Below are 72,089 nucleotides of genomic sequence, written 5' to 3'. Positions count from 1 at the left end.
TGTTCGACTGTGTATGTGGTTTAGATCTGTAAAACTGATAATGAATTCCCCAAACTATACTTATTATAGTTTGACTGGTAGGTTATGTTCATGTACTGTTCCGCAAAAACTATGCAATTATGTTTAGAAAACGTCCCTAATGCTCTGGAAATTACAAAAGGGATAAAGAATCTAAATGTTTGACGTAAAACTTGTTGTAATTGCGTCAATTTTTAACTTGTGAAAACCTTTATGTTTGGCTTGTATCCCCCTGAAAACGTTATAAAAACTTATAAAAGAGTAGGGGTATGAACTCACTGTTGGTTGGATGCAAAGGATTGAACTGGACGATCCTTGAGTTGGTGTACATTGCACTTAACGAAATCCTAATATCAAATAAATACAAATATGTATCCAAATTAGCGATTTCGTTAGATAAAGTGTTAGATAAACACTTGTTTTTGGTTAACGAACGTTACCAGGACTTGGTTCAATTGAGAAAACAGGCTTTTCCTCACGAAAGAGCTGTTTACGGATGTGAATGGAGTTTACGGTTGACAGACTGTGAATAGGGTTTACGGACGACAAGCAGTTTACTGTCTATGAAGATTTGCTGAGTTTACGGTCGCAACGGGTTTACGGTCAATGAAGAGTGACCGTAAACTCAAGAACAAGGGTGCTTGTTTTTCGACGAAAAAGTGTTCCAGAGGCTCCCAAACGGCCCCAAATGACGATTTCTGGCTTTTTTCGGGTGAAAGGAGGGATTTACGGTGTTTACGGTTAAGAGGTTTAGAGAGAGAAAGTGGGTGTTTTCGATCAAGAAGGTTCAAATGAGGGTGGGGGTCCAGTATTTATATGATGGGGGTTTGGTCGGTGATGGGGTCCACCTGGCACTGATGGTAAACGGGTTTACGGTCTACACGAGTTTACGGTCGTAAACTCTTCCTGACCGTGAACTCGGTGATTTTCGAGGTAGTTTCAAGTTTTTCGCGTGATTCCCGGTTTATTCCGAATCATATAAAATACATATTATTTATTTAAAATGTAAAGTCCTTCCCAAACTTAGAAATTTGACGGAATTTAATAAACCCCAAATTTTATTAACGGAAACTGGGTAAGGATAGCGGAAAAAGTTTCGGGTTGTCACACTTTCCAACTTTATCCATTAAGACACTTCAATAAGACAAGATCTTCAAACCAAGGTCTAATAAGAGCCTAAATCATGACATGGTTAACCATTATGCACTTTTCCTCAAAGTTAATAACCAAACCAACTCCGGAAGGGTTTTAAATACTAGATCTAGCATAAAGTTGAGTGCTTTATAAACATGCATGTCCAATGTATGTCTAGATTTCATTTTAGGTCAAAGTGAGCAAAAAGGTGACCAAAATTCATGCAAGGCTAAATATCTCAACCAAAATCTAGATCCACAAGATATATTGCTCTTGGGACTCAGGAGAGTCATAAAGTTGCAACCTTTATCACATCAAACCAACCAAACATCACTTATGGACCAAAATAAGCTAATAAAGCTATATATACAAACAAAGAATCTTCAAAATGGAGACTTGAGGACTTAAAAATGGTCCACAGAGTTATTCTAAAGATGGGGAGGAGTTTTTGGTTGATCTTTGGGCTAGCAACTTCTTCTCCTTCCTTTAAAATGAAACCAAACACCACAAAAACTCAATATCACACAAGGGGGGCTAGGGTTCCGATTTTAGGTCTTTAAAGGGTGATGGAGGCTGAAACACTAGCCAAAAAGTCATTTAAATAGGGACCAAATCCCAGGGATTAGGGTTTCTTTAAAATCGACTACCATGCCGTGGCGAGTCAATCAAAGATGCGGTCAAGAAAATAACGCCACATCGTGGTGAAGCCGCAGTACGTCGTGGTAGCCCAAAAATATATTTATGAAATTTTAATGACTTGACTCATACCTGAAACGGGTGTTACACACTGTGACACTTACTAAAAACATGCGTTCCTTTTAATCATTACCACATCGTGGGCATCCTGGCACAACGTCATGACACAGAGTTGTCTCCATAACTCCATCTTTGGTCCTTGTAAAAGTAAGCTTAACCAAATCTGGAACATGTACAGGTGTTACAGGGAGACTATTGAGTTAAGGTGTGTAAGCGAATAACTCAAGAGGTTTAGAGAGAGAAAGTGGGTGTTTCCGGTCAAGAAGGTTAAAATGAGGGTGGGGGTCCAGTATTTATGGGTTGGGCGTTTGGTTGGTGGTGGGGTCCACCTGGCACTGACTATCAACGGGTTTACGGTCTACACGAGTTTACGGTCAGAAACTCGTCCTGACCGTGAACTCGGTGATTTTCGAGGAAGTTTCAAGTTTTTCGCATGATTCTCGGTTTATTCCGAATCATATAAAATACATATTATTTATTTAAAACATAAAGTCCTTCCCAAACTAAGAAATTTGACGGAATTTAATAAAAACCCTAATTTTATTAACGAAAACTGGGTAAGGATAACGGAAAAAGTTTCAGGTTGTCACATCATCCCCACGTTAGAGGGAATTTCGTCCCGAAATTCGAACATGGAATACAAATCATGGATTAGAAAAGAGATACAGATACTTCTGTTTCATCTGATCTTCGCGCTCCCAAGTGAATTCAGGTCCCCGCTTGGCATTTTAGTGAACCTTCACTATCGGGATGCGACTTTGTTTCGTTCGTTTGATCTATTTGTCCATGATTTCGATCGATTCTTCCACAAAGTTGAGATTCTCGTTGATTTCAATCTCATCAAGAGGGATCATAAGGGTCTCGTCGGATAAACACTTTTTAAGGTTCGAGACGTGGAAGACGGGATGAATGTTGCTAAGTTCTTGAGGTAAACGAAGTTTGTAGGCTACTGGACCGATCCTAGCGAGGATCTCGAAGGGTCCTATGTATCTTGGATTTAGCTTTCCACGCTTTCCAAAGTGTATCATGCCTTTCCAGGGTGAGACTTTTAGTAGGACACGGTCGCCAACCTGGAACTCCAAGGGTTTTCGTTGTTTATCGGCGTAGCTCTTTTGTCTATCTCGTGAGGCCTTTAGTCGTTCTCGGATTTGTATGATCTTTTCAGTGGTTTCACGGATGATTTCTGGACCAGTGAGAGTGCTGTCAGGGACTTGCCCCTTGGCTAGCTGCGTGTCGCCCACCTCAGCCCAGCACAGAGGGGATCTGCACTTGCGGCCATAGAGGGCTTCGAAAGGCGCAACCTTGATGCTGGTATGGTAACTGTTGTTGTAGAAAAATTCGACCAAGGGCAAATGGGTGTCCCATGACTTACCGAAGTCAATGACACATGCTCTCAACATGTCTTCCAAGTTCTGGATGGTTCTCTCACTCTGCCCAGAAGATGGTAAGCTATGCTCATATCTAGCTTAGTTCTAAGAGCCTTCTGCAAGGACTGCCAAAATCTCGAGGTGAACCTGCTATCTTGATCGGAGATAATGGATACAGGCACACCGTGTAGTCAGACTATCTCTTGAATGTAGATTCGCGTGAGAGTCTCCATTTTGAAAGTTTCTTTGATTGGTAAAAAGTGAGCGGATTTTGTCAATCGATTGACTATTACCCAGATGGTGTTGTACCTACTCGGAGATTTGGGTAATTTGGTCAGTGAAGATAGTGCACTTGGTTCCGTAGAGATAATGTCTCCATATCTTCAATGTGAAGACCACTGCTCCCAATTCCAGGTCGTGCGTTGTGTAGTTGACTTAGTGTGCTTTCAGCTGTCTTGAGGCATAAGCAATGACTTTTCCCCACTGCATGAGCACACAACCTAGGCCCTGATTGGATGCATCACAGTAGACAACGAAGTCCTCCGTCCCTTCGGGCAGAGACAAGATAGGTGCGCTGCATAGGGCCTGCTTCAACATTTAGAACGCAATGTCTTGCTTTTCACTCCAACAAAAGGGTACGCCTTTCTGAGTCAGAGTGGTTAAGGGTTTGGCAATTCTGGAAAAATTCTGGATAAATTTGCGATAATAGCCAGCGAGACCCAAGAATTGACGAATTTCTGTGGGTGTCTTCGGTGTTGACCAGTTCTTTATTGCTTTGATTTTAGAGGGGTCCACGTGTATGCCTTCCTCGCTTACCATGTGACCTAGGAAGGTTACTTTTAGAATCCAGAATTCACACTTGGAGAATTTCGCGTCTAACTTCTTCACCCTTAGAGTTTCCAACACCAATCTCAAGTGTTGTCGGTGATCTTCCTCACTTCTGGAATAGACAAGTATATCGTCAATGAACATGATTACGAACTTGTCCAAGAAAGATGGCATAGCCGATTCATCAGGTCCATGAATACCGCCGGTGCGTTGGTTAGACCGAAGGGCATTACTACAAATTCCTTTTAATCATTGCCACGTCGTGGGCATCCTGGCACAACGTCATGACACGGAGTTGTCTTCATAACTCCATCTTTGGTCCTTGATAAAAGTAAGCTTAACCAAATCTGGAACATGTACGGGTGTTATAGGGAGACTATTGAGTTAAGGTGTCTAAGCGAATAACTCATGAGGTATATACTTACATTAAAATTAGAGTCCTTTTGGGTTGCCTCAAAACTAGTAATTAAGTAGAATGACTTTTGGAAAGAGAGGAATTGATTTATTAATTTATTATGTGATTAATAAATAGTAATAAATAATTTGTTAATATATTATAAGATTAATATATTAATTATAAACAGTATTATTTAACTAATAATTAATCAAAAATTAATTGAAATTAATTGGATCAATTAAGATGTATGGACTTAAGAAGTAATTATTCAATCGTTGAACAAGACAGGTTCCAGAACCTTCCCAAGAGCGGACAATTTTGGGACATTAATTAAAGAGTTTGATAATTACCTAATTTAAAATATTAATATTATATTCAAATTAGGGTTTCCAAGGCTGTTTGTATCAGCTATAAATAGGACCCTTTGGGGCATTGTTTTCATCTACTCCTTTGCACAAGCTAAGAGCTAGAAATTCTGTCTCCCTCTCCTCTCTCCTCAAGTCTTCTAATTGCTAGGGTTCAGATACAAACCATTAGAGACATCAAGATTTTGTTGCTTGCATTCCAAGGTTTTTGAAGAGAGAATTTGATTTGATTATTTGTTATAATAATTAAAAGATATGTAAACCCTAACTCTATATGAATTTCGATTATTGTAGTCTTACCTTAGGGTTCTTGATTATTACTATCAGTAGAGAAAACTTAGATCCAAATAGGTTACATGTGAACTTAAGGGTTAAGTTATTTCACCTCGTGCATTGAATTATAACTTATAAAACCTATCATAAGGAACTCGCGAGATAATATTTTCCACTTTGAGAATAAATCAAAATATTCACTTCTATACATTAACAATTTCCAAAGTTATTTCATCCTTACATTATGCAAAAACAAGATGTAAAACCTGATGGAAATTATGCTTTTAAGGTGATAAGTGCTTGTCTCAATAATGATGAAAATGATTAATCGACAATTAGGTTTACCTCGATCAAGAGTTAAGCAGTTACATGGAAGAATAAAATATCATGTTTAGAAGTGAATATTTGGTTAACATATAAAACTAGTTGAATTTTTTTAGATACATATACCCGCACCTAATCAATATTGGTTAAGTGCCAAAATGGGTGTCATGATTTCTTCCAAATACAATGTTATATTACTTAAGTTAAACATAACATATATTATGACATACTTACCATTTCATTTATATCAGCGATTTAGACATCAATACACCTATATTGCAATAGATTGTTAATAGTTGTCATTACGTACAAGTATCATTGAATGAAGGGTACCTGATGCCCTATAATGACTCCAAAGATGTATTATTTCAAATATAACATTAGATATTTGAAAATCTAAAAAATATGTACATGAATAATTTCCGTTATTAATCTAAAAATTAATGATATAGTTGTATTGGGTATATATATATATATATATATATATATATATATATATATATATATATATATATATATATGGTTTTATCAAAATCTATGTATTTGATAAAAGATAATAAAACAACATTAAATAATGTAGATGAATAAATTATTATTTGTATTGTGCATGTGCGGCTTGTTTATTGTGCCTATGCGATTTGTGGTGGAGTGTAACGCCGAAAATTTCAAAATAATTTTTCGCAATATAAAAACATTTCTCATTTAATTTCATAAAAACATAAGTTTCAAATTCCAATCTGTATCATACAAATCCCAAGATCTCATAAGTGTATCAAAAAGTCCCCTGCGTGTGTACAGATCAAGCCGGCGCCTTCCCACGGTCATCGCTAGTACCTGAAACAACAACACTAACACTGTAAGCACGAAGCTTAGTGAGTTCCCCAAAATACCACACATAAATCACATATTGCCACTCGAGGCTATAACTCTATGGGTCCGTGCACCCAACTCTGTGAACCCTCAGGTTCTAACTCTAGGAACCTTCCGATTCCAACTCTGAAGTCATGCACAGCATAAATCACATAGAAATAATGCAGTACAACACATAGCATACACATAACATACATACACTGACACATAGCTCTGATTACCTACTCAAGGTAAAGTATAATGAGAGGACTCACCTCGCGTGTCTCGGTATCTCACGAATCCTGGAAATCCCTCGCGCTCGATCCTCCGAGCTCTATTCCTCCTATAACATCACAGGACTCTAATTACACTTTTTATCTCTAAGGTTGACTATCCCTAAGAAGCCAACACAGGTCAACGGTCAACGGTCAATCGGTCAACGGTCACCGGTCAACTTTGACCGGACTCGGCGAGTGCACACGGCAACTCGGCGAGTCTAGACGTTCTCACCAACTCTCTAGGATTCCCTTTCTACACGTCGAGTGCTCCCCTGACTCGACGAGTTTCACCTGGCTGAGATCGCGGGGCCACCACGACTCAACTCGCCGAGTCTCAAGAACGACTCGGCGAGTTCCAGCTCGACTCGACCCACTGACAACCCTCTTTAACTCGCCCTGACTCACTGAATCGACCCATGACTCGACTGGACCACTCACTGGCCGGTCCAAGGCAATCTTCAAGCTACTCGCCGAGTCTGCTCATCGGACTCGGCGAGTCCATGCCATGCAATCACTCAAACTTGCTTCTAAGGTCAGATCTATTCCAACAATTCATAGATCTGGCCTTCCCAGACTGATTTACCACGTAAAGCCCCAGACTTGGTGCATAAACAACCTCTATATGACCATATATGAAGAATTATCAACAAATCTCACTACTCAAGGTCATAACCTCCATTGTTCTCTATAAAGCTTGATGAATGAGGCTCTCTGGACCTCTATGGATCCAGATCCGAAGTCTCATCACTAGCAAGGGACTATTTGGCCATCCAATCAACTCAACAAGGTCACAAGAAACCTTAAAATCAATTATACTACACAAAACAGGAGATGAGCCGAAATCATACCTTTAGATTGAAGGGCTAAGCTTCAAATCCCCCGAATAGTAGTCTCCTTTGCCTCCTCTTGGCTAGAACCTCCCTCTTCTTTGCTAAACAACACACAAATGTCAAGAAATGCTTCCTCTCTCTCTCAAATCGCTAAAGCACTCTAGGGTTTCTCTCTATGGACTGTTGGGTGCAAATGACGGCCATAAGGCCCTTTAAATAGGTCCCAAACCCGAGAAATTAGGGTTTCCTTAAACAGCGTAGACTCGCCGAGTCCATATCCTGGACTCGCCGAGTCCAGACGAATCCCGCGTCCAGAATTGCGACCCTACTCGGCGAGTCTGAGCTCCAACTCGCCGAGTCCCCTCTCAAAACACCAAAAAAATCAAAACAATAAAATACCTGGAAATCCGGGCTGTTACAACTCTCCCCTACTAGAACTAGACTTCGCCCTCGAAGTCTCGCTCCGGATGCTGCTCCCGCATCACGCGCTCCGGCTCCCAGGTCATCTCTGATCCCTTCCGGTGTTGCCACTGAACCAACACCAGAGGTACCTCCTTGTTCCTCAGAACCTTGATCTTCCTATCTCTGATGGCTACTGGTCTCTCGGCATAATTCAGGCTCGCATCCACCTGAATATCCTCTAATGGAACCACTGCCGACTCATCGGCAATACATTTCCTCAATTGCGACACATGAAAAGTGTCGTGGATTTGCCCCAACTCTGCTGGCAATTCCAAACGATAGGCTACCCGGCCTACCCTCGCAATCACACGAAATGGCCCAATATACCGGGGCCCCAACTTGCCCCTCTTCCTGAATCGAATCACTCCTTTCCAAGGAGAGACCTTCAGGAGAACGAAGTCGCCGACCCGAAACTCAAGCTCGGACCGGCGTCTGTCTGCATAACTCTTCTGTCAGCTCTGGGCGGTCAATAACCTCTGTCTGACCTGATGAATCTGCTCTGTCGTCTGAAGCACGATCTCTGTACTGCCCATCACTCTCTGCCCAACCTCTCCCCAGCAAATGGGGGTCCGACACCTCCTACCATACAACAGCTCAAAGGGTGGCATACCAATGCTTGAATGATGGCTGTTGTTGTAGGAAAACTCTGCCAAGGGTAAATACGCATCCCAGCTACCTCCGAAATCCAACACACATGCTCGAAGCCTTTTGTTGGCTCTATAGTAGCCTTTTGTCTCTTTTATGTTGTAAGAAATTGAAATCTGCGTATAACGCTTTTGGACTATTAATCAGTGTGTTTTGTCATATTCATACTTTGGATGAATGTAATGTCGAATAAATTCTGTTATTGTTTCATTATATGTTGTTGACTATGATCCAAATGTTTAAGTCGCAACCCCAACGTTTCCGGCGTTGGTCGGGGGTGTGACAGATTGGTATCAGAGCTAACGACTATAGCGAATTAGTACTTTCCTTAAAAGAGAGCAACTATAGTCTACGGGCTTACTCTAATAGGTTTAAGTATTCCTAAAACCTATATCATACCACTAATAGACTTATTCCTATAAGTCTAATAATTAGTACGCGTAGGTTTCCCCCCTTAGGTCGACGATCCTATGATCAAATACTTGTTCATATAAACTACGCGTGATAAAATAAAATCAAAAGGCTAAGGAAATGTAATCATACAAGCGACATCTATAAGTTATAAATAAATTAAAATTTTTGAATAAGTTAAGTTAACAAGAGTTTAAAAGTCAAATAATCAATTAGGTTCTCTAGTACATAGGTCGTACCACAACTAAACCTAGTTGCGCGCCTACGTTTTATTTTGGTAAGATTCTACGCACTATTGAAACTAAGCGAATTAGTTGATCTATTAAACGCAAAAAAATCTATAAAATAAAAATGTACTCATGAATAATTAAAATTATGTAGAACTGTGAATATGTAAACACTGACGACAAATAAATTTATTTATAGGAAAAATCGCCAAGAGTGGGACGAAATGATCAAGAGGTGGACTCGCTTTACCACCTACCAGGGGATCCGTATTTCCCTGCTCCACCGGCCGCTGGGATGCCGATACTGATAAGGGATAACAAGCTCGAGGAGGATCCTACCGAGGAACCGGGGGATATGGAGTAAGAGCCCGAGGTGGATCCTAACGAGGATTCTGAGGATATTGGATTGGAGGCCAAAGAAGAGATGGAGTACGAGGCATCCGAGTCCAAGGGAGAAGCAACCCCTATTGAGGAGGAAGAACCTGTTGCATCGCCACCTCCTACCTCTTACTACCTGGGCTCGGGTATACCTCGTAATCGGAAACATGCACAGAAGACAATTCCCACATGCGGAGGTGTTAAGAAGAAGAAGCCTAGGATGCGAGTCCACAGATTCCCGAGTCTCACCGGAAACTTCCACCCGTACCACGCTGCCCCCGTTGAGCCTGCACCAAACCCTGTATCTGAAGCCCCTCGTGCGATTCAAGAGATGAGGATGCATGATCCTGCTTGGATAACCGATGTTGTGAATGAATGGGTCCGAGACCAGGGAGGAACCCATCGATTTGAGGTAGGGCAATGCTCGAAGTCGAAACCCCCAACCACTACTGAGGAGGATAGACTGTCATACTTGTTTGACCGCACCCTGCGACTTGGCCATAGAGTTGAGGCCATAGGTGGTGAGGTACATACCTTGGGTGCCAACGATGATCTGCGAGCCAGACAAATTGAGGAGCTGAGAGCCCAGAGGAGACGAGACCAGGAGGACATGAAGAAAGATCGGAACAGGACTCAGTTCATTTACGATTTTATGATCACATAGGAGATTCGCAGGCTAGAGACTGAGGGGCAGATCCGAGAGGCATTGCAGCGGGCCGTCGAGGCAGATGTTGTAGCTAGAGGAGTGTCAGAGAGAGTGGGGAGTGTGGAGGAACATATCCAAGAGATCTTGGATGCACTATCTCGCAACTTTGGATCGGGTTAGTTTGGGGTCGAGTGAATATTGATTAGTGAAGGTTTTAGGGCAAGTCATAAGGTGATTGCCAATTTTGGTATAAAATTTCGGATATGTAATAGGGTATGGGTCGTAGGTGACCCTCGGATAATATAATTATGGTGTAAAAGGAAGGGATGCAAGAACTCGTTGTGTTCTTGCAAATTTTGATGCGGTCGATTCTTTTTGTAAACATGTAAATTTATCGACCCTAGCATGTAGTAGTTTTATGATAATGTAAGTGAATGTAAAACTTGGAAATGACTATGTGAAATATATGAAGCATATATTATTATTATTATTATTATTATGTGTCGTTATGTGATGGTTGTTGTGTTAGTTGATTAAATTCATTCGGAAATACTTGCAAAACATTATAAATCATTAAAAACATGGTTGATTAAACTTTTACAATTAAAATGATTAAATAGATCAAAATCATGCCGCCAAGAAAGAGGAGTGAACGACTGAGAAATAGACCCCAAACCGAAAGATTGGAAACGGAAGTCCCCCCCACAACATCTCGACCCAAGAAGGGCCGACCCAACTCTCGGCCAACGGAAATTCCGATTGTGGATACGCCGACTGTTGCTGCACAAACCCCTGAGACGGGACTCCCACAAACAACAACAGAGATGGAACGAATAATTGCAGACCGACTTGCGATCGCTATGACAAACACGGGAAGCGCAAATGCAAGAAACCCCATCATTGAAATTGAAGAACTCGAGGCTAGGCATGGAAGTAGTTCAAACATTAATCCTACCGAGACTCGAAGGGTTTGCACCTATAAGGACTTTATGAACTGCAAGCCCAAGTACTTCTTTGGAAACGAAGGTGTGATCGGTCTTACCCGGTGGTGTGAAAGGATAGAGTCTGTATTTCAGATCAGTTACTGTGCTGAAGATAGCAAGGTGCGCTTTGCTGCCTGTACTTTCATGGATGCGACACTAACTTGGTGGAACGACCAAGTTAAGTCACTAGGCATTATCCCTGCCAACTCTTTGACCTGGTGTGAACTAAAAACCATGTTGATAGAAGAGTATTGTCCCAGAGACGAAGTTCAAAATCTGGAAAACGAGTTGTGGAACCTTAAGATGAAAGGTTCAGACATTAAAGCCTACACAACCAGATTTAATGACCTCTCCTTGCTATGTCCAACTCTAGTAACCCCTGAGCATGTGAAGGTGGAACGTTATATTTGGGTTCTGTCTCCTAAGATCAAGGGTATGGTCATGTCTTCGAGACATACAACCTTTGAAAGCGCCAAGAATATGGCTAAACGACTGACCAACAATGAGGTTAGTCAGGGAAACATGGAGGCTAGAGTTGAAACCCCTGTGTCTGAATCAAACAAGAAAAGGAAATTTCCTGAAAGAAAATCAAACCCACCTAAGAAGCAAGAAACTAAGAAGGTCTATGCGGCAACTCCAGCCGTAACAACAACACCTGCACCATAAAAGAACTACACAAACAATTACCCAAAGTGTAACGTCTGCCATCGAAACCACCTGGGAGATTGTTACCATTGCACCCAGTGCAACAAGAAGGGACATACTGCAAATTACTGTAAGAAAGTTATGAATATAGGAGGAAATCAAAATTTCGATACTAGTGATGGCAGTGGGGAAGAAAGGACATGGTACGACTGTAAGGAGAAAGGGCATATCTCAAGAAACTGCCCAAAATGGAAGAATAAAGGTGGGAACGCCCGTGGGAGAGCTTTTGTGATAGGAAACAGGGATGCCAATTTAGGATCCGCCAGTGGTCACTGGTACGTTCCTTGTTAATAACTTGTATGCTAGAATACTTTTTGACTTCGGTGCCGATAAAATTTTTATAACTCCATCTTTTCAAAAACTTTTAAATCACGAGTCTAACAAATCAGAAACAGCATATGAAGTAGAAGTAGCAAATGGCCAGATAGAAAGCACAACCGAAATCCTAAGAGATTGCTTGTTAACTCTAAACAACCACACTTTCCACATAAATCTCTTGACTATTCCCATAGGTAGTTTTGACATTATCATAGGAATGGATTGGATTTCTCCTCACCACGCCGAGATTTTGTGTTATGAGAAGGCCGTACGATTAACCCTACCAAGCAGAGAGATCCTAACCATTTATGGGGATAAGTATGGGAAAAACCTTAAGCTCATTTCTTGCACGAAGGCGCAGAAATATCTACATAAGAAATGTTATACCTTTCTGTCTCACATAGTGGATAAGAAGAGTGGAACAAAGGAATTGAAAGACATACCTCAGGTATGTGAATTTCCTGATGTCTTTCCCAAGGATCTACCTGGATTACCCCCGAACCGACAAGTTGAGTTTAGAATCGACCTAACCCCATACGACGTACCAGTAGCTAAGTCACCTTATAGATTGGCTCCTTCCGAGATGCAAGAGCTTGCAAGCCAATTACAAGAACTTCTGGACAAGGGTTTCATAAGACCAAGTTTCTCTCCTTGGGGAGCCCTGGTCCTGTTTGTCAAGAAGAAGGATGGATCATTTCGGATGTGTATTGATTACATAGAACTAAATAAGTTAACGATAAAGAATCGATACCCACTCCCTAGAATCGATGATTCGTTCGATCAACTGCAAGGGTCTAGCTACTACTCCAAGATTGACCTAAGGTCCGGATACCACCAACTCAAGGTATTGGAAACCGACATACCAAAGACAGCATTCAGAACTCGGTATGGTCATTACGAGTTTCTTGTCATGCCTTTCGGCCTAACGAATGCCCCAACAGTATTCATGGATCTAATGAACCGTGTTTGTAAACCTTACCTGGATAAGTTTGTGATTGTATTCATTGACGACATCTTGATATACTCACAAACAAAGGAGGAACACGGCCAACATCTACGATTGATATTGGAACTGTTGAGAAAGGAAAAATTATATGCAAAATTTTCCAAATGTGAATTTTGGATAAGAGAAGTGCATTTCTTAGGGCATGTTGTTAGCAATAGAGGGATACATGTGGATCCCGCAAAAATTAAAGCAATCAAGAATTGGGAGGCACCGAGAACGCCGACAGAAGTTCGCCAATTTTTAGGACTCGCTGGTTACTATCGAAGGTTTATCGAAAATTTCTCCAAAATGGCCAAGCCTCTCACCGCACTAACACAGAAAGATGTGAAATTCAACTAGGAAGATAAGCAGGAAGCTGCATTCCAAAAGTTAAAACACATATTGGGCAGTGCACCAATCCTATCACTCCCTGATGGGACAAAAGACTTTGTCATTTACTGTGACGTATCTCGTCAAGGGATGGGTTGTGTATTAATGCAGAGAGGAAAGGTGATTGCTTATGCTTCGCGACAACTAAAAGTGCACGAGGTCAACTACACTACTCGTGATCTTGAGCTTGGAGCGGTAGTTTTTGCATTAAAGATTTGGAGGCACTACTTGTATGGTACTAAATGCACAATCTTTACAGATCACAAGAGTCTCCAGCATATCTTCGACCAAAAAGAACTCAACATGAGACAACGAAGATGGGTAGAACTGCTAAATGATTACGACTGTGAAATTCGTTATCACCCTGGCGAGGCTAATGTAGTGGCTGACACTCTGAGTCGGAAAGAGCATGTGAAGCCAAGACGTGTGCGTGCACTGACCATGACCATTCATTCCAATCTAAGTACACAAATTCGGGAAGCCCAACTCGAAGCTATAAAAGAAGAAGACATTGCGGAAGAAGCCCTACGACGAATGGAAAAGCAATTCAAGCTTAGGGATGATTGGACACGACATTTCATGAACCGAATTTGGACGCCCAAATTCGGAGAAATTAGGAGTCTAGTCAAGGATGAAGCTCACAAAACGAGATATTCTATCCATCTCGGATCCGACAAGATGTACCAAGACCTAAAGAGGTTGTACTGGTGACCAAACATGAAAGCAGAAATTGCTACGTATGTAAGCAAGTGCTTGACCTGCTCAAAAGGTAAAGCCGAGCATCAAAAGCCCTTAGGATTACTTCAACAACCAGAGATTCCGGAATGGAAATGTGAAATGATCACTATGGACTTTATCACTAAGCTACCCCGAACGCCGAGTGGTTACGACACCATTTGGGTGGTAGTGGATAGGTTGACTAAGTCCGCTCACTTCCTACCAATCAAAGAGATAGACAAGCCTGAAAAACTGACCCGAACCTACCTTAAGGAAATCGTCAAACTTCATGGGGTGCCAATCTCTATCATTTCTGACAAAGACAGTAGATTTACCTCACGATTTTGGCAGTCCCTCCAAAAGTCCTTAGGAACACGTTTGGACATGAGCACAACTTCTCACCCATAAACAGAAGGCCAGAGTGAACGAACCATCCAAACCTTAGAGGATATGCTCCGATCTTGCATATTAGTTTTCCGAAACTCGTGGGATATTCATTTACCCTTAATTGAGTTTTCGTACAACAACAGTGTGACATCCCCAAAATCACGGCCAGAAAAGACCGGTTGTTTATGCTTTGTTTAAAAATCAGAGTAACATTTTAAATAAAAGTGTTGCGGAATTTGTCCCAAAACAAAATATGATAAAGATTTATCAAAAGCATTTCCATAGAAATGTATTTCATTAAAAGACTTGGGATGTCATGTTCGTACAGATCAAAAGCATAAACAGTACAATATAAGCCTTACTACATTATTTTATATCTACAGGCCTATATCCGTAATCCCTCGTCCAAACATCATAACTATGCTCAAGCGCCACTACCTTTAATATATAAAACTGAGTGGGTCAGGCTTGGGAGCCTGGTGAGCACATAGGGTTTTCAACCCACAATAAATAAGTTTATTAACTTCATTAAATTAAACAAACCCGATTACCCGTTCCTGTTATCCTCACATTTCGTCCCTAAGCATCTATCATAAGGGACCTATCCTAAGGATTATCATCGGGACGGACACTACTGCTAAGGGGATTCCTCAGCAATAAATGTCCTTAAGGCAACCATGTGGGGGATGGAGTACATCTGGTGAGCACACAGTTCAAATAAACACACAGTTCGAATAAACACCTACAGGTTGCGAGCCTGCTAGTTTTCCACTGGACTGTCTAGAATAGTCCGTGGTCGTCATCTATACTCTGCTAGATGACTGGATCATCAATAACATCTATAAGGAGGCCTCTCATCGTTTTATCTTGTCACACAGCAACTATTAAATCTACCCATGTTTTACCCAACACATTTTGTAGATATAAAATACATATACAGTTTAAATCATTGAAAACATGTATAAAACGTTCATCCAGCATAGATAGCAAGTATTCATATAATATGCACACATAGCACATAATTTATATAAAATACTTCATATCTATGTGTAAGCTGAAAGTAACTATGCACTCACATGTTAAAGTGATGATTCCAAAATCGGGCAGCGCTTGCTTCTAACGATTCTATTTTCCTTCGACGAAACCTAGCATTATTATCGCTAAATTTTAGTCTAATATTTACCGTGACCAACTATTAGTCTTAGTATCATTATTATTATTATATAAGCGTTCAACAATATTTTCCAACCACTATGTACAGACAGGGGCCAGACATAAAACACCGGAGGGCAGGACCATTTTGGCATATAGCACTTCTGAAATCCAACAACCCTATGCGGCCCTTTAAACCAGATTCCCCGTACCACGAGTAGTTAAAAAAAAATATTATAACGACACTTATATAAGTTATAATAATAGCTCAAATATTTATTATAATTTCATAATAACAATACTAATTTTAAATATAAGCTATATTAAAATAAGGTAAGCATAACTTACTTACAAGGGGGTTTTAGCTAGGAGTCGGGCTCTGCAGGGGCAGAACTTCGTCGCTGAATCTTTCTAAGAAAGATTCGTGCAGCGCTTCAGCGCTCACCTTACTATACTAAACTACAGAAAGAGAAGTCGAATCACGAGGGACCGAAATGCTCGGGGGATAAGGAGAGAAAGACTCTTGAATCAAGAGAATGGTGCAAGAAATATGAGAGCCCAAGGCTCTTATTTATACTAATTGAATTTTCAAAAACTACCCTCCATAATTACTTAATGACCTTTTAGTTATATAAACAACTAAATACCCCTCTATAATACTATTTTAAATGGATTTAATGATATGTGTACTAAACTAATGTCGAAAGAACTCAACATTAGTCTTATAATGACCGCATCGTCGATACCTTTCTAATGATATATACATATGTATATATGTGTGTACGTATACATGATTTATACTTTATTTTAATACGTAAATATGCTATTATAATTTGTAACTCGTTCATACGAAATCCGTTTTTGACGTTCTTTATATCCACGCGTAGGTGGAGACATACTCTACAACTTCCGTTTAGACTCTATCGGCTAATTTTGACTTTATTTTTAAAGTTATATTTTTAACAGGCCGGGACAGGATTGGTCCATTAAAATCTCATAACTTCTTTATCCGATGTCCATTTTCGTCTGTCTTTTTATCGTTACGCTACTAATAACGAGTTCTTCGATTCTCGTTTAGGTTGTGTCGGCTAAAAATCACTCGATCTAATATTCGAATTTCGGGTTGTACGCTTCTATTCCGAAACTTCGAAAAATCATAACTTCTTCATACGAAGTCAAATTTGGGTGTTCTTTTTATCGATGTTCTTATTTTAACATATTCTATGACTTTCATTTAGATCTCTAAGGCTAAATCTCGCTCTATCGTAAATTCACTATTTACGCTTCCCGGTATCGTGTCGGTTCTGTCGCAAAACTTCGACGGGTCATAACTTCTTCGTTATAACTCGGATTTCGGCGTTCCTTATATGTACGGAAACCTTGAGACATATTCTACAACTTTATGTAGAGATATCGGACTAATCTCACACTTTAATTTTGACGTTTATTTTTATTCTCTATTAATTATAAATTTATAATTAAATAATAAACACATAACACACATAATTCACATAATACTCAAATATTTCATTTTTATTACTTCAAAAGAGTTACAATAGTTGACCTAGACTATTACATTGACAAAAATGCTTAGCCCTGAAACCCGGGCGTTACAATTCTCTCCCCCTTAGGATGATTCCGTCCCGGAATCATGCATCAGCAAACAGATGTGGATAGCGACTCCTCATGTCATCCTCTGTTTCCCAAGTGAGATTCGGCCCATTCGAATGTTTCCATCGGACTAGCACTAAGTCGATCATCTTGCGTCGTAACTTCTTAGTCTTACGGTCAACAATTGCCTCAGGCTCTTCGATCAGCCTTTTGTTCTCATCCATCCTTAACTCTGAGATTGGAATTATGTCGGGAACATCTCCTATGAATTTCCTCAAATAACACACATGGAAGGTGTTATGAATACCATTGAGTTCTTCGGGCAATTCCAGCTTGTAAGCTTGGTTCCCAATCTTCTGAAGAACTTTGAACGGTCCAATAAACCTTGGACTCAACTTTCCTCATTTCCCAAATTATATAAGTCCCTTCCACGGTGAGACTTTAAGCAAAACGGAATCCCCAACTTCGAAGGTTATCGGTCGTCTTTTCTTGTCAGCATAGCTCTTCTGACGATCCTGGGCTGCTAACATCCTTTCCCTAATCACCTTCAACTTCTCAGCAGTCTCATGGACTATCTCGGGGCCCATAAACTGCTTCTCTCCGGCTTCAAGCCAACAAGACGGCGTATGACACTTCTGTCCATATAAGGCTTGGTAAGGTGTCATCTTGATGCTCGAGTGAAAACTATTGTTGTAGGAGAATTCTACCAGAGGTAAGTGCTCGTCCCAATTCCCTTGGAATTCGAGGGTACATGCTTTCATCATATCTTCCAATGTCTGAATCGTTCTTTCGCTCTAACCATCAGTTTGCGATTGGTAAGCAGTACTCAAAACATAACTTTGTATCTAACTCCTCTTGCAGACTCCTCCAAAACCTCGACGTGAAACGACTATCACGATCTGACACAATCGTAAGAGGGACACCGTGAAGTCTTACAATTTCCTTCACGTAAGCATTTACGAGCTTATCCATAGACCACTTCTCGTTGGCTGCTATGAAGTGTGCACTCTTGGTGAAACGATCCACGACCACCCAAATCATGTCGTCTCCGTTCTTCGTCCTGGGCAGTTTAGTCACAAAATCCATGGTGATGTCTTCCCATTTACCCATGGGTACAGGTAAAGGTTCTAAACTCCCATACGGTTTTTGATGTTGTGCCTTGACTCTCGCACATGTCACACACTCGGCCACATACTTCGCAACATCGAGCTTCATTGTCGGCCACCAGTAGTAGGGTTTTAGGTCCCTATACATTTTAGTGCTACCGGGATGAATTGAGTACATGGTCTTATGTGCTTCCTACATCAGAAGGTCTCTTATTCCTCCCGTCTTAGGTACCCAAATTCGATCTTGGAATACCTTCAGTCCTCGACTGTTTGTACCGAACACTAACGTTTTGCTCAAACGTTCTTCCTTTCGATCATTCTTCTCTAAAGCTTCTTCTTGAGCTTTTCTGATACTTTCCACAATCGTCGAGATGACTTCAATTCTTAACGCTCTTGGCCTTTTCCTTTCAAGATTGACTTTCCGACTGAGAGCATCAGCAACAATATTTGCTTTACCTGGGTGGTAAAGTATCTCACGGTCATAGTCCTTGAGTAGTTCTAGCCAGCGTCGTTGCCTCATGTTCAACTCCTTCTGATTAAAGAGATACTAGAGAATCTTATGATCAGTGAAGAGCTTGCACTTCGTGCCGTATAGGTAATGTCTCCATAACTTTAAGGCAAATACTACCGCTGCCAACTCCAGATCATGAGTGGGGTAGTTCTTTTCGTGCTCTTTCAACTGTCGAGATGCGTATGCTATCACCTTTTCTCTTTGGGTCAGAACACAACCCAACCCGACTCCAGATGCATCACTATAAACCGCAAAGTCCTCAACTCCATCGGGTAGAGAAAGTATCGGTGCTTCACATAACTTCTTCTTTAGCTTCTCGAATGCCTCATCATGCTTCTTAATCCACGTATATGTAGCTCCTTTGTGGGTCAACGCTGTTAATGGAGCAACTATCGAAGAAAAGCCTTGGATAAATCGTCGATTATATCCGGCTAATCCTAGAAAGCTTCGGATCTCCGTGGGACTCTTTGGACGTTCCCACTTCATTACAGCCTCGATCTTTGCGGGGTCAACCATTATTCCCTCCTGGTTAATAACATGACCCAAGAATTGGACTTCCCGTATCCAAAAGTCGCATTTGGAGAACTTAGCGTAAAGCTTCTCCTTCTTTAATACTTCCAACACTTCTCGTAGATGCTTGCCATGCTCCTCCTGGCTTTTCGAGTAGATGAGAATGTCGTCGATGAATACTATCACGGATTTATCGAGGAATGGTTTACAAACCCTATTCATCAAATCCATGAATGCTGCTGGAGCAATGGTTAGTCCAAACGACATAACCAAAAACTCGTAGTGTCCATATCTTGTTCTGAATGCAGTCTTCTCAATATACTGCTCTCTCACCTTCAGCTGATGATATCCTGACCTAAGATCGATCTTTGAGAAGTAGCTCGAACCTTGCAGCTGATCGAATAGGTCGTCAATCCTCGGCAATGGATACTTGTTCTTCACCGTTGCCTTGTTCAGCTCTCGGTAGTCTATACACATTCTCATGCTTCCGTCCTTCTTCTTCACGAATAACACCGGAGCTCCCCAAGGTGATGAACTAGGTCGAATGAAACCGCTGTCCAATAGCTCCTGAAGTTGCGTCATAAGCTCCTTCATCTCCGTCGGTGCTAATCGGTATGGTGCCTTTGCTATCGGTATCGTTCCTGGTAACAAGTCTATACGAAACTCCACTTGTCTATTAGGTGGTAATCCGGAAAGATCTTCGGGAAAGACTTTCGGATAATCGCATACAACCGGTATATTTTGCACCTCTTTCTTTTCCTTTTGAGCATCGATTATGAATGCCAAGTACGATGCACATCCTTTGGACAAACATTTCCTGGCTTTCATCAGGGAGATGATTCCAGAATTCACTCTGTGTTTATCCCCGTACACCATAAATGATTCCTTTCTGGGTGGGTTTATCCTAACTATCTTCTTTCGGCATAATATCTCGACATCGTTGGCGCTAAGCCAATCCATACCCAAAACGATGTCGAAACCGTTTAACTCTATGGGTAATAGCTCCTCATGGAATTTGTTTCCGTTCAAGTCAATGACGATGTTCCTAATACGATTACTAATAGGTACGAATTTGCCGCTGGCAACTTCTACAATCAGGGCATTATCAAGTTTTTCTACAGGTAATGCTAATTTCCCACCAAATTTATGCGACACAAAGGAGTAGTTGGCTCCGGAATCAAATAGTATATTTGCAGGCAAACCATTTACAAGAAAGGTACCTGAAGCGACGTCTGCTGCCTCCTTTGCAGCCTCAAGCGTCATCTGGAAGGCTCTCGCCTTCGGCTTTGGTGGAATGTTGGGCCTTCCCGCATCTTTCTTCTTTGGGCAATCCTTGGCAATATGCCCTTCTTCACGGCACTCGTAGCACACCCTCTTGTTGGTGGTGCACTCATTGGCATAGTGCCCCGTTTTCCCACACTTGTAGCAGGTTACTTCCTCACCACATTTTCCCGAGTGCTTCTTCTTGCACTTCTCGCACCATTTAACCATTTAAATTCATTTCCTCCCCCGAACTTCTTTGAACCGAACTTGCTCTTCTTTTTGTTGGGTTTAGCAGACCCTTCAAATTTCCGCTTCTCGCCAACCTCGACTTTGCTGGCAGCTCTTCCCTTAATCATATCCTCCACAGACTTGGCAGCCCAGATAGCTGCCTCCAAAGTAGGTGTCTGACGTACTGGCACCGCATACTCCCAGGGTAATCCCTTTGCGTACTTATCAATTTTCGTCAACTCATCCGGAACAAGACGCAAGGCAAATTCCATCTTTTCTGTGAAGTTGTTCGTGTATTCATCGATTGACATGCTCCCCTTCTTCAGGGTTAGAAACTGGTTCTCTAGCTCGAGCAGGTTTTGAGCTGAGCAGTACTTTCGTTTGAATTGCACCAGAAATTCTGCCCATGTCAGTTGCAGGGGCTTGTTGGGGCTTAAAGTCTTCCCCAAGGTATTCCACCAAGGTACATCACCTCCCCGAAACTGACGTACTGCAAACGTGGTCTGTAGCTTCCCTCTGCAACCGCATGTCATGAAAGCTAACTCCATCTCCGAGATCCAATCCATGACTCCGATTGGATCTTCCTTTCCCATGAAAGTCGATGGCTTGCAAGTCTGAAAATCCTTGTACTTGCATCCATTTCTCTCGAATCCGTCATCTTGGTTATTTTGTTGAACTATTGGCGGGTTGACTTGACCAACAGTTCCAATGTAGTCTCCTTCCTCAGTCTTCCCTTCATTCAACTCGGGCTGTTCGATCTGAATAGTGGCTTCCTCTTGATTTTGCTGGAGCAAACGTCTAGTTTCCTCCATTTGACGATCCAACATCGCTTGGATCATTTCTTGCACTCCGGCCATTGTGATTGGCTCAGCAGCGGCTTCCATCACCGGTATTTGCTCAATCACTGGGGGTTGGTTTCTGTTCCCATTTGCATTCACGTTTCCGCTACGGGTCCTTGCCATCTTGATCTATACACCGAATAAGGTGAATTTATATCTTTATTTAGGACTGATGTTCAAATCGTCCTCACCCCGAAATGTTTACATGCTAGTTCTACTATCGTAGTCGTACGTTTAGAATCCTAAACACATAAGGTTTCCAGATCCGGTCGGCAACAGTCCATAGATCCGAACAAATAATAGCATATCAGGCACAAAGCATTAAGCACATAAAAGCATTTTAGGCATAATTCCTAAAATAATCTAGTGCTCACACCTCACAATCATCGCTTAGCATTCTAAGTTTAAGTCTAGAAATAAATCCATATTCCTAATTCGCTTAAACTAATGCTCTGATACCAACTGTGACATCCCCAAAATCACGGCCAGAAAAGACCGGTTTGTTTATGCTTTGTTTAAAAATCAGAGTAACATTTTAAATAAAAGTGTTGCGGAATTTGTCCCAAAACAAAATATGATAAAGATTTATCAAAAGCATTTCCACAGAAATGTATTTCATTAAAAGACTTGGGATGTCATGTTCGTACAAATCAAAAGCATAAACAGTACAATATAAGCCTTACTACATTATTTCATATCTACAGGCCTATATCCGTAATCCCTCGTCCAAACATCATAACTATGCTCAAGCGCCACTACCTGTAATACATAAAATTGAGTGGGTTAGGCTTGGGAGCCTGGTGAGCACATAGGGTTTTCAACCCACAATAAATAAGTTTATTAACTTCATTAAATTAAACAAACCCGATTACCCGTTCCTGTTATCCTCACATTACGTCCCTAAGCATCTATCATAAGGGACCTATCCTAAGGATTATCATCGGGACGGACACTACTGCTAAGGGGATTCCTCAGCAATAAATGTCCTTAAGGCAACCATGTGGGGGATGGAGTACATCTGGTGAGCACACAGTTCAAATAAACACACAGTTCGAATAAACACCTACAGGTTGCGAGCCTGCTAGTGTTCCACTGGACTGTCTAGAATAGTCCGTGGTCGTCATCTATACTCTGCTAGATGACTGGATCATCAATAACATCTATAACGAGGTCTCTCATCGTTTTATCTTGTCACACAGCAACTATTACATCTACCCATGTTTTACCCAACACATTTTGTAGATATAAAATACATATACAGTTTAAATCATTGAAAACATGTATAAAACGTTCATCCAGCATAGATAGCAAGTATTCAGATAATATGCACACATAGCACGTAATTTATATAAAATACTTCATATCTATGTGTAAGCTGAAAGTAACTATGCACTCACATGTTAAAGTGATGATTCCAAAATCGGGCAGCGCTTGCTTCTAACGATTCTATTTTCCTTCGACGAAACCTAGCATTATTATCGCTAAATTTTAGTCTAATATTTACCGTGACCAACTATTAGTCTTAGTATCATTATTATTATTATATAAGCGTTAAACAATATTTTCCAACCACTATGTACAGACAGGGGCCAGACATAAAACACCGGAGGGCAGGACCATTTTGGCATATAGCACTTCTGAAATCCAACAACCCTATGCGGCCCTTTAAACCAGATTCCCCGTACCACGAGTAGTTAAAAAAAATATTATAACGACACTTATATAAGTTATAATAATAGCTCAAATATTTATTATAATTTCATAATAACAATACTAATTTTAAATATAAGCTATATTAAAATAAGGTAAGCATAACTTACTTACAAGGGGGTTTTAGCTAGGAGTCGGGCTCTGCAGGGGCAGAACTTCGTCGCTGAATCTTTCTAAGAAAGATTCGTGCAGCGCTTCAGCGCTCACCTTACTATACTAAACTACAGAAAGAGAAGTCGAATCACGAGGGACCGAAATGCTCGGGGGATAAGGAGAGAAAGACTCTTGAATCAAGAGAATGGTGCAAGAAATATGAGAGCCCAAGGCTCTTATTTATACTAACTGAATTTTCAAAAACTACCCTCCATAATTACTTAATGACCTTTTAGTTATATAAACAACTAAATACCCCTCTATAATACTATTTTAAATGGATTTAATGATATGTGTACTAAACTAATGTCGAAAGAACTCAACATTAGTCTTATAATGACCGCATCGTCGATACCTTTCTAATGATATATACATATGTATATATGTGTGTACGTATACATGATTTATACTTTATTTTAATACGTAAATATGCTATTATAATTTGTAACTCGTTCATACGAAATCCGTTTTTGACGTTCTTTATATCCACGCGTAGGTGGAGACATACTCTACAACTTCCGTTTAGACTCTATCGGCTAATTTTGACTTTATTTTTAAAGTTATATTTTTAACAGGCCGGGACAGGATTGGTCCATTAAAATCTCATAACTTCTTTATCCGATGTCCATTTTCGTCTGTCTTTTTATCGTTACGCTACTAATAACGAGTTCTTCGATTCTCGTTTAGGTTGTGTCGGCTAAAAATCACTCGATCTAATATTCGAATTTCGGGTTGTACGCTTCTATTCCGAAACTTCGAAAAATCATAACTTCTTCATACGAAGTCAAATTTGGGTGTTCTTTTTATCGATGTTCTTATTTTAACATATTCTATGACTTTCATTTAGATCTCTAAGGCTAAATCTCGCTCTATCGTAAATTCACTATTTACGCTTCCCGGTATCGTGTCGGTTCTGTCGCAAAACTTCGACGGGTCATAACTTCTTCGTTATAACTCGGATTTCGGCGTTCCTTATATGTACGGAAACCTTGAGACATATTCTACAACTTTATGTAGAGATATCGGACTAATCTCACACTTTAATTTTGACGCTTATTTTTATTCTCTATTAATTATACATTTATAATTAAATAATAAACACATAACACACATAATTCACATAATACTCAAATATTTCATTTTTATTACTTCAAAAAGAGTTACAATAGTTGACCTAGACTATTACATTGACAAAAATGCTTAGCCCTGAAACCCGGGCGTTACAAACAGCTACCACTCCAGCATAAAAGCTGCACCATTTGAGGCGCTATACGGAAGAAAATGTTGTTCACTGCTATGTTGGGCAGAAGTTGGAGATACACAACTAGCCAGGAGGCATTCTGGAGATACTCTATGGACCGGACCCGAAATAATCCACGAGACGACCGAGAAAATCATGAAAATCAAAGAGCGATTGAAAGGTGCACGTAGTCGTCAGAAAAATTATGCGGACGTAAGACGTAAACCCTTGGAATTCCAGGTGGGCGATAGAGTTATGCTAAAAGTATCACCCTGGAAAGGGATGATTAGATTCGAAAAGAGGGGAAAACTAAACCCACGGTACATTGGACCCTTCGAAATTCTTGAAAGAATTGGGCCTGTTGCTTATCGCCTCCAATTACCTCAAGAATTAGATAAAGTACACAATGTTTTCCATGTCTCAAATTTGAAAAAGTGTTTGTCCGATGACACTCTTGTCATCCCTCTCGACGAAATCGAGTTAAACACTGATCTACACTTTATTGAAGAACCAGTTGAGATTATGGACCGTGAAATCAAGAAATTGAGACAAAGTCGCATTCTTATTGTGAAAGTGTGTTGGAATTCAAAAAGGGGACCAGAGTTCACGTGGGAACGAGAGGACCAAATGCAGAAGAAATACCCCCAATTGTTCGACAATGATACACCTATCAATTGAATTTCGAGACGAAATTCTTTTAACAGGGGGAGAATGTAACAATCGTAAAAATTAGGTTGAGGTCCACCGTATAACGACCATAACTAATTGTGATGGAGGACTTAATATACGATGTTCTTATAAAAATAAGTATATATTTATAACAATAAGAATCGTTTAATATATATTATTATTGGAATGCGACTAGTTATATGCTAAAAAAAATCAATAAGATACATCCAAATATGTATATGTAGTGAAATACGTTTTATCTTGAAAAATATCCAAGTCCTATTAAGTATTATACGTAATAATAAACTACAAGTAAACCTTATCATAATATATGACAAGGGTGTAACAAATTAAAATAAAGTATAGGATACATGTTTGTGTATGAATGGGTATAGTCTCGAAATTTAGACATCATGAATACACAAATCCTACCTTTTGATATACAATAATCCATTTAAAGACTAGTACCTATAATACTACTAGAACTAGGGACTAAAGCCAAAGTCAACACCTATGTGTATCATTCCTCACTCCTTGTTCGATATGGGTTGTCCATGCATTAATTTCCCCCACAAAAATCATGCTTCATAGTACAAATATAGGTAAGGTGGAGCAAAGTAACTTTTATCAGTAAACAAAGAAGTACCATTAATTATGGAGGGAATGGCAAGAGAGTACTTTGAGAAGGCTGCACACTCCTTATACAATCAAAGTCACGTGCTCTCTCTCATTCTCTCTCTCTCTCACACACACAACTCTCTCATCCATGCAAACCCATGCCTTTATTTAAGAATAGAATTACTTCTAAAAATGGCCAAAGGTACACCCTGGAGGATAGAAGATAGCTTTTAAGAGAGTATAAAAGGGGAACTACTATAGACCTTTTACCCATAAAAGATCAACCTCAAACCTCTTTTCTCTCTACCTCCTCTCTCTTGTTCGAAGTTCATCAAGAACACCTCCATCGGAGGTGTTTTCTACTGTGCTTTCGGGAAGCAAAAAGGAGCAGCCACCACCGAGTTCAGCCACCTGTTACAGCCATTAAATGTGTTGATTATACCCCTGAAGTCGTTTGTTTTCCTGCTCAATTATCTCCCTCAAGTGCTGCTGCGAAACAGGAACGAAAAGGGGCGAGAAAGCTGCCGGAAACATCCCCCGACAACCCGTTTCTGTCGACAGCCCCTGTAGATGTTTTGGGTGAGTTTATTTCACCTTAAAAATCTGAAATACTTGCTGTTTTGAACACCTTTGTGAAGCTCAATAATCTAAAACTAGATTCGTTTATTGTCGGTGAAGGTATCGGGTCTTGAATGAAGCACAAACCCCACCGAATCCTCCCGTCTAAACTCGAGAATCACGCTCCAAATGTGAGTCTTTATGGCCCCGTTTTACATTTTTACTTATTTGGGGGGAGACACATACTTGAGTATTTTGATATAATAAAATGGCAAAAAGTTTATAGGTTACACGCATACACAGTTGGTACTTGATGCAAAAATTGTTAGAGTCAATGTTTATTACATATACTATTTTTTTTACAAATGACGTTTGTAATAAAGGTGGTGGTTAGTAATGGTTATACACAAGAATTTTATAAAATGTTAGACTTATTTACAACCACTTGTGTAAACAAAAAGTTAGATAAGAGTAATCTAGTGTTATATTATTTATCGGGACAAATAAAAGTATCGTTAAGAACTTATGTCAAAATTTTGATAAATTAAACATGTTAACTTGTCATGATAGGTATAACCATATGACTTGTGTATATTAGGGCATTAAGCTTATTTTTCATCAAGTATTGATAGTAAAGAATTAAACGAGATGATAAAATAAAAATATGCAAATGAATTATAAAATGATATCAAGAGTATGAGAATAAACCACAAGTAGTTATATATTATGGTATAATACGAAATCTTATTGATAAATAATGTTTTTGTATTTTTAAGACTAAAGTTTACTTACAAACGAAAATAATACGTTTCAACATTAAGTAAATATTAAAAATACAAAAATATTCGATTAAAGCGACAACCGGTCAACCGACGTAACAACGACACGTATGAAGTACTCGACTACGCTAAAGGAACGTCTTTCCTATCGGTTGGTAGATTGAAATTATTTGAGTCAATACCGTCTCTTTATTTGAAAGCTAGGTTAAAGTTAATATTTAACTAAATGCGCTAGATAAAAATAAAATCATAAATAAAGACTCGCGTTGGTGATAATTGAAAGCGGCGGATTTTTATTGTCATATATTTCACGGATTGTGTATCCCGTGTGTGCTTGTGGGAGGAATGTATCGAAAGGGGTGGAGGAGAGAGTTTGTTGATGGTGTGTTTTTCCCTTGTAAGGATCCGATCTTGGAATCGACACCTAGCTCTATAACCGTTAATCCATGAGGAATCATATACTGTAGGTTGATGTACACGACATAGATTTATAATAAAGAACTTTGGTGTAGATCTAATTCTTATGGAAAGATTTATACAAATGGTTATTTTCCGTCTGTGGTTGCTAGCTAAAACTTCGTCTGACGAGGCAACAGGCGTCAAGTGTTTCTTTCTTCGTTAATATACGACTGCTTTTAAACGTTAGTAACGATCTCGATTCCTCTATATTTATTTGTATTGTGCCTGTGTGGCTTGTTTATTGCGCCTATGCGATTTGTGGAGGAGCGACGAATAGTGTCGGTTATGGGCAAATTAATATAATGAAGATTTTTACTCGAAGACGTATAGATCTAGATTGAGTCAATTCTCCCAATTTGGGATCGAGAGTGTCGAGTGTTAGGACGTTATATACTTCTCCTTACGACATAACTTTTTGTAACGGACTAGACCTAGAGAATAAAAATCATCATGAAAATGATTAATATTTATCGTTTAAAAAGTGGCCGAATAGAAAAATATGCTTTATAATTTACCGGTCGTTGGAAACATTATTTTGAATTATAAAAATCTTTGGAGTCAAAAGAAAACCTATAGAGCTCACCAACATTATTGTTGACGTATTTTCAAAATGTATGTGTCTCTAGGTGTTCAAGGTGGCCAGAAGAACTCTCTCCACGTGTGAGGATGATGGGTTTAACGTTGAAAATAAATTGTTGGCTCTATAGTAGCCTTTTGTCTCTTTTATGTTGTAAGAAATTGAAATCCGCGTATAATGCTTTTGGACTATTAATCAGTGTGTTTTGTCATATTCATACTTCGGATGAATGTAATGTCGAATAAATTCTGTTATTATTTCATTATATGTTGTTGACTATGATCCAAATGTTTAAGTCGCAACCCCAGAGTTTTCGCCGTTGGTCGGGGTGTGACACGAAGTGAGACCATTATGTGTTTTTCATTTTTAATGTATTCATATGTATCCAATTTTGATATATATTTCAATCAACTTAAGATTTTAACTTATGATTTTGACGTATATAAGTTCTCTAAAAATATTTATGCATGAATTACCGAATCCGAGTATTCCCGAGTACTCGCTACTCGGTAGTCGGCCGAACATGTACCGAGTAACGAGTTCTACAACCTTGGTTGTTACATTCGATGTGAATTAACTCTAATTTTTGTTTTTACAAATACTTACGCGACTTGTGTTTCGACAACATCTGTCATTTTTACTTTGCCACCTTGGTGCCATCCATTTTCCTTTCACCATCACTCTCACACCTTAAATCTTAGGAAATAGTTATGTTTCACTTCACGTTATTTTATTTTTTTAAAATAAAATTAAAAGACTATACTTTGATAAATAAATAAAAATAGAAATAGTCACCTTTCACTCTCACTGCTTAATAATTTTTTTTTTGTAATAAACATAAGAATATTAAAAATAGAAATAAAAACAGTACATAATTAAGATAAAACAAGTAAAATAAAACATACCACCAATCAAAATAAAAAATAAACTAAAACATGATACAAAAAAAGACTGGCGAGGTTTTTTTTTTCTTAATGTTCACCTTCAACATTAAAACCAGTTGGAGCTCCTCTCTTGAAAGGTGAAAGGTGGTTGGTGCTTTTTATCAAAAACTTTCATTGATATATTTTTTAGTCATCCGCCTTTGGATTTTCGTAGGGTGTCTTTTGCTTATCTTCACGTGTTTTTTCTTGTTTTTTAGGTAATTTATTGTCTTTTTCAAATGCCAATATATCGTTCACTTTAATTCAATTTATATTGTTTATTGATGCCATTTTATGCATTTCTTATGTTTGGTTGAATCTTGATGCATTTTAAGAAGACTTTTTCTTGTTCACTCATTACCTACCCATCATATGAACAATTTCTTTTAATTCAAACTTGTCATCGTTGATTAAGTAACCTACACTGACAAGAGTGTAAGGTGGGGAGACCTGACACTGACACGAGTGTAAGGTGGGGAAACTCTGATCAACCTAAGTTTGATGGATTTGAGAATGAAATAACATGATTTTTTTGAGATAAATGTTTCCATTTTAAGACCACGCAATATTATATATGGGCCCTGTCGTTATATATTGATTTGATGCCTATATATGGAGACAGGTACGATGTTTCAAGGTAAATCACGCGTTTATGCCTATGTGGTAGCATTAATTTCTATCCATGCTCTCACTATAAATATGTGGTAGCATTTGGACGAGAATAATATACAACAAATTAAGCCCCGAATAAATATGGAGCCAATATTTTTTATAATTTTCTCAATCGTTGCCGTAATATGGATTAAGAAAGTTGCCCTAGGGAAAATCATAAAATTACCACCAAGCCCCTTCCCATGTCTACCAATTGTGGGTCATCTTTACCCGCTGAGAAGCCGGCCGCCCTACCGAGCCTTAGTATTAGAGGTTATAATTGTAAATAAACATAATAAGAGGGTTGATTTGTAAATAGATAGTTAGCTGTTGTTCTGTTAGACGCTCCTTTGAGCTGATATAAGTTTTTGTATCTTTTTCATTCAAGATTAATGAAAGATTATCTAGTTTCATTTCGTATTATGGTATCAGAGCACAAAAATTCCGTTTCTATGATTCAAATGAATCATTCTAATTATGTTGTTCATTCTCGAATCAATTTTCTTTCAATTTGATTTTGCAAATTGTTCTTGTGAAATTGATTGTTTTTCTATTGTTTTCAAATCTACAAATTGTTCTTGTAGATTTATGCGTCTTTGATTTGATTCCACAAATTGTTCTTGTGAGATCGAATTTCTTTGATTCTTCGAGATTTACAAATCGTTCTTGTAAATTTCTACGTAGTCTTCATCATGGCGACTAATTCATCATCTGTAAACGTTTCTCCAATTGACGATCGAATGTCACCATATTACATTCATCATTCAGATAATCCAGGATTCATTCTAGTTTCTCAGCCATTGATTGGTGAAAATTACCCCTCATGGAGTAGATCGATGTTAATTGCACTTTCAGTCAAGAATAAAGCTGGATTTGTAGATGGAACTATTCTTGAGCCTCATGGAGTAGATCGATGTTAACTTGAGAATTTTCGTCCTAAATGTTCATGTGGTAAATGTCAATGTCATGGAGTCGAAAATATTGAAAAATATTTTCAATCTGAGCAGATCATGAACTTCTTGATGGGATTGAATGATTCCTTTTCACACACTAGAGGTCAAATATTGATGATGGATCCTATGCCTACTATCAATCGAGTATTTTCTTTAGTTGCTCAAGAAGAAAAACAGAAGACTATTTCAGTGGATCAACATTCTTCATCTGTTGCCTTTGTTGCTAAATCCAACCAAAACAATAGAAACAATAATCAGAACAAGAAATTCAATACCAATCAAAAGGATCGTCCATATTGCACAAATTGCAAGTTTTAGGGGCATACAGTGGAAAAGTGTTACAAACTACATGGTTATCCTCCTGGATACAAATCAAAGGCCAAGACAAATCAAATAAATGCAGTAACAAATGACAATGTTACTGTTGATGGACATTCATCTGTAAATGATGATTTAAGCAACATGTTCAGAGGTTTTTCTCCTTCACAATGTCAACAAGTGATGTCTGCTTTAACAAATCACATGATTTCAGTGAATCCAAATGAAAACACAACTACAGGTAAGTGTTATTCACTGACTATTACGAATGATTTGAAATCATGCATGTGGATTCTTGATTCTAGTGCTTCACAACATGTTTCTCATGATATAAATCTTTTCACCAACACAAGGAAAGTTTATAATCATACTGTTACTCTTCCAAACAAGCTTACTATTCCTGTCAATCTAGTTGGAGATATCAAAGTTGACTATCTATTTACATTGAAAAATGTACTCTATGTACCTGATTTTGATCTCAATTTAATATCAGTTAGTGCCTTAACCAAAAGTCAACAAATGATAGTCCAATTCACATGTCATCATGCTTATATTCAGGATACCTTTCACAAGAGGATGATTGGCAAAGCTGATAACATTCAGGATTTATATGTGATGAGAAGTAAGCAGGAAGAAAATTTTAAAGTCGATGATACAAGAATCAATGTTGTTTCACTTGATCTGTGGCATAAGAGATTAGGACACCATTCAAACAAAGTTCTTATTCCTATTAAGAACATTTTAGGTGTTTCTATAACTCAGAATAAATGTAATGATCATTGTTCTATTTGTCCATTAGCCAAACAAAAACAATTGTCATTTGATAGTGAAAACAACTTCTGTAATGAAATATTTGATATGGTTCATTGTGATATTTGGGGTCCGTATCAAAATTCTACTTACAATGGTCAAAGATATTTTGCTACTATAGTTGATGATAAAAGCAGATACACATGGATTTACTTGTTGAAGCACAAATATGATATTATAGGAATTATTCCAAAGTTTTATTCCTATGTTCAAACACAATTCAACAAAAACATTAAGTGTTTTAGAACAGATAATGCAAAAGAATTGGAATTCAAGGAATTTTTTGAAGAAAAGGGCATAATTCATCAAAAGGCGTGTGTAGCTAAACCACAACAAAATTCAGTGGTGGAAAGAAAGCATCAACATCTGTTGAATGTGGCAAGATCATTACTGTTCCAGTCAAATATTCCAATTCATTTTTGGGGGGATTGTGTTTTAACAGCAGCTTATTTGATAAACAGAATTCCATCAAAAATCCTTTCTTATCAGAGTCCATTTCAGATACATGGTTCTATTCCAAAATACAAGTATCTACGAAATTTTGGATGTCTAGCTTATGCTTCAACATTAGTTGCTAACAGATTGAAGTTTCAACCAAGAGCAAAAGCTTGTTTGTTTTTAGGATATCCTCCTAATATGAAAGCATACAAGTTATATGATCTTGAAACAAAACACATTTTTTATTCAAGAGATGTGGTCTTTCATGAACATTTATATCCTTTTCAAAAGAATTCTATTCCAAACCAGGTTGATCCATTTGCACATGTTGTTTTACCCATTTCTTTACCTGAACCTGATTTTTCCATAAATACCCCTGAACCAAATTTGTCTCAAAACATTACCAATTCACTAAATCAAAATCCAAGCCCAAATATTCCTACAAGGCCAACCTCAAACCTTCCTTCAAGGTCAATTAGATCTCGTAATCCTCCTTCTTATCTCAAGGATTATCATTGCAATTTTGTCTCAAAGAATGAATCTCAATACTCATTGCATGATTATTTGTCTTATGACAATTTATCACAAATACATAGAGCTTTTGCAATGAATATATCAGCCAATTTTGAACCCAAATTTTATAAAGAAGCTTCAAAACATAAAGAGTGGTGTGATGCTATGAAAGTGGAACTACATGCTATGAAAGACAACAATACTTGGTCTATAGTTCCTTTACCACCAAACAAAAATAGAGTTGGATGTAAATGGGTTTACAAGATCAAATATGGCAGCAATGGGCAAATTGAAAGACATAAGGTCAGATTGGTTACAAAAGGATTCAATCAAAAGGAAGGAGTTGATTACTTTGAAACTTATTCTCCAGTTGCAAAACTTGTAACAATCAAGTTATTATTGGCATTATCAGCAATTAAACAGTGGAACATGGTGCAACTTGATGTAAATAATGCATTTTTGAATGGAGACTTACAAGAAGAAGTATTCATGGATATTCCACAAGGACTTGATATTCAGGGGGAACCTCAAGGTTCAAAGCTTGTATGCAAACTCAACAAGTCAATTTATGGACTTAAACAAGCTTCTAGACAATGGTTTGAAAATTTTTCAAAGTTTTTGAAAATTTTGGGCTTTAATCAATCAAAGTCTGATTATTCATTTTTTCATAAAGGAAGTGGTGAAAAATATGTTGCCTTACTCGTTTATGTTGATGATATAATCATCACAGGTCCATACAATGAAGACATTGAATTTTTGAAGAAACAATTAAGTCAACAATTCAAATTGAAGGATCTCGGTTCACTAGGCTATTTTCTGGGGATAGAAATAGCAAAATCCAAAAAGGGTATTTTTGTCTCTCAACGAAATTATACCTTACAGTTGATAGAAGATGCAGGGCTTCTTGCTGCAAAACCCAAAAATACCCCTATGGATCCTAAAATTGATCTGGTTGAAAAGATGGGAGAGCCATTTGATAATCCATCACAGTATAGATGACTTGTAGGTCGACTGTTATATCTCAATATAACACGACTAGATATATCCTTTGTTGTCCAAAGGTTATCTCAGTTCATGTCAAATCCTTGTAACAGTCATTTTGAAGCAGCATGTCACTTATTGAAGTACTTAAAAGGTTCACCAGGTCAAGGTTTATTTTTTTTCCAAAGATTCAACACTACAATTGAAAGCATTTTGTGATTCAGGGCGACATGCAAAGACACTCGTAGATCAGTTACAGGATTCTGTGTATTTCTTGGATCTTCTTTGATTTCATGGAAGACTAAAAAGCAACAAACCGTTTCAAGGTCATCTGCTGAAGCAGAATACAGAGCAATGGCTACTATAGCAGCTGAACTTGTATGGTTAAGGCAATTACTCAAAGATTTTGACATTCCATTACATCATTCAACATTATTATTTTGTGATAATCAAGCAGCTATTCAAATAGCAAATAACCCAACATTTCATGAAAGAACCAAACATATAGAAGTTGATTGTCACTTTGTGAGAGAAAAAGTGGAAGACAAAACCATAAAGCTATTACCAATTGAATCTGCCATGCAACTTGCAGATATGTTTACCAAACCCTTACCGAATTCCAAGTTACAACCATTTCTAGGCAAGTTGGGGCTGAAGAACATTTATTCTTCATCTCCAACTTGAGGGGGAATATTAGAGGTTATAATTGTAAATAAACATAATAAGAGGGTTGATTTGTAAATAGATAGTTAGCTGTTGTTCTGTTAGACGCTCCTTTGAGCTGATATAAGTTTTTGTATCTTTTTCATTCAAGATTAATGAAAGATTATCTAGTTTCATTTCGTATTACTTAGGTAACCTCTCCGCCCACCATGGTCCGATGCTCATGCTTCGTTTGGGCGCTCGCCGGGTTTTCCTAGTTTCGTCTACGGAAGTGGTGGAGGAATGCCTCACCACCAACGACCTTAGTTTCGCCAACCGTCCCCGTCTGCTTGCGGGAAAACACCTTGGGTTGGACTACACCACCATTAATTGGTCAAGCCAAAATGATAACTGGCGTAGCCTCTGCCGTGTCGTCATCCATGAGCTTTTGTCATCTTACCAGGTACGAACTCTTAGCGCCATTCGTGCAGAAGAGGTGCACCGGCCACCTGGTTAAGATGTTATGCACCCGAGAGTAGTAAGGGACGGGATGATGGAGATGAAGTCGATGTTATTTGAGGTGGTGTTGAATGTGGTGATGATGACGATTGCCGGGAGGAGGTGTGATGTTGAAGGGGGAGTGGCTGGGCGGTGTATGGAGCTTGTCCAGGAGTTGTTTATTGTGATGGGGGCGACCCATGTGTCTAACTATTTGCCATGGTGGAAGTGGGTGGGAGGGAAACACTTAGAGAAGGAAATGGTGGCGTTAAATGAAAATTGGCATGCGTTAATGCACGATTTGATAGAAGAACAGAGGAGAAAAACCGTGGTGGAGGCGGAGGGTGGTAGCTACGATGATTTGAAGAAAAATTTGATTGAATTTCTACTGATGTCGCAACAAAAAGAACCTGAAAATTACAGCGATGAAGTTATCAAGGGATTATTGCAGGTACTCATTAAAATTAGATTTTTTTTATGTTATTTATGGTCAATGCAAAATAGGTCCACGGACAAGGAACCAATTATAGCATTTCAAACACGATTTATATGGTTTGGGAACGCAACAAAAATGAGAAGAAACGTTTTAATAGTATTATTTCGATTATATAAACAACATTAATAGCAATTTAGCAAAAGAAAATAATTTTATATCAAAGTCTACTTACTGATAATATTATACATCGTTTTAATTCTTTTTATCATTACAATTCCACTTCGAAATTTCAATTCAAGCATTCTGTTTTTTTTTTCTTTTTTTTTAAATATATAATATGGCTAAATTTACTGATTTTCTGGTGCTACTGATAGGTACTAATATCAGCAGGAAGCAATCAGGAAGCAATACATCGAGTGTAACAATGAAATGGATGTTATCGCTTTTGCTAAATAATCCTGAAGCTCTACAAATAGCGTAACAATGGAATGGATGTTATCGCTTTTTCTAAATGATTGATTGTGTACTATTAATCGTGTAACACTTCTTTATACACCGGTAACATTGAGCATGTTCAAGAATTACACAAAATAGAAGTTATATCGTCTATAGCTTCATCAAAACTATAGTAAATTCTTTCTTCTCAATGGAATCGGCCGATCAAATAATCATTAATCTCATCGACATTATCATTTCTTATAGATAATATGGCATGCAAAATAATATAATCTGATTTAGATCTATTAATTTCCAAAGATGGAAAGATTGCATCAATTAGAACATTCAATGATTTTCTTTTTCAGTGAAGGGAATTACCATATCATCACGAATAAAGTTTTCATGCTTTGTTTGTGCTCGTGTTCCAAAGAGGTGATATTTATACGCTAAAATTCACAGTATGTGCTTGTGTTCCACGTCTCACGGCCGGCAACACTTGTCTAAAATCACCTCCCAAAACTCTTATCTTTCCAACAAAATATGAGCTTCACCCCAATGATATCTTTCATTATACAGTCAGCTGCCTCAAACACATGTCTTTTAGCCATCAACGTTTCGTCCTATATGATTACTTTTGTAGTCCGAAGTAGTTAAGTAGTACCGGTTTGTCTTGTAATCTTGCACACCGATTTATTTTCATGATTAAAAGGAATCTTAAAATGAGAGTGATCTGTTCTTCACCAGGCATGTTATTAGCCGCAAAATCCATTGAAGCAATATGACCACATGAACGAAAATTAGCAAGTAAAGCTTTGTTGCTTGATTTTGTTTTGAAATATAAAAGACAATGGTTTTATGGTAAAATTATAGTACATCATTGCTTTACGTTAAAAATAAAATTATGTTTCTTTTTTATTTTAAAAGTAGAAATATGTTTTTTTGGGCTTGAATATGTATAGATTTTTTTATTGTCATGAGTTAAAATTAACAATACTTTTTTATTTTAGGTTAAGTGTTGAAGTTAATTGATGTTTGAGTAGAAATAAAAAATTTATTTATTTAAGCTAAAAATTATCATTCTTAAAAAAATATATATTTATATATGTTTATGTTCTTGTGTAACACTCGTGACTTGAGGTAATGCTAATTATTTAATTTCGTAATTAATTTTGGGATTATGGGATTAAAGTTGATTATTGAGTTTGGGCCATTATTGAGTTGGCTGGCTGAAGCTGTACGTTGGGCTTAAGCGTAGCGTACGCGGGGCGTAATGGGAGCATTGGATACGGAGGGATGAAGCACGTACGCGCAACGTACGCGAGTTGACTCAAAACCCTTGTTTTTACGGTTTAGGCCACACACACACACACACACATATATATATATATACATATATATATATATATATATATATATATATATATATATATATATATATATACACATCATTATGTCCCATACCCCAGCCTCCTTAACTCAGAAACCCTAGAAACATGATGTTCTTCATCTTTATGTGATCTTGACCTTGTAAAGTCCATTTTAGTAGCTTGGAGCTTGGAAGGAGAAAGAGGAAGTTGGTGAAGAAGAACTTGTGTAGCTTGAGCTTAAGGATCTAAGACATTATCATCCTTTAGCACTCATTTGAGGTAAAAAGCTCAAAACTTTCCTCATGAGTGCTTAGATCTCTTGTAATAGGGTTTTGGACATGTTGGTCCCAAGAATGGAACTTTATGATTCCAAATCCGTTTCTAGGCGTAGGGTTGCCACCCTTAGTGCTATTTAAGTCCCAAAGACAAAAAAGTTACCATCTTGAAGGTCTTGATGTGGCCACACAAGAGTATTAGTCATTTTTATGGAAATAGGTTGTCATATTTCAAGTTTAGGTCCATTAATTTTGGGGTTTGCAAGCAACCAAGTAATCGACTTTATGGGTTAAGACACTTTATTGGACTCAGATATGTGTTTGGAGCTTAAGGTCTTAAAGGATTAAGCCCTTTTTAGAGATTTGGCTTAAAAGGTAGTACGTTGGGCATACAAGCCCGTACGTGTAGTGTACAAGCCATGCAGCCTGTACGCTTAGCGTATAGAGGAGTACGCCCCGTGTACTTACTGGATTTGGGTTATACGTCATTTGGGCCTCGGCTTGGGCCATTCCTCAGACTTTTTTACTTTGGGCCTTAGTAGGCCATCAAAAATCAGATAATTTGGGATAAGAATATGTTTGGGCTTTAGGGTAAGGCCCATTAGAGGGTTGGGCCCAATTTAGAAGATTGAGCCATTGGTGGGCCACTAGTGGTCTTGGAAAGGCTATCTAGAATTGGGCCTTTCATGTTATGGATTTGGGCCTAGGTCATGGGCTAGATTAGATCAGGAGTAAAATGGTCATTTTACCCTAAGAAGGGTTATTGGTTTTTGACTAAGTGTTATTTTGGTAATGATAGCTCGGGGAGTCGTCGGAGTAGCCATTAGAGATTCCTTACCGTGAGATTCTTCATTCAACTTTGTGTAACAACCAAAAATTTCACACCATTTTTTTTAACAATCATAAAACACGTGTCTCATTAACAAAATCCAAACATCCATCAACAAAGTTTTTTCACAACAAGTCAAATCCAGGATCCGCAAACATAGCTCTATATCAAGAGTTTGTGTACAATCACGCCGGTGCCTTCCCGTGATCCTCTGGGCTACCTAAAACACATGAAAAATAACACGGTAAGCACGAATGCTTAGTGAGTTCCCCAAAATACCACATACAACAATTTGCCACTCGAGGCTATACTCTGTACGACCCTCTAGTCATTGTGTCTTAGCGGGACCCTCCAGTCCCATAGCTCGTTGGACCCTCCGGTCCGGTTTGATTGAGAACCCTCTGACCTTATAGTTCGTTGGACCCTCCGGCCCGGTCTAAGCAACAAATAATATAACATACAATACATATCACATAATCATGCATTCTCAAGCAAGCACATAAGACCCTCTGGTCACACATAATTACAACTCTAGGTAAAGTATAGTGAGAAGACTCACCTCGTAAGATAGCTAGTAAAAGTCTCGTGCCTGAAATCCTCGGTCTAGCCTTCGCCTATCACAAGTTAATATTTCTAATTAATATTCTACTCTTATCTCTGAAAAGGGGGTAGAAGACCATTCTACCCTTCCCTGACCTCTTTCACTTACTTTTACCAAACCCTAAGGTCAACAGAAGTCAACTCAAGTCAACGGTCCAACTTTGACCAGACTCGTCGAGTGCACTCGGGAGACTCGTTGAGTCCAGTCGATTCATGGCAACCCCAACAAGCTCCAACTCGACGAGCTAACCCCTAACACGACGGGTCACCATCTGACTCAGTTCATCGGGACAAAACCCTGGGCTACTCGCCGAGTCAGCGGCTCGACTTGGAGAGTCTATTCAGACACTTTTACATTCAGTCGATCTAGTGCAGGATACTTTCCCAAACTTCAGATCTATGCCCTCATGGCTCATTAATCATGTAAAGGTTCAACCTTTATGTCCATGCATCACTCATCTAGCTTTATTTGATAAAATAGCCCTCATAATGGTATCTTAGGATCAATATTCTTATGAGACTGCATAAATTTTGGTTCTTGGGACTCCCTGGACCTCTCAAGGTCCAGATCTGATGTCTAGGCCTCAAAGGGACTTCACATTTTTCATAACTCAACTTAAAAGAGGGTAAAGAAAGCCTAACTTCAAGAGATCTACTAATCATACGAAAATGGGTGAAGATTCATACCTCCACAGCAGCCTTGAAAGAAATAGGGAAAGATCTGAGCCCCTCAAGACATCTAAGCTTGAACCCTCTCCTTCTTCCTTGCAATAATGCACAAAAATGAAGAAATTAGCTCTCTTTCTCTCTCTCTCTCTCTCTCTCTCTCTCTCTCTCTCTCTCTAAGCTCTCTGGATCAATTATGGTCTCTTAAGGGAAAGGGTGGCCACAAATGGAGGCCATAAGAGCCTTTAAATAGGCCACAAACCCAAGCAATTAGGGTTTCCCTCAACAGCGCTAACTCGGCGAGTCAGATACCCAACTCGTCGAGTCCATTCATTAATCACCAAGACGCGATCCGACTCGACAAGTTGAGGCACCAACTCGTCGAGTCCACCCAAAATCCTTAAAATAAATGCTTATATTAATATACCTGGAAAACCATATGTTACACTTTACGAGGTGAGTTTCCCTCCTGTCTGAACGGGTCGAAGGCACCAATGTCAGCCCGTATTTATGTTATGTGTTCCCGGATTACGATCTGATGTCGGGTGGTGCCTGTAACGCCCGCAAATCCGGGCTAGTCAATTTAGAGGCAGTAGGGGCCGAAAACGAATTTTCGACAAAGGATTATTTAGAATAAATAACTTGAACCAAGTTTTAGTATATGTCACAAGGTTTCCGTACATATAAAGAACGCCGAAATCCGAGTTATAACGAAGAAGTTATGACCCGTCAAAGTTTCGCGACGGAACCGACACGGCACCGGGAAGCGTAAATAGTGAATTTACGATAGAGAAAGATTTAGCCTTAGCAATCGAAACAAAATTCATAGAATATGTTAAACTAAGAACATCAATAAAAAGAGCGCCCAAATCTGACTTTGTATGAAGAAGTTATGATTTTTCGAAGTTTCGGATTAGCAGTGTACAGCCCGAAATTCGAATATTAGATCGAGCGGTTTTTAGCCGACACGACCTAAACGAGAATCGAATATCTCGTTAAGAGTAGCGTAATTTAATGGACCAATCCTGTCCCGGCCTGTTAATAATATAAAATTTCAAATCGAGCCAAAATTTGCCGACGGAGTCTAAACGAAAGTTGTAGAGTACGTTCCCACCTTCGCGTGGATATAAAGAACGTCAAAAACAGAGCTCGTATGCGAAAGTTATGATTTTTAGAAGTAGAGAGTGAAATTTGCGAAGTCTGATGCAAAAATGATGACGTGGCATGATCTAGGCCGTTCCTTGTTGCCCACGACTCGCTTCGGATGGATGATAGCTGGCTCGCTATGCAGCGCGTACAAGAAGAGAACGCCCCGCGTTCGGAATCGCTTGGGTACGGAAGGTCCACGTCGCCTCGGTTCGCATCTACGCCCCGCGTCCAAGGTCGGGTACGCCCAGCGTACTTCGGTTCTTATCTCTTCCGATGAAATGCGAGACAGCTGGGTCCAGGTGGCGCCTTATCCGAAGAACGCCCAGCGTAGCCAAGGACTACGCCCAACGTAATCCGAGGCCTCGCTGGGTATAAAAAGGGGCGAGGGTCTCCAACATTTTCACACCAATTCTCCTTCTCTCTCTAAAATACTTTCTCTCTCTAGCTCCCTAACCACCCCTAAGCCCTAGATAAAATCCCTAGCTCCCGAGGGAAGCCCCGAGGCTCCCGGAGTCCCGAGAAAAAGAGCCTTTCGGTTTCGAAACGCTGCTCCAATTAAGTTCCGGTTTTCGATAAAATTCATTGTAAGTGTGCTACGCTTACGCAATTTTTAATATAGCTTTCAAACAGTTATAGGAATGTTATTAGGACCTTAAAATAATTATTTGGGCTATTATTATGAGTTATATTGAGTGTTATTAACGCTTATATAATGATAATAATAATAGTCAGACTAATTAATTTGTCGCGGTTATCGTTAGACTAAACCCTAGTGGTATTCGTACTAGGTTTTATCGAAGGAAATTGTTTTGAGAGTATCGAAGCGCTGTCCGAGTGCTGAGTCATCACCTTTTAGGTGAGTGCATGGTCCCCTTCAACTTACACATAGATATGAAGTATTTACTACGTTCTATGTGTGCATATTGTCTGTTTACTTGTTGTCTATGCTCGGTGAACGATTTTATACATGTTTTAAAAGATTTAAACTGTATATATATTTTATATCTACGAAAATGTTGGGGTAAGACATGGGTAGATGTAATAGATGAAATATGAGTTGGATGATGAGTTGAGAGGTAAAATAGACCGTGAGGTGAGGGTGAGAGGTGGACGATGTGAGAAGCCTTTTTCCCAAATGATGGCCCCGTCATTCAGCAGAGTATGGATGACAACCACGGACTATTCTAGACAGTCCAGTGGAACACTAGCAGGCTCGCAACCTGTAGGTGTTGTGAACGACGTGTTCACTAGTGTATTCTAAAAACCCATTGATATGTATTGCGAGTGGACTCTTGAAAACGATATTGTCAATAAAACCCGGCAGAAGCGCCTAAAGGACTCTACTGGCAGAAGCGCCTAATAGAGAACCTCATAGCCCCGGCAGATGCGCCTAAAGGACTATTTCGGCAGATGCGCCCCATAGAGAATGTCATAATTTTGGTAGTGGCCCCCTAGTGACAGAACTAGCAGATTTTTCTTGACAGATGTGTCATTTACAACGATGGAATTCATACCTATTCCTTAGGATACTCCTTAGGAATGAATGAACAAGAAATAGCTGATTCTTAGGGTAGATCCTTAAGAATAAAGAAGATAATGGGGATGGGTAATTGGGTTAACTGTTTGATGATTAAACATAATAATTATATTATTGTGGGTTGAAAACCCTAGGTACTCACTAGGTTTCCCAACCTGACCCACTCAGTTTATTTATATCACAGGTGACGATATGAAGTGACATTACACTGAGAGATTTAAAGAGATGTAGATCACTAGTGTAAATAATTGTAAGTTCTGTTTATGCTTATGTTTCTATATTAACGATGGCATCCCAAACGTTTTAAAAATGAAATAAATACGTTTCTTCGAAAATGTTTTAATAACGTATTTATCATGTTTCTCTGGGAACAAATTCCGCAATATTTTTACTAAAAGAAGTACTCTGATTTTTATAAAGCATAAACAAAATCAGTCTTTTCTGGCCGTGAAAATGGGGATGTCACAGTTGGTATCAGAGCATTAGTTTAAGCGAACTAGGAATTTGTAGGATTTCTAGACTTAAAGTTAGAATGCTAAGCGATGATTGTGAGGTGTGAGCACTAGATTATTTTAGGAATTGTGCCTAAAGTGCTTTTATGTGCTAAATGCTTGTGCCTGATATGCTGTTATTTGTTCGGATCTATGGTCTGTTGCCGACCGGATCTGGAAACCTTATGTGTTTAGGATTCTAAGCGTTTAACTACGATATTAGAACTAGCATATAAACGTTTCGGAGTGATAAGGATGATTTAAACGTCAATCCTAAGTAAAGGTCTAGATTCACCTTATTCGGTGTATAGATCAAGATGGCAAGAACCCGTAGCGGAAACATGAATGCAAATGGGAAGCGAGATCAAACCCCAGCGATTGAGCAAATACCGGTTGTGGTAGCCACTGTTGAGCCAAAAACGATGGCCGGAGTGCAAGCGATGATCCAAGCGATGTTGGATCGTCAAATGGAGGAAACCAGAAATTTGCTCCAGCAAAATCGAGAGGAAGCGACTATTCATATCGAACAGCCCGAGTTGAACGAAGGGCAGACTGAGGAAGGAAACTACAGTGGGATTGTTGGTCAAGTCAACCCGCTAATAGTTCGACAAAACAACCAAGATGACGAAGTCGAGAGGAATGGATGCAAGTACAAGGATTTTCTAACTTGCAAGCCATCGATTTTCACTGGAAAGGAGGATCCGATCGGGGTCATGGATTGGATCTCGGAGATGGAATTAGCTTTCATGACGTGAGGTTGCAAGGGAAAACAACAGACCACATTTGCAGTGCGTCAGTTTCGAGGAGGCGCTGTACGATGGTGGAATACCTTGGGAAAGACGCTGAGCCCCAATGAGCCCCTGCAACTGACATGGGCAGAATTTCTGGTGCAATTCAAATGTAGGTACTGATCAGCCCAAAATCTGCTCGAGCTAGAAAACCAATTCCTTACCTTAAAGAAAGGAAGCATGTCTGTTGATGAATACACCAACAACTTCACAGAGAAGATGGAGTTCGCCTTACGTCTTGTTCCGGATGAGTTGACGAAAATTGACAAGTACGCAAAAGGACTTCCATGGGAATATGCAGTGCCAGTGCGTCAGGCACCTACTTTGGAGGCAGCTATCTAGGCTGCCAAGTCGGTTGAGGAGATGATCATGGGAAGAGCTGCCAACAAGACCGAGGTTGGCGAAAAGAGGAAGTTTGAGGGGTTTGCGAAGCCCGATGAGAGAAGCAAATCCAGTACCAGGAAGTTTAGAGGAAGAGGGAGTGAAGAAAGATGGTGCGAGAAGTGCAAAAAGAAACACTCTGGAAAATGCGGTGAGGAAGTAACTTGTTTCAAGTGTGGGTAGCATGGGCATTATGCCAATGAGTCTAAATTCAATAAAAGGGTGTGTTACGAATGTAATGAGGAAGGGCACTTCAAGCAAGATTGCCCAAAGAGAGAGGGGGCTACAAAGCCATATATGCCGCCAAAGCCAAAGACGAGAGCATTTCAAATGATCCTTGATGAAGCAGATGATAATGCGAGGATTCAGGAGTGACGGCTTGACATCCAAGGATCGAGTTATGAAGTAGCCATAGAATCGTATGATGTAGCCTGTTAGAGGCATAGTCTAGGGTGAACTTGAACACCTATGTAATAGTTTCAAGGAATAATAAAAAACCTTCGTTGTGATATTTGATGTGTTAAGCTGTTATGTGATTTTCTTGTGTGGTGACTTGGAAAACTACGAGACAATACTTGGGACGAGTATGAGTAGGTGTGAAAGGTAGTAGATGCATATACTACCGGAAGCACAGGACTCACGCTTGGATCAGGGAAGGTCACAAGGTTACCAAGAAGCTAGTAACTGATATCGTTTTATTCAAGTATGTCGTTACCATCGTTTCGGTAAAGACTAAAAATATTGTTGATATTCCGACCCAAGTGGTCATATCGAATTGAGTCCGACTACGATAAGTATGTAACGTGGTTCAAAGAACCAAGTTTGATGTAGCACCGACTTAAGCCATAAGAATTAATGAAAGCGATCAGTAGAAGTATCGCGACGGTTGCTAGAAATGCTACCTTTTAAGATGTGATTAGAACATGAAGGAAGGTATAGACGGTTCCAGAATTTGACTCTAAACGACCTGAGTCCAATCAATGCATCACACGATGATAGATCATTAGAATGTAATACATCGTTCCATTGTAATAATAAAGAGAACTTATCTTAAGTTCGTATCAACTGAGGATTGACATTAAGACTTGAAGGTCATCATTCAGAGTCTAACGTGAGATAGAGAGCGGATGCAAGATCGAGCACCGCCAGTAGTCAAGGAGTCTAAGAGTTAGATACTCGTTCGAAGAAACATCAAAGTTATGACTTAGGATGAATAGATGATGTATGGAGTCATTATACGAGCCTTGTTTCATTGATGATTCCGGGACGTAATCATCCTAAGGGGGAGATAATTGTAACGCCCGCAGATCCGGGCTAGTCAATTTAGAGGCAATAGGGGTCGAAAACGAATTTTCGACAAAAGATTATTTAGAATAAATAACTTGAACCAAGTTGTAGTATATGTAACAGGGTTTCCGTACATATAAAGAACGCCAAAATCCGAGTTATAACGAAGAAGTTATGACCTGTCGAAGTTTCGCGACGGAACCGGCACGATACCGGGAAGCGTAAATAGTGAATTTACGATAGAGAGAGATTTAGCCTTAGCGATCTAAACAAAATTCGTAGAATATGTTAAACTAAGAACATCGATAAAAAGAGCGCCCAAATCTGACTTCGTATGAAGAAGTTATGATTTTTCGAAGTTTCGGATTAGTAGTGTACAGCCCGAAATTCGAATATTAGATCGAGCAGTTTTAGCCGACACGACCTAAACGAGAATCGAAGATCTCGTTAAGAGTAGTGTAGCGAGAAAAAGATGGGCGAAAACGGACGTCAGATAAAGAAGTTATAAGAATTTAACGGACCAATCCTGTCCCGGCTTGTTAATAATATAAAATTTAAAATTGAGCTAAAAATTTGCCGATGGAGTCTAAACCAAAGTTGTAGAGTACGTTCCCACCTTCGCGTGGATATAAAGAACGTCAAAAACAGAGCTCGTATGCGAAAGTTATGATTTTTAGAAGTCGAGAGTGAAATTTGCGAAGTCTGATGCAAAAATGATGACGTGGCATGATCTAGGCCGTTCCTTGTTGCCCACGACTCGCTTCGGATGGATGACAGCTGACTCGCTATGCAGCGCGTACAAGAAGACAACGCCCTGCGTTCGGAATCGCTTGGCTTCAGAAGGTCCACGTCGCCTCGGTTCGCATCTACGCCCCGCGTCCGAGGCCGAGTACGCCCAACGTACTTTGGTTCTTATCTCTTCCGATGAAATGCGAGACAGCTGGGTCCAGGTGGCGCCTTATCCGAAGAACACCCAGCGTAGCCAAGGACTACACCCAGCGTAATCCGAGGCCTCACTGGGTGTAAAAGGGGGCGAGGGTCTCCAACATTTTCACACCAATTCTCATTCTCTCTCTAAAATACTTTCTCTCTCTAGCTCCCCAACCACCCTTAAGCCCTAGATAAAATCCCTAGCTCCCGATGGAAGCCCCGAGGCTCCCGGAGTCCCAAGAAAAAGAGCCTTTCGGTTTCGAAATGCTGCTCCAATTAAGTTCCGGTTTTCGATAAAATTCGCTGTAAGTGTGCTACGCTTACGCAATTTTTAATATAGCTTTCAAATAATTATAGGAATGTTATTAGGTCCTTAAAATAACTATTTGGGCTATTATTATGAGTTATATTGAATGTTATTAATGCTTATATAATAATAATAATAATAATAATAATAATAATAATAATAGTCAGACTAATTAATTTGTCGCGGTTATCGTTAGACTAAACCCTAGTGGTATTCGTACTAGGTTTTATCGAAGGAAATTGTTTTGAGAGTATCGAAGCGCTGTCCGAGTGCTGAGTCATCACCTTTTAGGTGAGTGCATGGTCCCCTTCAACTTACACATAGATATGAAGTATTTACTACGTTCTATGTGTGCATATTGTCTGTTTACTTGCTGTCTATGCTCGGTGAACGATTTTATACATGTTTTAAAAGATTTAAACTGTATATATATTTTATATCTACGAAAATGTTGGGGTAAGACATGGGTAGATGTAATAGATGAAATATGAGTTGGATGATGAGTTGAGAGGTAAAATAGACCGTGAGGTGAGGGTGAGAGGTGGACGATGTGAGAAGCCTTTTTCCCAAATGATGGCCCCGTCATTCAGCAGAGTATGGATGACAACCACGGACTATTCTAGACAGTCCAGTGGAACACTAGCAGGCTCGCAACCTGTAGGTGTTGTGAACGACGTGTTCACTAGTGTATTCTAAAAACCCATTGATATGTATTGCGAGTGGACTCTTGAAAACGATATTGTCAATAAAACCCGGCAGAAGCGCCTAAAGGACTCTACCGGCAGAAGCGCCTAATAGAGAACCTCATAGCCCCGGCAGATGCGCCTAAAGGACTATTTCGGCAGATGCGCCCCATAGAGAATGTCATAATTTTGGTAGTGGCCCCCTAGTGACAGAACTAGCAGATTTTTCTTGACAGATGTGTCATTTACAACGATGGAATTCATACCTATTCCTTAGGATACTCCTTAGGAATGAATGAACAAGAAATAGCTGATTCTTAGGGTAGATCCTTAAGAATAAAGAAGATAATGGGGATGGGTAATTGGGTTAACTAATTGATGATTAAACATAATAATTATATTATTTTGGGTTGAAAACCCTTTGTACTCACCAGGTTTCCCAACCTGACCCACTCAGTTTATTTATATCACAGGTGACGATATGAAGTGACATTACACTGAGAGATTTAAAGAGATGTAGATCACTAGTGTAGATAATTGTAAGTTCTGTTTATGCTTATGTTTCTTCGAAAATGTTTTAATAACGTATTTATCATGTTTCTCTGGGAACAAATTCCGCAACATTTTTACTAAAAGAAGTACTCTGATTTTTATAAAGCATAAACAAAATCGGTCTTTTCTGGCCGTGAAAATGGGGATCTCACCCTAACACCTATATTTATACTTGGGAGTATGGGCTAACTGAACTTGGTCCGTAAATGGGTTTACAGCCGTAAACCTGTTTACGGCCGTAAACACTGACCGTAAACCCCAGCTGACCGTAAACTAGACTGTAAGCTCATAAAATATTACAAAAAAATATAATTGCCCAGAAAAGCAAAGTATAAACCATATTTTGACCGAACAATCTCCCCCTTGGTTTATAGATTTCTTTTCTTAATTAACCCAACAAGCTCCCCCTAAAAAGTAGTTGGATTTTCTTGTTAATCTTCATCAAGAGCTTGGCTTCAGCATGAATCTTCAATGAATGACTTCATCTTGAGCACTTGAACTTTTCTTCAAGATTTGACTCTAAACGCACATTGGGTGAGGAGGCTTCTTGTACTAATTCTTTAAAGATGGCGCTTTCAGCTTGAGAATCTTCAGAGAGAACATCAGAGAGAAATAATCTTTTGGATCGTTTCAACAGGTTTAAGGATAGCAGCAGACTGATTAGAGAGGCTTCAATGCAATCCGTCACATAATCTTCAATTTCAGCTTCACCTTGCTTCTAGGGTTGAAAGATTGAATTTGAAAGAATAATCTTCATTTCTTGCTCCTTCGAATGAGAATTCTTCGATGCTCACGGACGAAGCCTTTGGCTCAGAAATCTTCAACACAAACTCCATGAGTTTCATCTTCACCTGAAATCACTTTTCAAGACAAAACAAAACTAAAAAAAACTTAGCACACAAATTAAAACAAAAACAAAAATATTTTTGGATTTTTCACATTTTCTGAAAAAGAAATAAAACAGAAATAACACTATTTTTTTAATTTTTAATTTTCTGAATTTTTTTTTCTCCCCTAATATTTAAATTAGAAGAACACTATGAACAAACTTAACAAAAATAAAATGATATCTAACTTTAAGAGTGATTTGGGATCAAAGTTGTTGGACAGCCTTATTCCACTTGTCGGTACCCTTATCTTCACATCTTCGTCTGATCGATCGCCAGTATTGTGGTCCACTTAAACACGAAAAATTTGTGACAATTTTGGACTATTTACCGATGACATGATACATGCATATATCTAATTGTAACTTTATTATCATGATTGGCCCTAATTCTTAAATAAATTTTTCTTATGACCATTTAACTGACTACAACCAGGAATATTGTTGTCCACCTAAATCGAGCAGCGAGATCTACAGACAATTTGTATGTGTTCAATTTTAAGTGTACTAGAACATGTTTCCCGCTTCCTGATATGCCCCAGCCATCAAGAACTTCCAGAGTACTTCTTACACCGGGTGATCAGACAATCATTCATAGAGAGGACAGATTCAGATTGCTACTACTTATTGTTTCAGAGGGATTGAGAAGTAGAAGGTTGCATATGCTGTGTACCAGGTTGGATTGGAAGTCACGCAAAGGAGACAACATATGGCTAACAGATAAGCGGAATTTCATATATATAACATGCAGAGAAATAGAGTTGCATATGTTTTGTACCAGGTCGGATTGGAGGTCACGCAAAGGAGACAACATATGACTAACAGACAGAAAGAAAGAAAACGATTTTCTACAGACCTAATTTATCGGAATTTACCAGTCGCCCCATCCAACCGGAATTAAGGACATAATCCGCACATCGAGGAAAAGTGAATCCACAGTTCTAGATACGGGTTATTTAATGTGACTGCTAGATTCCCATGTATATCTCCCTGCTCAACCTATCCGAGCGTCGTGAAACCAGGTTAAACGGATCTAACTAGGTCAAAGTTTGTCAAGTCCTTAAATTCATTAGGTTCAACTCTCCCTAGTCAAGTCCATTTAAAATCTTTCGTGCCTACCAGCGCATCGAAAACAGAGCGTAGACGATTCAACTTAGGTACGTTACTCCGATTCAGATTGCCCGTTATCACTTGCTAATTTTATTTCCCAAAACATCTCCTGCAAGCACATTCGATTAACGCCATATTTGGATTTTCTGATTTTCTAATGTTTTTGGATTTTTTAAAATTTTCTAATTTTTTATTTGTTTTCATTTCTCCCCCTAAATTTGTGCATAGGAGAGAAACAAAAGTAAATGCGCAAATTTAAACTATGCTAAAACAAAAATTAGTCTTTAATGCGAATCAGCTTAAGAAATTAAAACTCCGTAGTATAGAGAAGAAAACGCAAACCGTAATTCACCGATTGAATCTGCATTCAGAAGGTCTGAGAACAGCAATCATAATCTCAGAACAGATCCGAAAACTCTTCATATCATTAAGCACTAACCCCATTTGTGATCTCTTCCTTTCTTCCTTTCCCGCAAAAGGACACATACTCTCAACAAAGGTCTGAATGTTGTACAGTTGAGAGATGTCCCCAATCATATGCTAGGAGTAATCACTACCAACAAACCGAAGTCTGATGATATGCCTCTATAGCTGCTCCAGCACAGAGCGGGATCAGTTGGTCTTCAGAACCCAGTCCATTTTGAAACTGGGTCGACCTTTGTCATTAACGCACGATACTCTCTCCCATGACATATCCTGCTTATCACAAATAGAAGATGTAGAAACGTTAGAAGCATTAGGATATTTGGGAGTTTTCACCTTTGGTACCCATCTTTATTTGGGTTTAACCCATTTCTTGTTCGATCCGATGGGTGCCTCGGCACTTGCTTTGGAACTTGAAGCCGTCTGCCTAGATGAATTTGACCTAACAAGTCTTGGCTTCACAGGAGCATCTCTTGAACTAGACTTCTGGGCCAACATTCCCTTCTTGTTCTTGGGAGTTTGATTCTTGTCCATTGGAGTTTGATTCTTGGCCTTGGGAGTTGAATTCTTAGCCTTCTTGGCATTCCAGTCACTATTGTCTGAACGTGACCTTAAGGGGTTTCTTTTGGAGTATCTCCCTTTTGGCGCATTCTGCCATTCTTGTGCGTAGTAGGGAACATATGCGCGATTTGGACAATGTCTGGCAATGTGTCCAGGTGTTCCACAGTGAAAACATGTCTTTTTCGTCATTGTGAAGTTATTTCTTCCTGCCCCTGATGGCGTATCCTTGCCTTGTCTCTTGCTTTTCCCACACGCACAGTTGCAACATGCACTTTGTTTAGCTTGAAATGGTGGCCTGTATTTACCAACGGCAGGTTGATTAGAAGCAACAGATTCAGAGTTCAAGGGGTCGTTTGTTTGTTCAGAAGAACTCTCCTTGTTCTCATCCTCTGTTACTTTTCCTGCACAAGAAGTAGCAACATTAGTATCTTCAATATTAATAACTCCTCCTGACACAAATCCAGCTCGTTTTCCATATTGAAGATGTGCCTCCCTATCAATTTCTTTCTGTGTCATGGGGATGGATGTGTAGTTATGATTGAAAGGTGGAGGAACACTATCATACCCTATGTTAGGTCCAGTTTAGTGTTACGTCTTTGGGCTCGTTAGATAGTCCAATTTTGTCTCCGGTATGGGCCTGTCCATCCGTGAGTTATTTGTAGGGTTATTATATATAGATGCTTGCATGCATTCTTTATCAAGAGATTAGAAAAGATTTGATAGAGATTTAATAGCGTTTACGTTCTTATCTTTTGTAACCCTAGAATCCTCTACAACGGAAGTTCTTCATCGAGCTCTGCTGAGGATTGGTTTTAATCATTCGACTCATTCAAATCCATACTTGTGTTTTTATCTCACTGTTTTTACTTTATATGTTTGCCTGTTATAAAGATCTAATCGATCAAAGAGTTTTATAAACTCATCAATTGGTATCAGAGCAGGAGGCTGTATAATTCATACACATCTCTTCTATGAAAGAAGTGATTAGGGTTATTCTGCATTAACTGATATTTATTGAGCCGTCACTCCATAATTGACGTATCTCATTATTTATTCGTTTGCCCTAATACTGCATATTACAAGTCTGATCTTTCAAACAGGTTAAACAATCAAGCATGGACGATTCTCAATCTAATCCTATCAACATCTCAAACAGTATTGGATCAATGACGAAGATTCCTATTCTATACACCCAGGATTACGAAGTTTGGGCTCATCATTTTGAAGACTATGTCATCGGATCTGAAGATAATGGGTATCTTATTTGGGAAGCCATTGTGTCTGGACCATTTGCTCACTCAGGAACATCCAAGATCATTAAAACTCAGAAAGAATATAATGATCTGTTAAAAGATGTAAAAGACGTTGCTCAAGACGAAAAGGAGAAGTTTCAGTGCAACATCAAAGCATTGAGACTGATTCGATTCGCTCTTCAATCTGACACGTTTAGGTTGGTGAGTTCCTGCAGTACCGATAAAGAAATCTGGGATAGGTTGCGAGAGCTGTATTCCACAGATGAAGATTTGGAGCACTCTATTCAGACATTGCTTTTGTCTGAGTTTGGAGAATTCAAGCAAAATTCTGATGAGACCGTCACACAGACGTTTGATCGCTTCAATCATCTTCTTAGAAAAATGATCAAACATGATATCGAAAGGAAGCTGATTGAACAGAAGGTCACCTTTTTGAATGGCTTACCATCTGAATGGAGAGCTGTTGTGTCCACAGTTAAAGCTCATGAGCAGTTCAAGTCATATTCATTGGCTAAACTGGTGGGGATTCTAAAATCCCAAGAAAAGATTGTGATGCAAGAGAAGAATGTGGTCTCAAGTTTGGGGTCCTTGGCCCTCCTGTCCAAAAGCAAAAATATAGTAGAAGATGAAGATCTAAACTTGGAGGACTACGATCTTACCTCAGAAGATTATGCTATGATGGTGTCCAATCCAAAAAGGTTCATGAAGAAGAGGTTTCCTACCAATAAAAACCGAAATTGGCAGGGAAGCTATAGTTCAGAAAAGGTAAGGGAGGAGCCGAAGACTGAGGAACCAAAGAAAGAGGCGAAGGTTGAAGGAGATTCTGGTGTCAACTGTTACTACTGTGGAGGAAATAACCATTATGCCAAAGATTGTGTTCTGAAGAAAATGGCAAAGAAGGATGAGGAGAAAGATGAAGAGGCTGTCTTGATGAAAAAGCTGGAAGAGATCAAGAGGAAGAAAGCTGCTACTAACTCTTCTATGAATGCTCTTATTGTACAATGTTCGGCAGAGGATGACGAGTTCGGTGGCGTGCAGGTGTGGTCAACTGACTCAGAAGATGATGAGGTGAGAAAGCCTTCGCATGGAAAGGCGTATGTGGAAAGAGGTGGTGAAAGCGGCGGAAAGTGTTTGATGGTTCCTGACGTATCTCACATGAGGGGATACAATACAGATGGTGGAAATGAGGACACCAAGGAGCGAGAGGACTTATGCTTCACAGCAAAACCTCTCAGTGTGCAGATCAATGAACTTGACGAATTGATCAAGAAGGTACAATCTATTTTTATCTCGTTCAAAGTTCTACAGAAATCATATGAAAAGGAATTAAATAATTTAAATTCAAGAATCTCAAATCTGGATAGTTGTTTAACTCAAACACGGGTCACCAATTCTAACCTAACTAACCAAATAAGCAGGGTGTCATCCAAGAGTGAGGAGCGAAGGATGTGGATTGAGAAGAAGGAGTCAGAGCTGATTAAGTCTAAGGATGAAAACATTTATTTACAAAGAGACAATTTAAAACTTTTAAAACAAAGAAATGTTTTTTGTTTGATTGCTAAAAGACTTTATGCTAGCATTACTCAACTGCATCTGAATTGTGAAATAGGGCAGAAAATACATCGCATGATTTTACCCTTCCTTGAGTTTAAGGAGGATGAAATCGATGCTGAGGCATACCACTGTGAAAGTGTTGTATCGTCTGATGATGTGAATCCCACTTACATGTATGGTCTGGACAAAATAGAATCTTTTTTAAAGTCCAAAGACCATAAGGACATGCTGAAAAATCTTTTGGATGAAAACGATAAACTGAAACTAAGGACCGAAACCATACAAAAATTCGACTCATTGAATGCTAATTTAAGTTCAGAAAATAAAATTGATGTTGAAAACACATCTGAACTTAATGAGGATGATGATATGAGTGAAATTTCTGTAGAGGATGTAGTCGACTGTTCTGAGTTTGTCAAGAGCGAACCCGAAAACCACAAAAATCTTATTTCTGAAAACTCTGTGGAGTTCGCTCGTTTGTCCCAAAATAAGTCCCCGATTCTTGAAGAAAAGGCTGTTGTGTACCAAAAGGTGAGAACAACACCAAATCAGGTGTATAAGGTCACAGGAGTAACCGAGCATCAAACAGCTGAACTCACTGCCATAGTGAACGAAGATAACGCAGATGGTTGTGATGAGTTCTTCTGGTCAGCACCTATAGATAATGCCGACGAAACAGTTGGTTTGTCAGAGCAAACGTCCTGGAAAACAAAAGGAAGATATGTACCAGAGCCGCTGAACAAGCCTGACAACTTTGACGTACCAAGCACAAGTGGCACAAAAGAAATACCTGTAGAAGAAGTCACCTCCACAAGTGAAACATCATCTGTGAAAAGTGAACCGACTGACAAGAAGCTGAAACAAAAGGCTAACATCCACAAACAGCCGAAACAAGTGAAAAATCAAAAGCAGCAAAGGAATCTGAGATACAAAAAGAATCTCTCAGAGCTAAAGCAGTTTTGGCGATCTCAAAACGCCCATTTCTCCTATCATGATAAAGATTCAATGTCAAAAGAAAAGGCTTTCAGGCCACATGAGGAACAGAACCGAAAGGACATGTTCGGTCCCGAAAGCAATAGCTACCGAACGTCCAGGTTCGGTCCCTCTAATGACCATAAACAAAAGGGTCATTTAGAACCACAAGTCAGAAGAAATTCTCATTCTAATTCTTCTCGTTCTCAATTCTCTTCTAAACCCAATTCTGTTCCTGTACAAAACTCTAAATCGTCAACAAACCTGAAAGGAAAATCGAAGATTTCCTCTGTCCAGGAAGACCGAAAGCAGTCTAAGGCCCAAACACCAAAACCTGAAACCAAATCAACTGTTGCTAACCCTAACAAAATCAAAGTGTTTACCATTAAAAGAAAAGATGAAACAACATTAATAAAAAGAACATATCTTGTTGATGTTTCTCTTACTATTCCTGTTCCTGTGAAAGGCTCACGTGGACCCAAGAAACTTTGGGTTCCTAAATCTACTTAATTTTTGCAGGTTATAAGTGACGAGCAGTTCGACAAAGAATGGTACATTGACAGTGGTTGCTCACTTCATATGACAGGGAGGAAGGAAGAGCTAAGAGAGTTTCGATCTCTTCAGAATGGTGGGAATGTCAAGTTCGGCAACAACTCTTTTGGAATGATAAAGGGTTATGGGATGATAACCAATGGAGACTTCACAATAAGAAAGGTGGCGTATGTTGAAGGGCTACAGCATAATCTCATCAGTGTGTCTCAACTGGTGGGAGGTACCGGTCTCAAGGTTTCATTTGACGATGAAGGTTCAAAAATCATAGAGAAGAAATCAAAAAGGGTGATTCTCAAATCAGAACGCAAAGGCGAAATGTTTCCTCTCAATCTCAAACCAATCAAAGGAAATCCAGCTATATGTCTTTTATCCAAAGCTCATTCTGAAGAAAGCTGGTTGTGGCACCGAAAACTCTCACATCTCAACTTCAAAGACATCAACAAGCTTGTCACAGGAGGTCATGTTCGGGGTCTCCCATTGCTCAAGTTTGATCGAGAACATTTGTGCGCTGCATGTGAAATGGGGAAGCAAAGTCGTCAAAGTCACACTTGAGTTGCTTCACATTGACTTGTGTGGTCCATCATCAATTGAAAGCATTGGCGGTAGCAAGTATATTCTTGTTATTGTTGATGATTTCTCACGTTTTACATGAGTGTTCTTTCTGAAGCACAAATCTGAGGCTACTCCTAAGCTAAAGATGTTTATTAAGTAGGTTGAAGTGCAAATGAGAAAAGTCGTTCGCAACATCAGAAGCGACAACGGACTAGAATTCAAGAATAAAGACTTTGAAGACATTTTGGCAAAAAAAGGAACCAGTCACAACTTCTCAGCCCCCTACACGCCTCAACAGAACGGAATTATCGAAAGATGAAACCGATCCTTGTGTGAGGCGGCCCGAACGATGCTAAGTTTCGCTTCTCTTCCATTATATTTCTGGGCTGATGCTATTGCTGTAGCATGTTTCACATAGAACAGGTCGTATCTCAACAAGCGCTTCTCTCTTACTCCTTATGAGATCATCAATAACAGGAAGTCGAACGTAAAATTCTTCCATGTGTTCGGCTCACGATGCTTCGTCTTCAACTCCAAAGAACATCGTAACAAGTTTGACGTTAAAGCTGATGAAAGAATTTTTCTAGGATATTCTCTTACTTCAAAAGCTTACCGGGTCTTAAATAAGCGCTCTAGGAAGATCGAAGAAACATATTATGTGACTTTCGATGATAACTACATCAAAAAGCTAAAAGATACTGAAGAAACAATTAGAGAGATTTTCACTCAAACAGGTCAAGTCACGGCCTCGATTGCTAATCTGTTCGATCAGTTTGTGGAACTATTCGATGAACCTGAGAAAGCTACTCTCTCGAAAGCCAAGGCAGCAGACAACAAAGTCGACCATCTGAAGCAAATTGTCGAAGATGCCGCCAAACGAATGGGTGAAGGAGAACAAGTTCCAAACGAACCTCCTCAGCAAGGCGCTTCAGTTGAGGGGGAGAATCCACCTTCTTCAAAACAACCGAGCTCACAACTTGAGGGGGAGAATTCTATTCCAGTTTCACCCGAAAGCTCAACAGCACCCGAAAGACCTTCAGCACCTGAAAGCTCCACAACACCCGAAAGTCCTGTAGCACCAGAAAGTCTAGCTACACCTAAAAGCTCATCAGTCGAGGAGGAGAACTCCGATATGTTCTATGACGACGATAGTCAACCTGAATTGGAAGAAATGGTCAATGCTGAGTTGGATCCATCCTATGATCCAAATTACCCTCTTCTTGTTAAATGGACCAGAGATCATCCTGTATCTCAGATAGTGGGTAATGTCTCTAAAAAGGTCCTGACCCGATCTCAACTGAAGGCAAAGCAAACATCTCTATTCTCCAAAGTAGAGTTCTGCATGTATAATTCTTTTGTATCAAAAGTTGAACCGAAGACAATAAATACTGCTCTTAATCATTCTGACTGGGTTCAAGCAATGCAAGATGAACTCAACGAGTTCGAAAGAAACAAGGTATGGCGCCTCATTCCAACTCCTAAAGATGCCTTAGTTGTTGGTCTCAAATGGGTATTCAGAAATAAAATGGACAAGGAAGGCAATGTGATTCGAAACAAAGCTCGTCTCGTGGTGAAAGGATACTGCCAGGAAGAAGGAATTGATTATGATGAAACTTTTGCTCCGGTATCCAGGCTGGAATCTGTTCAAATATTTCTGGCCTATGCTGCACACAAGAACTTCGAGGTCTACCAAATGGACGTGAAATGTGCCTTTCTGAATAGAGAACCTGAAGAAACGGTTTACGTGGAGCAACCTCCTGGTTTTGTCAATGAAAAGTACCCAAATCACTGTTACATTCCGGACAAAGCAATTTATGGTCTGAAACAAGCACCAAGGGCATGGTATGAAACGCTAACCAAGTTTTTAAAGATGTCAAAATTTAAACAAGGTTTGGTTGACCCAACCTTCTTTCGTAAGAAGGAAGGTAACCACCTTATGATTGTTCAAATCTATGTCGATGATATCATCTTTGGCTCAACGAATCCTAGCTTAACAGCTGAATTCAGAAAGCTGATGGAGACTAAATTTGAAATGAGCTCAATGGCTCCGATTAACTTTTTTCTTGGTTTAAATATTAGACAGGGACCCGAAGGCATCTTTATCAACCAGGAAGCATACACCAAGACTCTTCTTGCTAAATTCGGCATGATGGGAGACTCAAAGGTTAAAGTTCCAATGACGTTCGCCACCAAGCTCACACCATCCTTGGAAAAATCGCAGTCGATATTACACTATACCAACAGATGATTGGTTCTTTAATGTACCTCACTGCTAGCAGGCCTGATATAATGTTTTCTGTGTGTTACTGTGCTAGGTTTCAGGCGAATCCTCGTGAACCACATATGCTTGCAGTGAAAAATATACTCCGGTATCTGAAACGAACTACCTCTCTCGGTTTATGGTATCCATCAAACTCATGTTTCTTCGTTCAAGCCTACTCAGATGCAGACCTTGGAGGATGTGGTTTAGACAGGAAAAGCACCACTGGAGGCTGCCAATTCCTAGACGGGAAGTTGGTTAGCTGGCAATCAAAGAAACAGACATGTGTTTCTCTGTCTACAGCCGAAGCAGAGTGCATCGCAGCTGCCTCCTGTACATCTCAAGTAATTTGGATCCAAAGCCAGCTTCGGGACTATGGACTCAATATGAAAAAGATCCCACTATATTGCGATTCAGAAAGTGCAATTACGATCTGTCATAACCCAGTGCAACATTCCAAGATAAAGCATATAGCACTGAGGTATCACTTTATTAAGGATCATGTGGAAGATGGGAACGTCGAAATTCACTTTGTTTGAACCACTGATCAACTGGCTGACATCTTCACCAAAGCTCTTCCTGAAGCATCTTTCAATAAAATTCTACAAGGGCTTGGTATGATGGAATCGGAGTCAGTACCAAAGACTACTTCACAAAATTAAAATTCGGATGCGAAATGTACCGAACGTTCGGGTTCGGGTCACTTGTGTGCCGAAATGAACCGAACGCTCGGGTTCGGTCCTATCATCTGATCTTCGCTTATCACTCAAAGGTAGTTTCTTTGGTTGTAAATCTTTTGTATCATTTTCTCAAATTCATCTTTCTTATTTTCAACGTTCTTTTTTTTCAAACTTATTTTTCTTTGCAACCGAAATCGACCGAACGCTCGGGTTCATTTCCAAATTTTTTTTAGCCGAAATAGACCGAACGCTCTGGTTCGGTTCCAAAATTTCTTTTGTGTGTCTCATTTTTTTTATTTTTTTTGAAATCAAAAACTCTAAAAACATTTTTTTATTTTTTATTTTTTTTATTTTTATTTGTACGATATTTCTTTTATCTCTTATTTTTGTGTGGCTATTTGTGTGAAAAATCATTCATTAGTTAAGTGTCCCTAGAAGCATGCTGCTGTATGTGTCCAAAGCCTCACCTGATTCTGAATAATAGCCTTACTGACTTGGTACATACAAACCTTGTCTTCCCAATTAGGCTTTCATATTTATTCTAATCATGAGCTACCTAACTCTCCTCTCACATGAGATAAGTGTTTTCTGCTTGGTCCTTATTTTAACAGCAGAGGTACTTTGGTTTTTCTTTACACCATCTACACTACTTTTCTCCATCTCATTCGCTTCATAAACGTAACCCTTGAGACTCTCAGAAATTACCACTGGGGTTTATGGTTACACAATTTCTATGTTTATGATCTTAGCTTCATGTCACTACGTACTAAGTGAAACCCACAATTCAATACCTACTATGAATTGACGGTGAACAATCAATTTTGCTCTAGCTTTCACTAACTAAGTGAAGGACTTATCAATGAGGATGGAAAGTAAAATCTCTGATTTTCTTTTGTGTGATTCCTATGAAATCGTTAAATCCCATAACATTTCTTCCCTTGGAATCCAGTTTTAATTTTTTTTTGAGATTTTACATAAATTATTTTTCATTGCCACTTAAAATATTTCAAACCTACTTGTTCAACAGACTACATTGGTCTCACAAGTACTTCGTTCGATTACTGTCTTATATCAAGATCAGGAACTCTGAACTAAAGCGAAAGCCACCCAAATTAGCCTGATTAAAAGAAGCCTTTCAACACTTCTCAATAAGTGTCTGATCGTTATTCAACGGGAAACCACACAAACACTTTAAAGTCTCTCTTGACTTTGAAGGAAGAGATTCGTGCCCGGGATCCTTTGTTTCATGTCTTTACTGACATCACAAATTCCCTCATATGTGTTGCTTTATTTCTTTTTCTTTTACACACTAAGCACGAAAATCTTTTTGATTTTCCAAAATTCTGGTTTCATTAGTTACAAGGCATATTTTTTAAAATGGGATTTGAAGTCATAAATGAGTTGTGGCTCACATTGATCCACGTGGTCAATTTTGCTTTAAGATGACGTTTAATCTAAAAGGATAATATGCTGAATCAGGCGGGAGTCCAATCGATTTGATTTTCAAACGGCGCTTGGAGGCCAGGCGTGCGAAGTGGAACCGTTTCGTTTAAAAACGGCGCCTGATGGGAAGGCGTGTGAATCGGGACTGTCATTCTCTCTCATGCGTAATCATCGGTGCTACCAACTGTCACGCATCAATCACTTCCGAAAAACTCTTCGTATTTCCTTCGAAGATTTGGGACAGATTCTTCTCTCTCCTCTACCCACAGTATAAAAGGTAACTTCAACCATTGTTTACCTCTTTACCGCACCCAAATTTCAGAGAGCAAGAAATTCTTCAAGTATTCTACTGTTCATCATCTCTCTCAAACTTCTTCACAACAATGGCGGATTCATCATCAGTTCATGCCACTTCCCACATCCTGCCGATTCGTCCCCAACAGAGTTTGATCATCGATCTTACTCCTCAGGTCTACGATGCCTTCATGTTCCCGATCATCGAGTGCCTTAAATACTCGCCACTTGCTCCTGCACTCACCAAAGCTGAAGTAGTTCCTATGGAGTTCTTATCTCAGATTTTCGCCACTGCTCATTACGACAAGTCAGTCGACAAGATCTTCTTCGATGTGCTTGATCACAAGGCGTCAATCTCTAAGCAACGATTTTGCTCACTTTTAGGGTTTGAACCTGATTCATCTAGGGTTAACCCTGAATCGATTCCGGTGGGTCACATGTTCTCTATGTTCTACAACATGGGATATACTGAGGTGCTAACAACGGTCACGAAGTTCAAGAAATCGTGCCTGCCTCCTCAGTGGAATGGGTTATTTACAGTGCTGTTCAAAGGGTTGTCTGAACGCAGTGCTGGATCAGACGGAGCGAGTCGCCTGTTCATCACGATTCTATATGGGGTCTACAACGGTATCAACCTGGATTATGGGTCGGTGCTATGGCAGCAGCTCATTCAGAGTCTGGCTTCTACTTCTCGGCATTCCGAGATTTCCTATGCTCGTTTTTGGACTCTCATTACAAAATGGGTGATTGACAAGTACGACGTCCCCATTGTTGCTGGTTCTCCAATGTCTTCGATTGGTACTTTCCATACCACGAAGATCATTGTCTCCGACGCATCCAAGTTTCAATTCATTGGCTCTATCCCTGAGTCGATGTATGGAGATGTTCCTGCAGACAGCCGGATAATCCGAACCTCCAAGGAGTTTTGTCGCTCTGGTCCGAGAGAGCTCACTCATGAGATAATCAAGTCCATCCATGAAGCTGACAAGCCTGCCCCAAGGGGAAAGAAGAATGAAAAAGGCAAAGACAAGCAGATTGGCAAGGGAGCGAAAGGCCCTTCTCCCAAGAAACGCAAAACTACCAAAGCTGCCCAATTCCCTCCGCTGAAGAAGAGAAAAACCCAACCAAGGTGAAAGCCGATCTTAGCCTCCTCCTCAAGCGAATCTGAGGAAGATAATTCAGACTCTGATGAGTCTCCTCGTGGCAACACTCCTCCACGGTCGCCTACCCCAGAAGTTCACTTTTCCACTTCACCTATCTCTTCTCCACCAGTTACCATTCCCCCCATAACCTCCACCACTCAAATACCACCTACCTCCATCCCCGTACCCCTTCCCATTTTTACAGACACTACCACAACCACTGCTGAAGTAAGAACCAACGTATCTGATACGGGGGCTCCTACTAAAGCACCCGAACCCACTCCAACTACCGAAGTTACTTCCCAACCCGAACCTACTACAACTACCGAGCCTCCACCTTCACCTCCACCCTCATCTCCTGCTCAGGCAGCAGAGGACGAAGAACCATTCCTCGGCGGGGAGGATATGACATTTGATTCGGTCTATTACAGTCCGTTTCAAGTACAGAGTGACGACGATGATGATGCTCTCGTTACCAAGAAGCATCTTAAGGAGCTTCACGAAAAGATAGATTCGCTCATCGCCTCCTCTTCTTCATCACAGTCCTCCATCTTTGAAGCTGCTATTCAGAGAATAGTTAACGCTTTTACTAAGGCTCATGAAGCCTCAGTTAGCTCAGCTACTGCCGCCATCGCTGCATCCACCAAAGCCTGTGAGGCTGCGACCGAAAAAGTCGAAAAACTATTTACTGATGCTTCCTCTCTGTTGAAGTCTTTACAGGAAACTGCCGAAGCCACCAAAACAAAGCTTGACCCCATCGTCAACACGCTGGCTACCTCAGTTGCCTCAGAACTGAAGTCATTTGCCACTCTTCGTCAAACTTTCTCAGACGACAACTCATCCTTTAAGGTGACGATTGAGGAGCGCCTGACTAAGCTCCAAGAAGATCTTGCTGCTGAAAATTCTCTTATGGATGCTCTTGCCAGAAAGACCACTGCTCTGAAGGTCAAGAGTCTTCAACTCTCCAATTCTCAACAGAAGATTGAGTCTCTTCGATCTGAAAGAGAAATTGTGTCTTCGTGTGTTTCGAATGTCCACGCAGCCATCTCAAACATCCTGGAAGCACATGACCCGATTTTAAACTACTCTGTGAGGCGAAATCTTGCAGAAAAGCTTGCTCCTGCCATTTCTCTCCTGAGCAAGATTGAAGGGCTCCTTGATTTCGTGTCCATTCTGAAACAAGGGGGAGAAAATGAAAATGTGTCTCAACCGCCTCCTACTTCTACAGCAACCAAAACAACCGAACCTCCTCCAACAGGCCAGGCCTCAGGTTCGGGTGTTAAAGACAAGGGCAAGAAAATTGCTGAAGATAGTGACGATGAAGATAAAGAGACCATTGCCGATCTTTTGAAAAAGCAAGGCCGAGACAAGGATGCTGACATTAGCGCTCGGGTTGCTAGAGAGGCTGAAGAAGCTAAACGAAAACAGAAAGAAGCTCACGACCTTCTCGAGAGCAGGAAAACTCGTTTTCCTCCTTGGACTCTTGAGAAGTTGCTGAAAGAAGCCATCGAAACTCCAAGCATCTTGTGGCTAGAACCAGTGATCTCACTTGATCGTGATAATTCTGTCGATTCTCAGTTCGACATGCCACTGACCCAAAAGGCGTTCGTCTTTCATGCCTTTGACAACATTGCTGAGTTCCCTCATCCTCATCCAAAGGTTGATAGGGATTTGGTAGAATTCTATCTGAGGGCCGCTCAACCACAGTATCAAACATGGAGCGCTCAGAAGATAGTCAATGTTCGGGTCCTCAAGCCGTATCTGGAAGGAAACTTCACCAACGTTCGGTTTAAGGTGCTAAGAGGATCTGCCAAGACCGAACATGCCATCTCGCTTGCTGATCTTCCCAACTTGAATCCACACAACTGGATTATTTTGCACAACATCCTTCTTACAAATGAAGCAGAATATGGTCCGATCATTGACCACTTCAAGAGGATGCTTGTTTGTTACATCATGGAAGTCGCCAAGATGGATCAGGAGATAGCGAGTGTCTTCAAGAAAAAGTCTACTATTTCTCCTGTTGGCTCAGCAACTGATCTCAACATGATGCAGATGGGGAAGATAGACCCGAAGAGAAATTCAGTTATGTTTACCAGAAACGAAGGCCAAAAATTCCTGTTCGCTTTGGCAGACAAACATCTCTATACCACTACATGTCTGGAACACGTCTTAGGGATCATTCATCGGTGCAAGCAGAATTCAGCGGATGACAATAAGTACTTTGATGATATGATTCAATGGTACATTCGCTTAAGACAGACAATTCTCGCACTTATCTCTCGTCTGTTTGATACCACCAAGAAGGTTCCGGCAGCTGGACCCAGCAAGAAGAAATGATAGTCTCGCTCCAAATTGATGCAAAGGGGGAGATTGTTAGGTCTAGTTTAGTGTTGCGTCTTTGGGCTCGTTAGATAGTCCAATTTTGTCTCTGGTATGGGCCTGTCCATCCGTGAGTTATTTGTAGGGTTATTATATATAGATGCTTGCATGCATTCTTTATCAAGAGATTAGAAAAGATTTGATAGAGATTTAATAGCGTTTACGTTCTTATCTTTTGTAACCCTATAATCCTCTCTACAATGGAAGTTCTTCATCGAGCTCTGCTGAGGATTGGTTTTAATCATTCGACTCATTCAGATCCATACTTGTGTTTTTATCTCACTGTTTTTACTTTATTTGTTTGCCTGTTATAAAGATCTAATCGATCAAAGAGTTTTATAAACTCATCACCCTAAACCCTTGTTTTGATTATCTTTGAATTTTAATTGGGTTTTAAATAATGACTCGACTGTCTGACTTGACGCAGTATAATTTTTGAAACTAACGTCTGTTTTTCCACACTTAATTTTCAAAGAGTCAAGTTCTTCGGTTACAGCATCAAGTTGTCTCTTAATATAGTCATAATTTTCACACTTGTTGCTATACTCTTCCTGAAGTTTCCTAAAGTCCTTAGTTTTTGCTTCTAATTCAGCCTTCAGGAGTTTCTGTCCTTTCCTGAGTTGATATCCTTCATATCTCAAGTCCTCAACTTCTCTTTTTAATAAATCAATTTGTTCCCGAAGAAATTTAATTGTTTCTTCACTAGATAGTGTACATGAAACTTCACATGATTGAGAACATGAAACTTCATTGACCGGAAGGTTTGCAGAACTCATTGTTTCTCCACATTTCAAAGTATCAATTTCTTCAATTATATCAGCAAGACTAAGATGATTGAGATCTTTTGTCTTCTTGATGATAGCCACGTTTATATCCCACGATTTCGGAAGTGAATTCAGTAGCTTTTTGTTTATCGCAGATTTGGTCAAGAAGATCCCAGCTATATTCATCTCAGTAGTAAGTGTAGTAAATCGCTGCAACTGAGTTTCAAGGGTTTCTCCACTGATATATTTGAAAATGTTGAAATTTTGTCTTAACATATCCTGAAGACTCTCTTTCATGTTTTCAACTCCCTCGTAGACCTTAAAATCAATTAAAAAGCAAAACTAGAAGCCAAAATCAAACTTAAAAGTCAAACCCTTTGATTATAAACCTCAAAAGTTAACCTTAAAAGTCAAATTTAAAAAGATAAACTCAAGAGTCAAACTTGAAAAGTCAAACCGAAAAGCTAAATTTGAAAATTTAAAAGTTAAACGAAAAAGCCAAAGTTTAAAGTCAAAGGTCAAACTTGGAAGTCAAAGTCAAAATAAAAAAATCAAAAATAAAAGTCAAAAAAAAAAATTTATTATTTTTTATTATTATATTATTATTATTATTATTATTATTATTATTAATTTTAATTTTTTTTAAAGATGAAGAAGGAATTTAAAATTAAAAATGAATTGAATTTTGGATTAAAAGTGTCAAAATAGGAAAACTTGCTGCGAGAAAGATGGGTTATAGTTTAAATTTCGAAGGAAAGGAACAAGATGCAAGCTGGTTCAACCGATAAGATGCCTTGTTGATGATCGAGGTCTCGGGTTCGATCTCGGGCACCCTCAATTCCTTTCCGAATTTTTTTATGAAGGCGTTGATACGAGCTGCTGCTTAGCGGGCTTCCCTAGCCGCGATCCGAGCCGGGCCGAAATCTGAGCCGAGGCCGCAAACTCCGGCCGCAATCCTCCGGCGACCGTGAATAGTTTCCGGCCACAAACTCCGGCCGTGAACTCCGAAACCCTAGGTGCCGGCCGCAAACTCCTCGCTGATTACGACAAAAAAAACAACGATTTTTCGACTTTTAAGCTCCAAAACTCGATCAAAAACCCTTTTTTATGAAAAACATGAAGAACAACCCCCCCCCCCCCCTTATTTTTCAGTGACCTATCCAAAAACGCAAGAATATTTCGAAAATAAGATCAAATAATGCCCCAAATCTTACAAAATTGACTGATACAACCAAGCTCTGATACCAATTGTAAGTCCCTAATCTGCCCGTGTATCAATCAGATCCGTTTGATGGTGCGGAATCCCAATCAAACGGATGATGTCAGATAAAATAGAAGAGAAGGAGAAGAAGAATAATATGAATCTTGAATGTATTGATAATATGAATTAAGTTGCTTACACAAGATTCACACACACAAACGCTCCTTTCTCTCTAGACCGTAAACTCTCTTCGTGTTCATCAATCCTTTACTCCTCACCCTAACACCTATATTTATACTTGGGAGTATGGGCTAACTGAACTTGGGCTGTAAATGGGTTTACGGCCGTAAACACTGACCGTAAACTAGACTGTAAGCTCATAAAATATTACATAAAAATATAATTGCCTAGAAAAGCAAAGTATAAACCATATTTTGACCCAAGAGCAATGTACACTACTAGAAAAACAGCCTTTTACGACGCTCATTGCGCGTCGTAAAAGGCTCAGACGACGCGCAAATGCACGTCAAGGAAGGCCCTGTCATAAAGAGAGACGACGCGCTTTTGCGCGTCGTTTATAGACGACGCTCATTTACGACGCGCAATTACGACGCGCGTTTACGACACGCAATGCGTATCAAGGAAGGCCCTATCATAAAGGAAGACGACACGCATTCGCGTGTCGTAACCTTACGATGCGCGTGTTAATGACATGCAATGCGTATCAAGAAAGCCCCTGTCAAGAAAGGCCATGTCATAAATGAAGATGACACACATTTTTGCGTATCATAAATTTAAATGCTTAAAAAAAATTATATATTTATTAATTTTTAAATTAAATTTGCATTTAATTTCTCATAATCTAAATAAAATACCATATACAAAAAATACAATCCATTGCATAATATAAAATAAAATTTCATACTCAAAAAATAAAATAAATTGCACAAATTATAATGTCATACAAATAATCATTCAAATGTTAAACAAAAATAATACATTGCTAACATGGGTGATAATGCATGCACCATTCAGACCACCATCCAGACCTTCACCCAAACACATGACCAGTGATATACAAACACATGACCAAGGGCTGCATGATAACAAGATCTTCTAGAGCTTTTACTTTGTCTAGTGATAAGGTGTTGTATAACATATCAACATCCTTAAACTCATCAAAATCCACCTGCAGATGAAATGGTTTGTGGTGGTTTTACTTTTAGATGCTTTGTGAAAAGTGAAAACCACAAGATTCTTTTATCCTGAATTTGACAAGGTGGTATAGTGGAGAGAACCTCAAAGAAACTATTGAGAAAATGTGAAAAGGAAAAAAGTATATGATGACCTGATTTCGTTCCACATAGTCATCAATGAAGTCCTTAACATCATTGACTTGTTCAGGGCTCAATTCATCATTATCCAACCTCGATTTGAGATTCCAGCTCAGACACCTAACCAATAATAAGCATTGTCATATATAATGTCTAAATGGGTAACCAACGACTAAGACATGCTTGCGAGGGAAGAGTAAGAAGAAAGGAATACAAATGGAAACATAAATGACCTTCTTACCCTTCGAAAAAGTTTTGTTTAATAATATATTAACTCTTAACATATTAAATAAAAACAATAAAAAATAAAATAAAATAGAGCTCACCTTTTTGTTCAACAACTTCAATAAATTGATGAGCTTCTTCAAAGATCTGACTGGTGTCTGCTTCTTCTTCATCACCTATATGTTCATGTTCATCATCACAACCCGTTTTTTATTAAATAAAAAAAGGAAAGATTAATTAATCACTTACAAAAAAGTTTTTATACTCAAACAAATCTGCTCGTTGAGATTCAGCCTGCCCGATTTCATTAGAACACAAACACAGTATATATGTGTAATCCCTAAATGTTGAAGTGCTTAAACAGATCTTGCAGCTAGTGCCCCTCCAATGAATAGGGTATTTGTGATCAGTGAAGGTTTTTCTGTGTTTCCAGCATCAGATATTAATGATATCCTCTCAAGAATATGCTCAAGCCTGAGCTGTAAGTTGCACAAACAAAGTTAATAATAATTCAGATGCTTCTTGTTAATATGGAAATGCTGATATTTTTACCTTCAATTCATAAGCATCAACAATAGAATTAGTCTCACTGCCCTCAAAAAACCCTAAAGTGAATTTATTCTCTTGGCACCACCATGGTAACCACCACCACCACGTCCACGGTAACCGCCACGACCTCTTCCTCGTCCCCGCCCTCTTCCACCAAGACCACGCCCACCATCCCATCCACCACCATATCCTTGCCCATCTTCCCACCCACCATCTCCATTGTACTTAATCCCTCCATTGTTATAATTTCCTACAAAAAAGTACAATTCTATAAAATATGTGGGAACAGAAAATGTGTAAATTTTTAAGAAAAATAAAATAAAAATTATAGATATGATTATTCATAAAGCTAATATATTTTGTCTCGATTTGGTTAACAAATTGACATATATGGTCCAAGTCACAGAAACTTTATGTATGACTGTTTGCATCTATATATAAAGAGAATAATTATTAATTCACATTATAGTCAACACGAAGTATGTGATATCCTTCACGGATCTATAATCCCCTTCTGAAACCGAACTAGCAATCAACTCCTAAAACAAAACAAAAAAATGGTTAAGTCAACTATCTGAAAAATAGTCAAACATTTTCCTTAAACTATTTGTTAAGTCAACATTTGGTCAATTTATACCTTACCAGATGCTGCCAATACATCTGTAATAAGAGAAACAGCCAACCAAACTTGCAAACATATCTGATGAGCAGCCATGGCTATAGGACCTTGCCTAGCAACCATTGATTTTGCTAAGGTTGTTGTTGTAAGTACTGCAAAATAAATAAATAAATGCAAATTCAAAAGTGAAAAATAATAAAACAAATAAGTTACTCACCAGATTTCTTATAGCAACATTAGAATCAGTAGTGTAATTTGGATATTGATGAGCGTAACTTGGATGGCTACCTTGACTCCATGAATTTGTCTGAGTATTGTAATTTGCAGTTGGGTAACCACCAGATGTCTGATAATTTGTAATAAGTTGTTGAATAAATTGCAGGCCCAGGATAGGACCCTGTATTCTGAAATGAGGAAATAGGTTGATGAGGAGCACCTGTACTTTGATAGGCTCCTGCTGGCTAACCATATGTTTGACTAGGCTGAACATACATTTGACTTGACAGATTTGGCTATTGTTGAGGGTATGATTGATTTGGTTGCTGCTGTTGATAGCTAATACTATAGTAACCTGCATATCCTGCTGCTGAAACAGTGCCAGTAGTTGCCACACTCAATCCATCTTGAAGGTTTCTTGATTGAGGTTCTGAATGTTGATCATGGCTGAAGTTGGCACTAGGATAAGTTGTGTTCCTTGACAATTCCCCTGTGTAAGTTAGTAAATAAATATCTGTCAGCTCAATCCACCAACCATAATTTTGAAAAATTACACAAACTAGTCGGGAAGATCCGGTCAGGTGTATAACCTGTATAAGTATTATACAAACATTCTCCTCAAATTGACCAAACCGAAGCAATAAATAAACACCATTAGCAATATCATAAACCATAATCCCAATCCTTCCACCAATCCAACTTCAATATTCACTTCAAACCAAATACCCAAAACGCCCATACCTTTCTTCCCCTAAATACCCAACAAAATAAGTCCCAAACAATGTTCATGTACCCTTAAGAAACCCTTCAATCACAGTTCCTCCACAATAAATGGCTTCAAAGAAATCCCACCCAGAAGAAATAATCGGGCCAATGATCCGTTTAGCTTTCCGGGTTGCCATTTTTGTAGCTTTGGCTCCATCTTTTTGGGCTTGTTTTGCAGCAGCTTTGGCTTCCATGCCTTGTGAAATTGCATCTGCTAGTGATGCTTCCATTGCTTTGTTTCTTGCTGGTAAAACAAGAGTTTTTAATCAAAAATAAGCTGAACAACTAATTAGAATGATATGTCATGCAGGAAAACTAATAATAAGACATATGTAGAATTACTTAACTATCCTAATTTTAATCATCTAGTTATCCTATTCCATTTTTTTTTTTGTTTTGTGACAACCAACCTAGAAACACAAGTCAAAATTTCCTAAAACGAATTACTTCTTTAGTTATATTTCACCTAGGAATAAAGGAAAACACAATTAACAAAAATAGAGTTTAGCTTACCAAATGATATCCCTGTATTTAAAGGTATATATATCATTCTATGAAGCTTCAATTTCAAGCAACTTTCAATCAATCAGGAAGAAGAAGGAATAGAAAAACCAAAAAAAAAAAGTAAAAAAAGAAAAAAATTAGAAGAAGATGCTCGATTTCTTTAAATAGGAGAAGTAATCAAGTAAATCCATGTTAGTGATTTTCCTTCAAGTAAATCCCTGTTCACAAACAAAAAAGGATTTTAACAATTAAGTTTGAGCATCTTGCAATTAAAGTCAGTTTGTTTAAATCCTCAAAAGAATTTTTTTTTTCAGTTCTTCCGATGTGGCCCTTTTAGTCATTTTTTTTTTTCCAAAAAGAGTTGTAAAATGTGAGGGTATTTTTGAGAAAAATAAAAAATGTTGGGGGCTTATTTGGAAGCATTTAGAAGGTTGAGAGTTTTATTTTTTCAGGAAAAAAAAATAAAAAGTTGAGGGCTTTTTCGGAAAAAAACACAAAATATAATGTCTTTTTGAAATTAACCCAAAAAATAAAGTATTATTTGGTTAAAAAATTTAAAATGCTCAAAATATAATGTTTTCTTTTAATATAACTTTCCCTTTAATTGATGTCATAGGGTGTGATTTAAGTAGAAGATTATTGAACAATAAGGGCAAAAACGTAAAATGGTCAATGTACTTACAATTTTTGAAAATTATGGACTTGGAATCCCTGCAGCCATTGATCTAAACAATGGAGTCACTTGAAGTGGAGAATTGAATTCTGAATTTGGAAATGCAACATCATTGTTGAATTCATCACAAGATTGTAAAATATCTGTAATTTAAACAAATATAATCTCATTATTATCTTTTGGTATATCAAGATGATGTTAATTATCGGTAAATTTACAAAAAAAGACATAATTGACCTTGATTAATTCCCTCTTTAGATGTTATCATATTTACATCACCAACAATATTACTTGACTCTGTGCAATACTCAGAGCTGTCTGGTGGTGCTTTATATAAATCAGGCTGCCTACATATATTAAAATTTTTAAAAGTTCAAAAATTAGAGATTTTGTTTTTAAGAAGTGAATTAAAGAAATGAAGTTTAGTTTATATTTATTAATTATTACCTCCGGTAATCATTACTACTTCCATTGTTAAAACTGCTTATGACATCAACCAAATCTTTAAAATTTTCAAGCCGAAAATCAATATTAGCAATGTCGAATCCAAGATTCACACTTTCTTTAGTGTTCTTAAGAAAATTCTAAACAACCTGATTGTTGTATATGATTTAATGTTAGCAATCCAGTTTTATCATCATACAAATTACCTTTCTCAGTCTATCCATTCCTTATAATTCAAAGCCTAGAGGCTCACGTTTTTACCCTTCTCCAATAACACTGAAATATCATCAATCTCTGTGGAATTTAGTCGAGCAGTTAGCAGGCATACATCCTCATCCTATAAATATATTGTAATGTTACTGTTAGACTGCCTTGTCTTGGAAAAAAAAGTAAAGTAGAACCAAAACCCAGATTAAGAACATCAAGAAAAATCAAAATTAGAACATAAAATCCTATAAAATATCTCTTATCAGGATAGTTCTTTCCAAGATTTCTCAGCAGATTCAAGTTTCTTCAGTAAAATCACCACCAAAAACACAAATATCAATAGCATAAACCAAATAATCAATAAACCCTTATCTAGTACGTCTAAATGAATGTCAATGTTCTAACAAAACTAAAATGATAAAAAT

At 39.0% G+C, this 72,089-nt stretch overlaps 1 protein-coding gene and 1 long non-coding RNA gene across 2 annotated transcripts; both read left to right on the top strand.

Moving 5' to 3' along the window:
- Positions 1 to 26,436: 26,436 nt before the first annotated feature.
- On the top strand, positions 26,437 to 29,084 carry LOC145067483 (uncharacterized). Its single transcript, XR_013688845.1, has 3 exons — positions 26,437 to 26,862; positions 26,962 to 27,032; positions 28,706 to 29,084. It is a non-coding gene; the product is annotated as an uncharacterized LOC145067483 (long non-coding RNA).
- Positions 29,085 to 35,438: 6,354 nt separating this feature from the next.
- LOC145051418 (cytochrome P450 81Q32-like) lies at positions 35,439 to 36,300 on the top strand. Its single transcript, XM_078999412.1, has 3 exons — positions 35,439 to 35,834; positions 35,888 to 35,975; positions 36,194 to 36,300. Exons 1-3 carry the CDS (start codon positions 35,439 to 35,441, stop codon positions 36,298 to 36,300), a joined length of 591 nt encoding a protein of 196 aa, XP_078855538.1.
- Positions 36,301 to 72,089: the final 35,789 nt, after the last annotated feature.

The sequence above is a fragment of the Lactuca serriola genome, chromosome 1 (genome assembly GCF_051521515.1).
Source record: "Lactuca serriola cultivar US96UC23 chromosome 1, Lser_US96UC23_V15, whole genome shotgun sequence".
NCBI lineage: Eukaryota > Viridiplantae > Streptophyta > Magnoliopsida > Asterales > Asteraceae > Lactuca > Lactuca serriola.
This window is presented reverse-complemented; position numbering and strand designations above follow the sequence as displayed.

What these genes read in the sequence shown, in the direction of transcription:
- LOC145051418 (XM_078999412.1), top strand. Translation starts at nt 35,439, where the DNA reads ATGGAGATGAAGTCGATGTTATTTGAGGTGGTGTTGAATGTGGTGATG. An exon ending in TTATCAAGGGATTATTGCAG is followed by an intron (nt 35,835 to 35,887) that starts GTACTCATTAAA and finishes AATGCAAAATAG; the next exon opens with GTCCACGGACAAGGAACCAA. An exon ending in TGAGAAGAAACGTTTTAATA is followed by an intron (nt 35,976 to 36,193) that starts GTATTATTTCGA and finishes TGCTACTGATAG; the next exon opens with GTACTAATATCAGCAGGAAG.